The sequence below is a fragment of the Perognathus longimembris genome, chromosome 1 (assembly GCF_023159225.1).
Source record: "Perognathus longimembris pacificus isolate PPM17 chromosome 1, ASM2315922v1, whole genome shotgun sequence".
NCBI lineage: Eukaryota > Metazoa > Chordata > Mammalia > Rodentia > Heteromyidae > Perognathus > Perognathus longimembris.
The window spans coordinates 26,315,200-26,387,288 of record NC_063161.1 but is presented as its reverse complement, the minus strand read 5'-3'; the positions used below and the strand labels follow the sequence as shown (position 1 = coordinate 26,387,288).

Sequence of the window (72,089 nt, the reverse complement as noted above, 5' to 3'; positions counted from 1 at the left end):
TGAAATCAGATTGGCTACCCCTGCCATTTTGGTAGGTACGTTTGCTTGGAAGATCTTGCTCCATCCTTTCATTTGGAGCCTGTTTTTGTCCCTTGCTGTAAGATGGGTCTCTGGAAGACAACAGATAGCAACTTTTTGTTTATGGATCCATTTTGTGAGTCTGCTTCTCTTTATCGGAGATTTAAAACCATTTATATTCAAAAAGATAATGGATAAGTGTGGTTTTTTTCCCTTCCATTTTCCTGTTGGGCTGTGTTTCCCCTCCCTTCTTTCTTGTCTTTATTGAGCTGCTCTTCCTGTTGGGCTCTGGCTATTATAGTTTCTTTCTGTTTCTGTCCAGGGGTCCTGTACATTTTCTATTGGGTGGGTTTCCCCTCTTAGAATTCGTTGTAAGGCTGTTTTTTTATTCACAGAATCCTTTAGATTCTGTGATTTTGCTATGGAAAAATTTGGTTTTTTCCCTTGAAGGTGAATTCTAATTTTTCTGGGTATCTAATTCTGGGTTGGCAGTTGTTGGCCTGGAGAACATGGATTGTGCTCTTCCAGGCTCTTCGTGTAAGTTTGTGTGGAGAGGTCTGCCGTGATTCTGATCTTTTCTCTATTGTAATATAGTTCCTTCTTAATTTTGGCTGTGTTCAAAATTTCCTCTTTATTCTTGAGATCTGAGGCCTTGATAATTATGTGCCTAGTTGAGGATTTTCTATGGTCTGGTTTGCCAGGTGACCTATATGCTTCCGTTATTTGGGTCAGGTTATCCCTTATTAGATTGAGGAAGTTCTCTGCAATAACTCTATTGAATATGTGTTGTATACCCCTTTTCTGGTACTCCTCTCCTTCACCTATTCCAATTATATGCAGATTATAGCTCTTCTCCCTGTCCACTGTCTCCTGGATTAGTCTGGCCTGGAGCTTGACAGTTTCTTGGAGTGTGGTAATTTTCTGGTCCTTATCAGCTGCATCGTCATCCAAAAGAGAGATTCAAGAATCAAGATGATCAATTCTTTTTTTTTTTTTTTTTGCTTTAGCAGAGCTGCCTCTCCCTGAGAGGAGCTTCCTCCCCCTGGTTGGGGTTGTATCTCCCTGGGTGGAGTTGTCTTTTCCTGTGCAAGTTTTTTTGTTTGTTTGTTTGTTTGTTTCCACCAGAGAGGGGAGGACCAATAATATCAGATTTTTTTTTTTTTTTTTTTTTTTTTGGCCAGTCCTGGGGCTTGGACTGAGGGCCTGAGCACTGTCCCTGGCTTCTTTTTGCGCAAGGCTAGCACTCTGCCACTTGAGCCACAGCGCCACTTCTGGCCGTTTTTTGTATATGTGGTGCTGGGGAATTGAACCCAGGGCCTCATGTATACAAGACAAGCACTCTTGCCACTAGGCCATACCCCCAGCCCAAGATGATCAATTCTTAGTGATGTGGCTTCGAGTGTGGTTTGCATTAAGGCCAGTGAGGTGTTTATGGTTTCCAGATCAGCTCTCATTGTGGCAATTTCTTCTTTTAATGAGTTGTGTTTTGATTCTATTTTTTCATGCATTTTGTTTCTCAGAATGATAAGTTCTTCTTTAATGGAAGAGTAGACTGTATCTATCTTTGCTTCTACTTCTTTCTTGACTTCCTGAAGGTCCTTCGAGACTTCCATTCTAAACTCCTGGAACTGTTCTCTGAATTTGGTCCTGAGGCTTTCGATCATTTCTGCTATCTTAGCCTCAGTTGATTTTTTTATTCTCCATCTCCTCCTCAGTTGTACTACTTTTTGGAGCTGGCAAGTTGACTTGACCTTTCAAGAAATTTGTAATGTTTCTTTGTGATTTACGCATCTGGAGTTTTTGCACTTTCAGGGGCCTGTAGGTGGTGACCTTGGCTTAGCTTTGTGCTGGTTCCCTCTGTTCTGTCAGTGGGGACTTGTTTGTATCTTGGCTCTGGGTTTGAGTTTAGCTGTTGAATCTTACTGCTCTATGGGTGAGTGTGACCATCTCGGTTGTTGCCACGGCGGTCACCCTTACTGTAGTTAGGGGTGGGTAGGTTCTGTGTCTTTCTCTGCAGGACTGTGCTCTGCTGCTGTGTTGTGCTGACCCTCATGGGCCCCTGTTGGGGGTTTGCGGGTCACTGATTCAGCATGGCATGGAGACTTTTCTTTGATTCTTTCCCCTCTAGTTGTTGTGGGTCAAGAGAGCTCACCTCTCAGATTGAGTATTGCCGCTGAGAGGCGGCTCACACACCTGTGCGGAGTGTTCCTGTCAGAGCAGGTGTTACTGTTGAGGGGTGGCCCGCCCACCTGTGTGGAGTGTGCTTATCAGAGCGGGCGTTGCCACTGGTGGGGGGCCCTGCCCACCTGTGTGGAGTGCACCTATCAGAGCAGGTGTTACTGCTGAGGGCCAGCTTTCCCACTTGTGTGCTCCCACGGGGGGTTGGGCACAAGATCCTCTTGTTGGAGGGCTAGGATGCTGACCCACACTGGCCCTTCAGGGGGCGCATGTGTGTGTGTACTCTTGTGCTTCTTTTGGGGGCGAGCTGCCCTGGCTTGTTGGAGGGTGCTTGTGCCCTCTCACAAATCTACTGTGGGGGTGGTATGCATGGTCCCCAGCAGGTTCAGTGTCTGAGCGTGGGTTGGTGCCCACAGCCTCTCTGTGCCTCTGCTGGGGGGAGGGTGTGTGCTCAGGCCCAGGTGTCCCTGCTGGGCTGGTATTGCACACCAGCAAGCCTGTGACTGTTGTTCATAAAGTCTGCATGGACCAGGGCGCCTCAGGTGATGTTCAAATGCCTACCAGTCTCTGGGTCCCTGCAGGGATGGCGCTGGTGCGGACAGATTCAGGCTTCCCAGCTGGGGCTTTAGGGGACACTGGCCTAAGGTGTCTCCCAACCACTTTGTTGGGGGCTTTTCAACCCGCTGCTAACTCCTGTGTCCTCCCAGGAGCTGTAGGGTCCTAGAGCTGCCAGATATGGAGCTTTTGTTCCCTCAGGGTAGGGAGGGGGAGGGAAGGAGCTCTAGCTTCTTTGTCCCCTTGTGATGAGCTCTACATCAGGATTTGGGTCTCTGCCAGAGCTGATCTCCAGTGGGGGGGGAGGGGGTGGGAGGGGCAATGGGGAACTTACTGGTCCTGGATGGTGTGTGTGTCCTGCACTGCTGTGGGCTTTTCTGGGCTGGGGTGTGGAGACTGATCGTTTGGCAGTGGCAGTCCTGGCTTTCCCTGCCTGCACCACCCAGTTCCCCTGCTCTTGTTGTCTAGTCCTGGCTGTTCGGTCCCGCACCTCTGGTCCTGTGCTGCTGTCTTGGTCCGGTCTACGCGCAGTCTGGGCCTGTGGAGCTCCTGCTGCCTGGTCTCTGCACTCATGGTGGGACTTTCCAGATGTTGCTTCTGTGGTCGCTGATGGTCTGTGGTCCCATTCGCCAGCGCTGGGGCTGCTTTCCCAGCCTGGTCCTCTTCGGGCCGAAGTGGGGAGGGTACCCCAAAGATTTTTCTGGCTCCGTGCAGGTTATAGGCTTTTCTTTCTTTGTTCTTTTTCATTTCCTGTGTTTCTCTGTTTGTTCTGGTTGTTGCGTTTGCTGGTCTCTTGATGGGGCATTGGGTGTTGGAGTTCCCAGCTCACTATTGGGTTGGAGCGATTTGGGGTGCCTCCCTATTGTGACAGCGCCATCTTCCCTCTCTATCTAACTTATATTTTAAGATAATGTGACTATTGCAGAAACACAGAGGAAAAATTGAAAGATGTAAAGAATTGAGCCCCAAAATAATGTATTGGTTTACATGCATGTAAACTTTAGAAGTTATTTGATCAGTAGTTGAAATGCTGTCCCAGAGGAGGTTAACCTTTGTGATCTTTCACTTCCACTCCCCCCAAGTAGAAACAGCAGCTCAAATTATGTATGTTGTAGGCTTCATATTTTAAAAGATAATCACATGCTATCATTATCCATGAACACCCAGCACATAATGCTTACTCATTTCATTGGGCCTGGATATTTCATGTGCTATGTACACATTGGTTGTTGCAGTCAGAAGAATATAATGTACTGACCAGCTGGACATAGAAAATACATGCATTTCTGGTGTTTGAAGGTAAAGTCACTTTCATTTAAACCACAGGAAATGGGAGTGAAAGAGACTCTTTAGAAGAAAAATGGCCTCTGAAAGAAATGCATTGGCCTTGAGAGCAAAGATTTTTTAATTTTTACTTTTATTTCACTTGTCCTGAGGCTTGATCTCAGGGCCTGAGCATTATCTCTGGGCCTCTTTGGGCTTAAGGCTAGCACTCTACCCCTTGAGCCACAGTGCCACTACCAGCTTTTTCTGAGTAGTATTTTTTAGAAATAGTAGTGTCAAAGACTTTTCTGCCCAGGCTAATTCAAACCATGATCTTCAGATCTCAGCCTCCTGGGCAGTTAGGATTACACACATGAGACACCTTCACCCAGTTAAAGATCTTAATAATCATGTGTAAAACATGAAAGCTAAGAGCTTCTGAAAATCAAAAGAATGCCACAAGCTAAGACAAAGAGTTTATCAATGGGAAATAGTGACTAAGGTATCTCATTTCAGACATATTACCTAGGTGGAAACTGGTAAGTGAGGGATGATCCAATAATGATTTAGAGAAAATTCACATATAGCTATGGATACATATTGGCAAAATATAATATAGTCATAAATAGAAGATAATATTTATTTTATATTTGGACCTGTGAAGAGAAATGTATCTATTTGCTAAAACACTTTTTCTGAACTCACAAGATTAAGCATTGTATCACTAGATTTATGACTAGTTATTAGAGAAATACCAAAATATGAAATTTATATGGAACACAGAACATCTTTCAGAATGACATATTCATAAAGTAATAAATATTATTGCTCATTAATTCAATAATTGAGGGCTATCTTAAAAACTAGAGCTGTGATCAGGAGTTTCATCATATGAATTTAGAGAAAATGGATTATGATTTAGAAGAGATATTGTCTTGATAAAGGATAAAGCTTCTTTGCAGGAAAAAAAATTCAAAGGAAACAAAATCTTAACTAATGTAATGTTAGGCCAACTTGGAACTGTGATTTTCTTTACTGAAAATTTTTTAAATGTACTAAAATGGAAATAATTCCTTTGTTTCTGGCATGAGGGTTGTGTTTAATGTAAAACATAATGAAAAACTATAAATATGAATCTGTAAACATACTTGGAGTACATTTTTGTCCCCACACTTCAACAAAATAATGAAACCAGATAACCGCCACAGTGACCAATAGGCTTAGCTTACAACAGTGTAATTTTTACATTTCTTCTAAGCTAGAACATGTTTAAACTTGATTAAGAAAAAAAATGGGTGTTTTATTGTACAAAATTAAGTAACTCACTTGTATAAACTCTGTACCTACAGTGTTAATTTTTAATAGCTAGAGCCATGTACAAACATTTATTCTAAGTAAATGAAGCAGAAGCAATTTTACAACAGATTTGTTTATCTTCTCTTGAGGGTCCAGAATTTCTAGTCAACTACTTAGGATTTACTAATTCACAAGAATATTTATTTTTTTATGTTTTGTTTATTGCCAGTCTTGGGGCTTGGATTCAAGGCCTGAGCACTGTCCTTAGCTTCTTTTTGCTCAAGGCTAGCACTCTGCTACTTGAACCACAGTGCCACTTCTGTCCATTTTCTGTATATGTAGTACTGACCCAGGGCTAGGCCATATTCCCAGCCCACAAGAATATTTGAAAATGAAATTATATTCTTTTCTTTGTAACTTGATTACCGTTTCTTTTTGTTCTTCAAGTGATATTCCCCATACCAAAAATTAAGACCTTCAAAAGTCAGATAAACTATCTCTATGTTGTCCCCTACATCTTATATCTATAAAATACACTATATACAACATATATACTATATTTATACTATATAGTATAGCTATGTGCTATATATAGTATAACCATATAGTTGAGTATATCTCTAATTTTAGCCTAGAAATCCAATTGCTTCTACAGAAATGTATTTTATTAACCATTAGAATATATAATTTTCTTTTTATATCCTTGTACCTACTACATTTATCTAAAATATATTATTGTTTCATGTTACTATTTGTGCCTTAGGTCAATAAATAACAAAAAAAAAAAGATTCAAAGAAACTAAATGTGGACACTTTACCTATAGCTTTCATTATTTCTCAATATAATGAAATAAACTGCCAAAATTTCAGTATGCATTTTTTTCATGGCCAGACACCAATATTTTATTTCTCTTAGTCAGTTAGATGGAAATATTTTCATTTTAGTTTGAAATTGAATCAATGGGGGTGGGGGTATGCATGCAGTTGGAAGGAGTGATTTTCTCGGTGACTTCTAGGAAAGTAACTACCCAACAAGTACATGAGCTGCTTTCCATTAGATCATCTGTACCCACTTACTGACTGCAAAATTACTCTAAATCTTTTTTCTTTCTTTTATTATTAGGCTTTTTTTTGTAGAAACTAATATCATGGGTACATTAGAAACTGAGTGTGGATGAGTCAAGTAGTTAAAGGAAAAAAAGAAGACAACTTTTTAAAACATCTTTTTGAAATACTATATCTGTGAAAAAAATTTCCCTTCTATTGTGATTAAGCCTTCCTTTTTCATGGACTTGTTACATATGGTCTTGATCAAATATTAAATAAATAAAGACTCAAAAGATATTGAAAAAATGAAAATTGTAAATCCCCTTTATGTGCATTATGCAGCTCCATTGAGGCAAACAAACTATTGGTCTGTATTGTCATCAGCCAGGTGTGTTCAAACCATTGTGGAGTCTGTTGCGGGTTTCTATGCTTTAGTTTTACCAAAATATGTCTCTCAAAATGCAGATGATGTCCCAAAAGCAAAGTAAAAGTTAAATTGTTTGATTTAAATGTGGAAGAGACAATTTTGGTTTTGTCATAATAGAGAATGTCTTTATCATGGCTTTATTATGAGAACATGAATGAACCATCTTCAGTGCTGTATTGAACCGTGTGGGTCCCCAACGTGTGTGCTTTTCCTCAAAGACAGTCTCCTCAGAACATTTTCAGTTCACACATCTTGTTTCCATTCTAGTTCATATCATTCTGGCATCGCATTGCTTTATTTTTATTTTTTCTTTATCTAAAATCTAAGCCTTACGTTTTTATTTGCATTATAATAGGTAAAGGATATCTCAATTTGACTTAAACCAATATCCCTTACAAAGAGCTCTCAAAAATAATTATGTAAATGAGCCGTTTAGTCATTTTACACTTAAAAAATTAATTGACTCAAGTAAAAAAGCTTTTAATTTTCTTTCTTTCTTTGAGAAATTAGAACATATGTACATTTAACCCCGTGACTTCTTACTCTCTTTTGGACATTTGTCAGTAATAGCTAAAAAATATATAATTTCATGGGCTACAATTTCATTACACAAAATGTTTCAGAAAATAATTATGTTTACAAACTTTAGCAATAGTGATATGGATTTGCTTTGAAACCCTATTCCAAAGAGCTTAAAACATCAGTAATGAGTAAGTTACAGAACAAAAATAAGTACAGCTATAATAAAACAGAGCAGAACAAGACAAATATCTTTCAGCATTCAATACTGTATATAGTAACAATATTTCATAACTAAAAAGAAATAATATTTAAAGTTCATTTAGAATGTGAATATATTTTAAACATTCTTCATTTCTATTATCTTATTTATTCCTTATAAAACCACTACTAGGCCAGGAGCCATTGGCTCATGCCTGTAATGCTAGCTACTCTCAAGGCTGAGATCTCAGGATCAAGGTTCAAAGCCAGCCTGGGCATGACAGTTCATGAGACTCTTATCTCCAATTAAGCACCAGAAATCGGAAGTGGTGCTGTGGCTCAAGTAATAGAGTGCTAGCCTTGAGGTGAAGAGCTCAAGGATGATGCCAGGCCCAGAGTTCACGCCCCACAACCACAAAAAAGAAAAAAGAAAGAAAGAAAGAAAACACACTATTAGTAAAGTACATTTTTATTGTCAACTTACTTCTACAGAAATTTAGGCAAAAAAAATTTATTAGTTACCAATTACATAATGAAAGGATCAGACAAGTTTTATCTTGGCACTTTAATATCAAGACTAACACAGGGGGAAAAAAACAAGAATTCTCAGAAATACTCAAAAAATTCTCTGAGATCTAAACATCTGTATTGTAACACATCTGTACTATCAGAAAATAGAAACTAAATTATATTGTATAAAGGGAAATTTTACTGGTTAACACCTTGAACATCCAAAGGACAGAAATAATTTCACAAATACCTTTATTTGAAAGTATGAACAAAACTATTTCCCTTAACTTGAAGCTGTTTTTCTCCACATGGATTGTCTGTTGGAGTCGAAAGCTTAGATAAAAGAACAGAGAGAAAATCTTAGCCTGTATCATTGAGGGATTGTTTAAAAAAAAAACCATCCCTGAATCAATCATGTTACCAGCACAATGTGATTTACTGCTTAGCCAAGTCTGTCTGAATTGTGTGCCTAGCTTTGGTCTTATAAATGGAATAAAAACAATCAATTCATTACAAACTGATTTGGGGTGAGATTTTATATTCTAGAGTAAGAAGAGAAGCCATGCCAATACCTACAAAGATTGAAAAAAACTCTAGTCAGTAAGAACACAATGACCAATACACAAATATGCAATCTTTCTTCAATATTCAGGAGCTATTCCTTTCTCATAACATGTATTTCTGTGTCCTCAAAATATGTGAAGCACTGAAAAAGTGAATATTAACTTTAGTAGAATATTGAGTTTGGGTTCACAAGAAGTCTGGCTATATTCTAAATCTATTATAATAATTATAGTGACCTCATGCAGGGAAAAAGAGGCTTACACCTGATCATAGCTATTCAGGAGGCTGAGATCTAAGGATGGATATTCGAAGCCAGCCAGGACAGCAAAGCCCGTGAGACTCTTCACTGCAATTAACAACCAGAAAACCAGAAGTGGAGCCTTGAGTAAAAGAGCTCAGGAACTGTGCCCAGGCTTTGAAAATTATCTTACAATCTAACTGGTTGCTAGTTAGAAATTATTGTTTGTATTTTTAAAATATAAGATATTTAACTATAAGAACTATAAAAGACTATATCAGTACTTTCCTATGTAAATAACACTTGTGAGCTCACAGTTTGGGAAGATTTGATCATTTCTATTAGGTTTCCTATGGTAATTTATAAAGATTAAGACTGTCATTTGGAAATAATTAGAAAATGAGAAATGCTAAGTTCTAAAATATGAACTTTTGACAATAACAGAATGGAAATAAATGAAATTGGAATTAGATCCAATTTGCCAAAATAAAAGAAGTTATGGTTTATAAGAAAAAGAACCTTGGTTTAAGATTTGATGAACTATTGGCATATTACTAGGCTCTTACATGGGACATAGAGGAGACATAGCATAGTTATTCAAATAGATGAATAATTCTAACTAAATAAATTAAAATATATAAGTTCAGAAGTTGCCTATAAAATGACAATGAAAGATAAATTGTCTATTCAATAAGTACAAATAAATAATACTCAAATATACCTGCTCGAGACAATGCAAATCAGAATTTGACAATGAAAGAGTAAGCTTTTATGGTAGAGATGAAAGAATATCATTGTAGTGCCTGGTTTCTAAAGTTGTATCTTTATATTATTCCTTTATTTCCCTAGTTACAAGTATATAATAAACATTTAACTAAAAAAGACACTGATTATTTTCTATGAGAATCTGTGGTTCATCAATGTTTGGAATTAAGTTATGGTACACTATAATTTTTCAGACTGTGACCTGAAAGAAATCTTCATTCCAATCCTAAGGGAAAGGAATGGAATTTTCTATCCTGAACTTGTTAAAGCAAATAAACCTAGTCAATAATAAAAACAATAAAAGGAAAAGTGTTCCATTTTGAAAGACCTTAGTGAGATTTTGTTCCCATATGTACAAAAAATAAGTCTCAGCATTTTATGTGTTGCAAAATTTTCCAGGTTACACTATCTACATTTGATTTATAGACCGGCCTTAGATTCCACTATCTATAGTAGATAAGCTATGTAATAAATGATTTAATTACATTCTCCAACATGATTCTTAGATAAGAAATACATTGTAAAGAAAGATAAGATAAAATGTAATTTTAGCAGTCCCCTATTAATTGAATATTTCTGTCCATGTATAGTGATCAGAGAATAAAATTTTACCTGTTGTATTTATTTCAATGTTTACATTAATAAATGAACCAGATGATATCATGTTGTGTACAGTACAGTGTTATCTCATAACAACTAAAGAGGGTGCATCCTGAGGTCAAATTCTGTGAATTTAACTCCTGTTTTCAAGTGCTTCAAAAAGTTATTTATCTGAATTAAGTTATTGTTTTAATATCTGTCTTATAGTATAGAGGCAACAATATATTATCTCATTGCAAAGATGGCATGTGGAAAGTGCTTACTGCAGTACCTCTTGTGGTATTACCATTTTAGTAATTTGCATTTATTATACAAGGGAAAATGAATTAGAAAACATTAATTTTCCAAAACATTAGATATTTACTAACCAACATTTTATGGTCTATCAGCATGTGATCTTGGAAACTGTCAGTAAGGGATGAGGTATGTGAAGAAATAGCAGAATAATCAGAAGACCTAGTCCACACAGAAGAATTTTTAATGTATTTATAATACAAGGAAAAGAAACTCAAGGTTAAAAACTATAAAAATCAAAGTAGAGCCACTGTCTTCCGAATAAATAAGGAGAAAACTAATTGTTTGGGAAAAAAGGGAAAGCTACTCCCCAGCTACCATAATTCCATAGGTGATTATTTTTCTCTATTTAAAGCTACCAATATGAAGCAAATAGCTAAGTGCCAGTGGTTCATGCCTGTAATCCTAGCTACTCAGAAGAAGGCTGAGATCTGGGGATCAAAGTTCAAAACCCACCCAGGAAGGAAAGTCAGTAAGATCAGCAAAAATCCAGAAGTGGGGTGGCTTAATGTATAGAGCATTAGACTTGAGAAAAACACCTCAGAGGCTGGAAATAGGGCCAGAAGCGGGGCTGAGGCTCAAGTGGCAGAGTGCTAGCCTTGCACAAAAAGAAGCCAAGGATAGTGCTCAGGCCCAGAGTTCAAGCCCCAAGACTGGAAAAAAACAAAAACGAACAAACAAGCAAACAAAACCACTTCAGGGACACTGCCCAGGCTCTGAGTTCAAGCCCTAGGACTGGAGCAAGAAAGAGAGAATGGAGCGCAGTTGGCTCAGACCTGTAATCCTAGTTACTTCAAAGCCTGAAATCTGAGGATCTCGATTCAAAGCCAGACATGGCAGGAAAGTCGTTGAGACTCTTATGTCCAATTAACCACTAGAAAACCGGAAGTGGCATTGTAGCTCAAGTGGTAGAACACTAGTCTTAAGCTGGAGAGCTGAGGAACAGCGCCCAGGCCCAGAGTTCAAGCAGCATGACCAACAACAACAAAGAGAGAGAGACAGAGACAGATGGGGGGAGAGAAATGATTCTTTACTGGATTGATGTAGAAATATAGAGGTAGGTGAAATTATGAAAACCTGGAAAGTAAGAACGGATAATCCAGTGTGGAGGACAATATGCCTCCTGCGATTTTAAGACCTGGTGACAAAGACAAAAACAAAGACAAAAACAAAAACAAGAAATACATTAGGGGACTGCTCAGGGGACATAGTGACACATGGTGCTTAAACATCATATGTAAAATACAACATGGGACAACTCTACTTAAGCAAGAGCAAGGCCATTTCCAAAGTAGTGGCAGTAACAAAAGATGGAGCAATGGTTTAACTTTGTGTGGTATAGCTTAGCTAACCTTTGTGCTGCATTAATTTGATGTTTAAATACATAACTCACTTCACACAAACCAAATGCACTGGAAGAGATGAATGTTTTTATGATCTTGAGTTATAACTCTATTTTAGGCACTGTTTTTAATACTAGACACACTGAGAAGCAAAAAAGATCATGCTCTTTTTCTCTTAGAAAAAAATTTTAAAATGTGTTGTTGTTGTTGCCAGTCCTGGGGCTTGAACGCAGGGCCCTAAATACTGTCCCTGGCTTCTTTTTGCTCAAGGTTAGCACTCTACCTCTTGAGCCACAGCGCCACTTCTGGCTTTTACTATATATGTGCTGCTGAGGAATTGAACCCAGGGCTTCATGTATATGAGGCAAGAACTCTACCACTAGGCCATATTCCCAGCCAAAAAAATGTGTTATTAAATATTTCGAATGGCAAATAATGAGGGTTTAGGGAGGGTGATTGGAGATAAGAGAGCTAAAAAACACTGACGGTGGGGAATAGTTCAATTGGCACTGTAATAAACCACCAGAAATGGAGAAGTAGTCAACAAGGATTTCTAGACAATAACCTGGGTTGGAGAACCAGGCAAGATCTTGATGGCAGAACTTAATTTCAGAGATTCTCACTAATGGAGAACACTAGAAAATGACTCTAATAATGATCTACTTAGCACTAAATGCTCAGCACTGTTTGTAGTAGTGATGTGCAGAAAAACAGTCAAATAACTCACCTCTTTCTCACTATGAGAAATATACTATTTTTGCCTTTCCTGTTTTACAGATGAAAAACAGAGGCTAAATTCTACTTAGCAACTTGTCCAATGTCACCCAGCTACTATGGGACATCACTGGGGTTTAAATGCAGACATTCTGACTCTGTCTTGAGACACTTTTAACTTGTAGCTCAGATGACCTCTTCCATAACTGTATATATTTCCCTGATTGTGTGTCATCTGTTTTACTGTTCCCTTTGAAAAACTCAGGATAGTATTAGATCCCCTTGTGTAATCCAGTTACTGATTAACAACTGTAATTGTGTCTGCAACAGTATTATTGACTTGTCATGTAGTATAACCCAAATGCCAGCTCTGGGATTTAGGAAATCAGATCATTGGAAAAAAAACAAATAGCTAGCCTATTAAAAAGTCCATACTTGTACTCTCAAATAGTTAAATACACTGTCTTTCAAATATAACCATACCACAGATGGTTTCTGTTTGTGTCAGCCAGACTAAGTTTCATGTCCTCTTCCTATTCCGGGGTGTCAGTTATTACTTTTAGACAAATTTGAGGTTCTGAAATATGTTTGAGTCTAGTCACAAACACAAAAAGCACTAAGATTTTACTTATTCTTTAGGTAGGGTCTCATGCTTTTGCCTAGGGCCAGTCTCAGATTTCCCACTTCTTACAGACAACTTTTTGTCCACAGCTGAATGATAGGGTACACACCATTACATTCCTGGCTGATTAATTGAAATGATATCGTGTTAATGTTTCACATCAGTTGACCTTCTGATCCCTGCCTTCTGATAACTATTATTACCTACATTAAAGTGCTTCTTGTGGAATTAGTATAATAGATTTCAAGTTTTCCAGACATGTAACAATTCCTTTTCATAATTTTCAAGAGCTCCCTTTTCAGAAATTAAACCTAGAGGTGATTATCCACCTACAAACAATTAACTATAAATCTAATGTGTGATAAAAATGGCTATGGAAAATGATAACCCTTCTGTGCAGCACCTTAATAATAACAATAAAAATATATTTTAAATTGCACTCGAGAAATATAATAAAATTATTTTAACGAAAGACTGCTTCCATTCCCAAAGAGAACAATATATATTTCCCTTTAATTTGTATTCCAATTGTATCCCTACCCAACTGAGTATAAATTAAAATTGTGTAAAACTCCTATGCAATCATACTAAATCACAGTGAAGATCTACTCTCAAATAATTATAACTGAATTTTATTGATTATATAAATGTTTTAAAATCATACATGACACAATAAAACTAATGTTCAAATGTGACTGCCCTATGTTTTGTAGCATTTCTAATTCTGTACAATGTGATAAAAATTCCAACTCCTGTCATACACTGAAGAGTTCTTGCTAGACCACAAGCATGTTTAAGTAGAAAGCCAGCACTATACCATACAGTTACTTTTGCCAGCTGTGTGACTCTATCTTGGACTGAGCCAGACTCTGCACAGTGCCAAATCATCATTTGTAGAATTCTGGGTAGCCATGTTTTCTAGAGCCAAGAATCTGGAAAAGTGAGGAAAGGGAGAACATAAATGCTTGGGTGCATTTTGTAAATAAATCAACTGAAAAATGTGGCTCATTGAAAGAATCATAGCATTAATGTTGGGAACAAATTATTTATTTTTATTTTATTTTTTTGTCAGTCCTGGGGCTTGAACTCTGAGCACTGTCCCTGGCTTCTTTTTGCTCAAGGCTGCACTTGAGCCACAGTGCCACTTCTGGTGATTTTCTATATATGTCGTGCTGGGGAATTGAACCCAGGGCTTCATGTATACGAGGCAAGCACTCTTGCCACTAGGCCATATTCCCCAGCCCCTGGAACAAATTAATATTTTTAATCGCACCCAAATTAAGAGCATTATATAAGTCCTTAATATCAGACAATGTTCTTCTATCCAGAGAAAGGCAGAAATTATCTATCACATTATAGCAATGTAGGAATGCTAATATATCTTTATGTTTGCTTTTTTTTTTAAAGGCAACAAGTATTTGTTGCCCATCTTTTCTGTTAGGTGATGTTATAACCTTTTGATAGATGAAGTGAAAATGTCCACTGTCCTTAAAAATTATGTTGTTATTACAAAATTAAGAACAAATATTGTAACTGTACAGGTATGTGGGAAGGGGGCATAGAGTTAATATGACAAGTTAAGATAACTTTGTTAATAAATTTTTTATCAAGACAAAAAGTAGTTTAAAAGAAAACCTTTTGTGAAATTACACCTTTTGTAAAATTATATTGGACTTTAAATGATTTCATTCATTTATGAAACATGTATTATAGAAGGAGAGTCTTTCAATAAATCTGACAATAAATAAATTTGAGTGGGAATACAATGATTTCTACTATTGCCATCTGGTAATGATGGACAAGGGAAAATAAATAAAATTAAATGTTGAGTAAGCATAATAATTGGAGAACCAGGCATGGGAACACATAATTGTAATTTTATTCATTTTATTAATGACCCCATAAGTGATATGATCCATATCTAGGTAGAAACCCAGGCCTCTTCTTTACAACCTCCCTAAGGTGGGCCATCAGGCCTATGGTCCATGGCTCTAGGTCCCAACTGCTCAGTGTGAAGTCTGTGGATCAGCAACTTCAGCACTTCAGCATCACTGGGAACATGTTAAGGATGAAGAATCTCAGCCCTCAGCAGAGAACCTCATCATCAAAATCTTTTTAAAAAATCCTCAGATGATTTATGAACATATTTAAGCTTAACATCACTATCTATGTTGGACATTTCTCTCGATTACCTCAGCTTCCAATTCTTTCACACCCAGTGTGTATCCATATCCCCAAGTATTTCAAGCCTGATTCCTAAATAGAAGTAAACAGAGAATTAGTAGCCAAATTATCCCACCAGAATCTCTTCATGAAATTTCTCATGGAAATGTGTTCTACTTTCTTACTCATATTTTAATAACATAGAAGCAATTTATGATCAGTTAATAAAATCCATTTTACTGTATAATTTGAGAATATAATACTACAATCATTCATTAATTCAGTATTGAAAGTTTTTTTTATAATTTCCCTGGAGAACCCTTGACATTGAGATTTTCTCTTTTTCTAGTTGTGAAATATCGAATAGGTTCTTCTCCAAGTTTAAAATTTAAAAAAAAATTCTAATTTATATCTAGAATTTGGAGGATCTCACCAACAAAATAAATTTTTAAAAGAATTTGTTCGCTTTCTTTCTTTTCTTTTTTCCTTTGGCCAGTCCTGGGCCTTGGACTCAGGGCCTGAGCACTGTCCCTGGCTTCTTCCCGCTCAAGGCTAGCACTCTGCCACTTGAGCCATAGCGCCCCTTCTGGTCGTTTTCCATATATGTGGTGCTGGGGAATCGAACCGAGAGTTTCATGTGTTGGAGGCAAGCACTCTTGCCACTAGGCCATATTCCCAGCCCCCGCTTTCTTTCTTTCTCAGCTTAATTTTATTACAAGTTATATAGAGAGGTGTAGCAGTGACATACATAAAGTAGTGAGTAAATTTCTTGTCAAACTTGTTACTACTTCCATCGTTTTCCTCCCACGTCCCTTCTCCCATTGCCTTTGAAGTTGTAAAGTTCATTTCCAATATATTGTTTTGTGAGTATTGCTGTTGAATTGGTTTGTCCTTTATCCTTTGCCTCGCTAGTTTGTTGTTCCCCTTCCCTTCCTTAATCCAGATAAATGTATATACAATACCGAGGGTACCCAAATCAAATACAGTGTCTGCCTTTGTTTTTAATGAGTAGAAATAAGAAATACATATTTGAGATGAAAATTTATTTATCCAAATAAGCATGTGTGGGTATAAAACATTAAGTACATAGCTTTAAATGCACTAACATATTCAACAACAACAAAAAAAAATACCTCAAAACCATATTATACCTCATTCCCATATAATTTCCATAGCTGCCAAAAGAACATTATCAAAACCCAACATCACCACCAATGGACAAAAAAAAAAACATATCATAGAACACATTTCTCTTCAAGTTCATGGAAAAGAACAATTTATAACTCTGATCCAAACATTCTCTTTGAAAGGATGTTGCAGAAATAGCAGCCCACAATCTTGCCTGTGGTTGAATGAATTGAAGCCATTGCCAATACCACATTATCTATTTATGTATGGGCAGCCAGCTGAAAAACTAGCTACCTAATTTTGGTTATTTCCTCATCAATAAAAGTCTATTCTCTATGTTAAGAAAGAAAATTAATTTGATAAACGGCAAAACTGATTTATCAAAAGACATTTAGGCCAATCCGGTATGGTACTGTAAATGTTATCACTCAATTATAAGGTTAATCAAATTATGAAAGATCACTATTGAATAAAATAAAAATCAGCAAAATAAGTTACCATCTCAGGGTATAAAGTATATAAAATACTTTGGCGTAAACATTGATTGTCATAAAACTTCTAAACCCATTTTCTCATATAAAAATCCAGATTTCTCAGATAAAATATATTACTTGTATAAAGTATGAATTAAAACAACTCAGAGATTTTTTTTTACCAGTTCTGAGGCTTGAACTTGGGGCCTGAGCACTGTCCCTGGCTTCTTTTTTGGTCAAGGCTAGCATTCTACCTCTTGAGCCACAGCACCACTTCTGCCTTTTTCTGTTTTTGTGGTGCTGAGGAATCGAACCTAGGGCTTCATACATGCTAGGCAAACACTTTACTCTAAGCCACATTCTCATCCCCAACTCATAGATTTTGACTGTACTTTTAGAGAACTCTTACTTATACCATTTAACTTCTACCTCACTGTAATTTTGAGTTTAGAAGATTAAATTCCAAAGGACTGCTTTTCAGAAAACACATATTCACTAATTACTTATTTACGTCTAATCCATGTAGGTACACAGTTCTGCAATCTAGCCCTAGCCATACTGTCTAAGACTCACCATATAAGAAACATACAGAATGAACATAGTGTATAATGTGTGAAAGTTGATTTTCTGGCATACAAAGGGCTGAAAAGAAACTTTGTTGTGCTGCAGTTTAAGGATCAGAGAAGCTACTGTTTGTAATTAAGGTTTTCTTCAATTTAGAACTATTAGAGCATAATTCAGTTATTATATTAGAAATAATAAAGTATCTCCAACAGTGTATTAAATTAGCTTGAATAATTCAGACCCAGAAATTTCTGCTAATTATCTTGTTAAAATAAAATTATGAGCTATATCTCTTTTGTTAAATAGTATAGGAGCCAGCGAGGTTAAAAAAAAAGATCATTAATACTGAGTATCTTCAGCAATTCTAAACATTTAGCAAATCTTTCTTCAAAATGAAGCCATTACAGTATCACAAGTTTTCAAGTTTGAGTCATTGATAATTGTGATTCTATTACCTAAGAAGAAAACAATCTGGGAAACTCAAACGTTTTGAAAACTATCCTTAAGGAAAAATAACATCTTAGTGAACTAATCAGCTATTTGTCATATTTCAGTACTTTCCATACTCATTCACCTGGTAGAATTATGTGTGCTTTTTACTTAAGTTCTTATTAATTTATTAATTCAAGTATTTTAGATAATTCTATCATTCAAAATTTTATCCCTAAAAATGTGTATTATATAGAGATCTAGAAATGGGATAAAATTTTAAGGATGTAAATGAACTTGCAAGGTCTACTATAGATACATGGATTAAGAATCTATTCCAAAAGATATATCCTGCATTGGCCATATCAAAAGATAATAAACTAAAACAAAAAAGAAAAGAACTAGTAATATGCAGTAATTGTCTAAAGTTTTATCAATCCTGTACCATATTTGAATGTGGAACTATGTGAAAACTTAGATAACTACAGTTTTCAACAAAATATAAAATCTAGCTTATTTCATGGCATATACTTTTTGAGCTCAGCCACACTGACCACAAAATGCAGCTGGGCACTCAGGCCAGCATCCTGTGGTAAGCAGAACCATTTCAAGCAAGGGGAGAAAAAAAGAAAAAAAAAAGTAAAACTCTATGCAGCTATTATTTCCCACACTCAATCATATTGTGAGCTCTTGACAGTATATCCTAGGGGATCACTGTACCTACGGTAATTTCAAGAATCTGCTGTTAGATAAAGGAAGAAAGAGATGATTTCAGGGCTATATAGAACAAGATTTTTTTAAACTTTTCTAGATTACTTACTGCTTGTTGAGATTATGTGTGAATTTATTCACTTTTATGGTATTTTTGCAATTAGAAAACTTTATATTGCTCACTAATTACTTTCCTCATCAGAAGAAAATATAACATGTACCAAAGAGGAGATTTATGTGATGAAAATATTATAATGATTATGGATATTTATACCAATTGACTTACTCAGAAGACAAGATGCTTTATTAAATCATTTTCATTCTTCTTAACACTTATATTTCTTTTCCCTTTTATCAAGTCATGCCTTTGTGCCTCTACCACAGAAGCAGAGGGTAAATGCTGATAGGCTGCTTAACTTCCTTTCCTGGTACTGCAAAGTTTGTGTTCATCCAGGTTGTGGAGACTAAGGATTTAGAGAAGAAAGGAAGCTAAGTATCTTCCTAGGGGCAGAGTCTTTGTATCAGGTGTAAGGAACTCAGATTCTCTTAATCCAGATGTTTCACAGTATAACAAAACTATGTGAACTTGACAAAGTGAATCCGTTTATGCATGAGTTCACTGAATATGATGCATACCCAATACATGTTTTCATGTCTCAGTTGCTAAGCTTCATACTATATGTGTGTGGATACATATGTGAATATATATATATACATATATTCACACAAATACATTTTTTTCCTGAGACTGACATGATGTTTTCTCTCGCCCACAGTAAGGTGCAAAGTTAAAGATAATTCAGTGAGACTGACCTACTGGAGAACTGACTGTTACATACAGGACAGTGGGTCATCTTCTTGTTCAATTACAACTATTTACTACCTTCTAATTCAAGTAAATGAAGTAATTATTTTCTTCTGAAAGGAAGAACATGACTGTAAGAAGCAGATGCTTGGAAAAATTCACCATGAATAGCATGGCTTCTCCTTAACCCACACTCTTTTTGTGTAGTTTTGGAATTGAGAAGTGGATTCTATGGACAATATAACACTGGTGTCTGCATGGAAGGAAATATACCCTTCACAAAAACATATTTATTTAAAGTGACTTTTAGCCATATTACTAGTTTGCTATCTGCCAAATATGTATATATGTTTCTGTGTCTGCATGCACACACTTCCAAGCTATCATCCATAACATCACACTTCTCAGCATCCTACTTGGAGAGACCCCCAGAGAGAAGTGAAATTTGGAGTGCCAAAATCTCATGCAGACCTTTCTGTCTGCTCTGTAAATTTTAGCCAAATTTAAAATACCAGTTCGTCCCTTGGCCACATTGTTTTAGCCTTCTCTACATTTCCAATGTAAAGAATAGAATAAATTACACCTAAGATCACTTAGACAAGAATGCTCCCGATGCTACTTACGGCAGAAAAGAACAGATTCCCTCCCATCATTGGATTCTGCAGTTATTAACGGGATTTTCAAGTGTAGAGAAATGGAGTGGTGGACAAAGTATCCTTTGAGAATTGGAGAACAGTCTTTGGGATATGTGGAACATGACTCAGTTCTTGGAGGCTACCACAATTTTCTCCTGAAAATCCCTTGGTTAAATGGTTCATAGCAACAATGGTACTTTCCCTAACACTTGCCAAAAAAAAGAAAAGGCATTTCTCCCTTACTCTCACAGATTAGAGATGGAATTAGGAAATTCTGATTGTTGACAGCTGACCTTAATATCTACATGAAGGTTAAACCCCGAAAGATAAATGACCATCATGCCAGCAACATAAAATGATGGCTTGTTGTTTCAGTGTTATTCTGAGAGAATAAAGGGGACCACTTGTTCATTGAACTCATCTTGGATGAGGTGACAGAATTATGATTACCTGTTACCATGACTCATTGTTTCTTTGCTAGAGGAAGTAATAAAAGTGGTGAATTCCTTTATTTCCCACAAGTCACCTTGTTGTAAGCAAAGCCAGAACATTACTCTGTTGAAATACCAGATCTGCTCAGACTTTTAGAGAAAGCAAGACAAGGAGTGACTTTATTTAGGAACAAGGATCAAACCTATGGGAAATGAGCCTAAATATGTTTAATACTGATAAAGGGGCAATAACAGAGAAGCAGCATGGGTCAGATTCTGCCTTCTTAAAAAACTTTTATCTCTTTTAGAAAACAAAATGAAAATTATATCACATTTGAGGATTTTAAATTTTCCAGAAAAAAAGTGTAGAATTGTTCAAGGCAGACTAGAAAATCCTTTACAATCATTGAAGCTGGATAAACAGGGACACATGAACGTTTCTTATCTTCTCCTCCTTGTGTGCTTGAGTATTTATGAAAATCATTATGTAAAGAAGGTTCATTAGGTTTTGTCCTATAAAAAAAACTTTATGGATTTTAGCCATTTCTAAAAGAGTGACTCTTTTAGCTTACAGTATAATAGCTTATCAGCTCCTACTGTGGTGAACAATGTTCCTGAAGACTAAGACAATAAGCAAAAAAAATTGCAGTGGGAGACTTGGTAAGAAACACACACACACACACACACACACACACACACACGCATGCGCGCGTGCGCAGCACACTTCTACCTCCTGCAAATTAGATCATGCTATATCTTCCTTCCCATGTACAGAGAAATTAAAATAAAACAACAGTTGTGCCATGTCACAAGTATCTGCGCTCATTAAGTTAGTAAGTCTTTGCTAGAGAAAGATTGGCTTTCATTCTGACCGTGTGTTCTTCCACAATTTTGTATATCATTTTTTCTTTATACAGAGATTGTGTTAATACCAGTTAGCATGACTTTGAAATTATTCCCACCACTCAGGAATACTGTTACTTTTGACCTCCTTTTTGTCTATTCCAGCTCTTCTCCCGCGTTGAATCATCTACATCTTCAATTTGTTTCCATAAAATTTTTCTTCTCGAGTTTGTCAAATTGCTTTTGTTGAGAAGTTTATAAGATGGTACTCTGACATATATTTTCCTTATACCTGATTATCACTAGTGAGTCTTGTTATTGTTCAAGATATGTATTACTGGTCCTTGTAGCCAAATAACAATATGATTTCTTCATTTTAACCTTTATGTATCTTATCTTCCCTTTAATATGCATATTAATTTATTATGGTATGTGTATCCATTCTTACTCAGTTAATTTTGGGGATTCATCTCAAGAGTCCCCTACCTTTGCTCAGCTTTCTTCATCACAGCTGGTGCCCTACCACCTGAGCCTGGTCTCTAGTCTCCCTTTATCCTGGTTAATTAGAGATGGAATCTCATGGATGTTTCTACCCAGGCTGGCTTCAGAGTTCCTCTAGATCTTAGTCATCTTAGTATCTAAGATTACAGGCATAAGCCACTAGCACATGGCTAGGAATTTCCATTCTTGATGAAATGCATTTCTTTTAGAGGATTTTTTTCTATGTTTAGTTTGGTAGGGAATATTGTGCTCTGATAAATATGTAATTAAAGAAAACAGAAACCTACCTGTCTGTCTTCCTTCCTTCCCTCTTTTCTTTCTTCCTTTCTTCGTTCTTTCTTTTGTTGGGGTTTGAATTCAGGGCTTCCTACTCCTGATTGAATTATATGCCCAAATCTGGCATTCTGCCTCCACTCTGATGTGTCTCTAGTAAGTGGAGATAAAGCCTTAGTCTTAAATTGTTTCAGCTGGCTTCAAGGATCCTGATCTTCCATAGTTCAGCCTCTTGAGTAGCTAGCGTTATAGGTGTGGGCCACTGCTCACCAGCTGAAGATTTATTTCTTAGGGAACACTTAGGGAAAACTTTTGCATATTTTAATATATTATTCAAAATGATATGATATTAATTTTTCTACCCTGTTAACAAATAGGTTGTATTTGTTTTCAAAGACAAAGCATGATGTTTTACATATACTAACATATAATACATATGTAAACAATAATGAAATTTGGGGCTAACTCATCTTTTAATATGTTATAATAAAAATGTTTTCAATATAGTTTACTGATGTCCAGACATCTTAGCTATAATGTGACTTTTATTTAGGAAAGCAGCTTATTTTAATGACTGTATTTTTCCTTCTAAAAATCCATGTTGGTATTTGCTCATTTTCACTTCTTCATAGATATAACACTATTTTTTCTTTTTAAACAACATGACAACAAACATTTGTAAAATGTAACTCTAAATCAAAATAAGGTCCAGAATTTTAGACACGTACACACCATCCTAAACCTCAATAATTGATGCTAATGTACTTGAACATAAGAACTAAAAATACTTGAAAATCTTTTCCTGATGTGGTAATATGTTGCTGCCCTCTTATGGAAGATTCTTGCATGGCAGTAGCTTTACACATTAAAAAAATATTGTAAAGGTTACTTACAAAGGGGTTAGTTACAAAAGTCAGGTGATGAGCACATTTCCCTTTGAAATGTGTCACTCCCTCCCTCATCTTCTCCTAGTTTTCCCCTCTCCTTTCCCCACCCACATAAGTGGTGTTTTATTTTGTTTCGTTTTGTTTGTAAAGGCACTGGATCTTGAACTTAGTTCCTAAGCACTGTTCTGCTCAAAGCTAGCACTATACCACTTGAACCATAAGTCTACTCTACTTTGGGGTGGTAAAGTAAATTGGACATACCATCTTACAAATTTTCCTGCCCGGAAGAGCTTTGAACCATAGTTCTCAGACCTCTTGAGTAATTTGGATTATAATATGAGCCACAAGTACCTCACTACTTATTTGTGTGTGTCATTGTTATTTGTAATAACAAATAAAACAATTATAGAGATGTTACCACATAAGTCAGAAAATGAGTACATTTCTTTTGGGGCAGTGTCACCCATTCCCTTGATCTCTTCCCATTTTTCCCTTCTATCCCCACCCTGTGCAGATCATTTCCAACATAGTGTCCAGTGAGAACCATTACTGCATTTGTTCATCCTTAATACATCTATTTTTAAGTACAGTCAGATAAGTAAGATTTAAATACTGTAATTGGATTCATTATTCTATGTCCTGCTTATTATTTGGATTCTTTATTAGTTAGCTTAATGGCTGAAATATATTTTTAGCTTTTGTAATTGTTAAAATGTATTCTAAGGGGCTGGGAATATGGCTTAGCAGTAGAAGGCTTGCCTTACATGCATGAAGCCCTGGGTTTGATTCCTCAGCACCACATAAACAGAAAAGGCCACAAGTGGTTCTGTGGCTCCTGCATGGTAGATTGCTAGTAATGAGCAAAAAGAAACCAGAGATAGTGCTCAGGCCCTAAGTCCAAGCCCCAGGACTGGCAAAAAAAAAAAAAAGTATTTTGAATTGGATGAAGTGGAAAATAAGAAAATGTTGAGGGGGCTGGGGATATGGCCTAGTGGCAAGAGAGCTTGCCTCGTATACATGAGGCCCTGGGTTCGATTCCCCAGCACCACATATACAGAAAACGGCCAGAAGTGGCACTGTGGCTCAAGTGGCAGAGTGCTAGCCTTGAGCAAAAGGAAGCCAGGGACAGTGCTCAGGCACTGAGTCCGAGGCCCAGGACTGGCCAAAAAAAAAAAAAAAGAAAATGTTGAAAGTCATAGTTAAGACATAGTCTGATATTTTACATGTTCTACTCACAAAGCTTTCTGAATGGCCACCCATTTTCATCCAAACCTTAGACATTAAGTACTATTATTATCCCTGATTTCTGATGAAGAAATGGAGAACCTGAGAGCATAGGAAAGACTTTTTCACATGGATACCAAGTATCAGTACTAGTGAGCTTAGGCATCTAGTTCTGAGCCTTACTGCTTCTCTATGACCAAGATTATTTTCATAAAGTCCTGACACATTTATTCATGATTCCTGAAGAAAACCTAGAAATTTTCAGTTCACGACTAGTCAGGTAGGTCATTTATGGAGTTATAACAAATTAAATTGACCAATTTCATGCTATTCTAAGGCATTATTTGACAGTTCTTTGCTGCAACAAAATACCAGAGGATGAGTTTTCAAGAAGAAAAGAGATTTACTATACCTTTCAGGTTCACAGTAAGGAAGTCCATGCCCAAGCCTCCTCATCCATGCTACCTTTAGGGGTCACCATGTGGCTGGCTACTTTATGGAATGGTTCCTGGCAGTGTGGTCATCAAGATTCAGAGAATGGAAGACCTCATGTGGAAAGAGAAAAACAGAGAGCAGAGAAGGACCATGCTTGTGTTTTTATGATAAGCTCTCTTGTGGGAACTACCTGGGATTCCAAGAATGCTTTCTAGGACAGCAGTCTCAATAATATCCCCTTGGGGTCCACCTCTTCAAACTCCATCTTCTCATCAGAACCCAACTCCCAGGTCCAAACCATAGGAATCAGTGTGCATTTAGACATGGCTCTGGCCCTCTTTTTTCTCTCCTTCAGTATTCCTCTTTCTTAAAAAGAAAAGAAAAATAAAGGTCTCTTCTACACCAAGAGCTGTGTATGCTCAGCAATACACTTCTGAATGAAACAAAATAGCTAACCTTTGGGATTTATGATACTAATGTAGGAGACAATTTGAATATGCTGTAATGAATGATGTTTCAAGGGTCAACAGAGCATCACATAAACAAGAGTAAAGAAAATACTTCCTAATCTGGGAATGGAAGGTGTATTCATTTTAGCTAAGTTGAGAAAATAAAAGAATGCAAATAGAAACAGTAACATGTACAAAGAAATAGGTTAACAGGAGCTGGGAGTATGTTCATCTGGCAGTAAGCATGGTGCCTGCAGTAGTATGTATGGAAGGAAGGTGCTCTGAGACTTGCCATCAAGAGCTAGGGATAGCATGTTACACAGCTCAAAGTGGAGAAAGCACAGAGTCTTGGGAGGTGTATCTTTAAATAAAATAGTGTGGGTCTTATTTTAGCTTTCGAGGCTTTTTATCTCTTTAACCTATAAATTAAGCCTTTCTAAGAATTTGAAAAGACGGGGGCTGGGGATATGGCCTAGTGGCAAGAGCGCTTGCCTCGTATACATGAAGCCCTCGGTTCAATTCCCCAGCACCACATATACAGAAAATGGCCAGAAGTGGCTCTGCGGCTCAAGTGGCAGAGTGCTAGCCTCGAGCAAAAAGAAGCCAGGGACAGTGCTCAGGCCCTGAGTCCAAGGCCCAGGACTGGCAAAAAAAAAAAAAAAGAATTTGAAAAGTCAAACACTACTGAGAAAAAAATCCAGATTCTACCAAATAGAGAAAAGCAATCACTGAAAATACTGTTCCTAAATGTATCTAAGTTTCAAGAAAATTGATCTAATGCAAGTTTCAGTAATAATTCTGGATATTAGTTTTAAAAATATCTTATTCAGGGCTGGGGATATGGTCTAGTGGCAAGAGTGCTTGCCTCCTATACAAGAAGCCCTGGGTTCAATTCCCCAGCACCACGTATACAGAAAACGGCCAGAAGGGGCACTGTGGCTCAAGTGGCAGAGTGCTAGCCTTGAGCAAAAAGAAGCCAGGGACAGTGCTCAGTCCCTGAATCCAAGGCCCAGGACTGGCAAAAACAAAACTAAACAAAACAAAAAATTCCTTATTGGCAGTACTAGAATTTGTTTGGGTGATGCTCTACTACTTGAGCAACAATTATCATCCTCCTTTTTTCTGCTTATCTTCAAAATGGAATCCTCATAATTTCATTTTGTATGTGTGGGTATTGGGGCTTGAACTGGATGCCTCTTCTTCTCTCAAAGCATTTTGGCCTAAAGCACACTTTCACTTGCTGGTCAATTGTATGAGTGTCTTGCAGGCTGATCTGCCTGGACTAGCTAGCTCTTTCATCCTCAGATCATAGCCTCTGAATGAGGAGCTAGGTTTATAGCCATTATATACCTTTGCCCACTTCAGTAAAATATTCTTGGCAATACCCTTAATAACAAAAAATTGTTTACAAAGCTGCGAAAACTAGGTCTTTATTTGAGGAATGGGCACTTATTGTATGTGTTTATTTTTGTGTGTGTGAAATGTCACTCATTGTCTTTGGAAATACACAAAACACATTTGAAACAGACAAGCTAGCAAAAATAAATAATTCACCTTATTTGAAATAATATGCCCCAATGTATACTATATATATAATAGAAAATGTATGTTTCAATATTTTCTTTCATCTTTCTAAAGAAAATGAAGACACAAATTTGTCTCTCTTTCTCTACATAAAAGTCTAATTTTGGTCTCATCTTCAAATTCCAAGCCAGCACTCAGAATTCAAGAGGAGCCAGACAAGGTCATGACACCTGGTTGCTCAGTGAAGGATTTCACAGCATGCAAAAGAAAGCAAGAACTCTTAAAAAATTATTTACACAAGCAATAGTCTTTTTGTATTAAAGGACACAAATTTATTCACATATAACTTATTTCCTCTTTGACTAGCGGTATAATGTGCATATACAAATATAGAAATCTAACTCAACTTATCAAATTATTATGATAACCATTGTCACTGAGAAATCATATCATTTGATGCTTAAAGTGTTTCCTTTCCCCAAAACTTTTATGCCATACTATTAGAATTATAGGATCATAACAAAGTACTATGCTTTAATTACATTTGAGTGCCTATGAAACAAAGTGCTTATGAAAATTGGGCACTTTGAATGAATCATGGAAAAATCAAGTCGAGATCTCAGAATTAGTGTTTCTCATCACTGCATTCTGAAATGCATATTTCTACAGAGGAAGAAATTATACTAGAGGCGGGTGGGATAAGTTCCAGTGTATATAGTTAGATAGAATGAATAAGCACTAGTGTTCTAATGCTACAATAAGGCTACTAGAAGTTATGAATTATTTTATGATTTATAAAAGACAAGAGATCATAAGCGCCAAAGAAAAGCAGAAATACAAATTACCCTGATCACAATGTATGAGTTGTCACCACAGAGTACTACATAAACAATATCAATAAGAAATAAAAAATTAAGTATTAATAATAGCCAGTCATTGTTGGCTCATGTCAAATAATCCTAGGCTGAGATCTAAGGATTCCAGTTCAAAGACATCCTGGGCAGGAAAGTCCATAACACACTATCTCCAGTGAATCATCCGAAAGTGGGAAGTGGAACTGTGGCTCAAATGGTAGAATGCTAACCTTGAAAGGAAAAATAAAAAATAACAATGCTCAGGGACAGTGTCCCAGCCCTGAGTTCAAGACCTAAGCTGAGTGCAGGCACGCGTGCACACACACATACACACACACTCACAACCTAAAAGTATATGGACAATTTGAACCTACATAAACATGAACATATGGATGTGCAAGCATTCCATAAGCTCACTGCATCAAGATACCAGGGCTCCCTGTATTCATATGATTCTATCTCCTAATGGTGAGTCTGTTAGCCTCCCTCCTTTCCCTTCACTGGGAAAACTGCAGTAGATAGCCTGCCATTCCCCAGTCTCCTTTCCATTTCCAAATAGCTCATTTTTAGCTATATCACTTCCAGGTGTAAGTTTAACTAACAGGGTTTATAAAAGTAGTACAAAAGTAATTCAAAGACACAGAACCTCTGGTTTGTGGTATAGAAAAATATGTTCTTGCTCTATGCCGGTGGCTCACACCTGTCATCCTATCTACTCAGGAGACTGAGATCTGAGGATCACGGTTCAAAGCCAGCCTGGGAAGGAAAGTCTGTGAGACTCTTATCTCCAAATGACCACCAGAAAACTGGAAGTGGCTTAGGGGCTCAGAGTGGTAAAACCTTGAGCTGAATTGCTCCAGGATAGTACCCAAGAGCAGAGTTCAAGCCTCACTAAAAATAAAGGTAAAAAGAAGTTCCTCTATTTATTAATTAAACACTGAACTGGGAAAGGGAAGGTAAGGGGTTCATAGGCAAAGAAGTAAACGAGAAAAAACGAGACAGCATTTATTCTTTAATTTCACTTTGTCTTCGAACTAAAGAAAGTGGTGGATTTTTAGTTACTACATGCTGAAAGAAGAATGAACAATAAATGAAAAATCACTGAAGAACAGATTCCATGAAAGATAGCTTCTCCACTTCATTTGACCTTTTTTTTTTTTTTTGGTCCTAGTTTACTCATTTGCCAACTGGAGGAATTAGAAGGGCTTAGATTCTCTTCATCTCAAAAGTAGGACCCCTGTATTCTTTATGTTAGCTTGTGAATAGCAGGGTGTGGATTTATTTTCTACTGCAAGTTGTACTAAAAGAAAATGTAATCAAGTATGACTTGGAAAGCCATGGCCTACATGTTCATTGCAGTATTGTTCACAAGCACCAAGATACAGAAACAGTCTAAGTGTCTCTTAAATGAGGGAGGAGGTAACAAGTTGAACAAGAAATGTATCCACTCCCTTACATATGAATCTGTAACCCCTCTGTACCACACTTTGACAATAAAGAAAAAAGTTTAATAAAAAATAAGAATGAATGATAAAGATGGTGTAATACATACAACACAATATTATTCAGTTCATTTAAAAACGAGATGTTACCATTTTCAACAGCATAGATGAGTCTGGAGGACATTGTGCTAAGTGAACTAAGTAAGACACAGAATAACAAACATGGCATGATCATATTTATATGTGAAATCTTAAAAAAATGAAAACTACATGGAAACTGAGAATAGAAAATAGGTCATGAGGGCCAAAGTGAAGAAAAGAGAATTAGGTCAATAGGAACAGATTTAGAGTTATATTGACAGAATAAATGTAGAGATTTAACAAAAAGCATGAGGATTATATAACTAATAATAATGTGTGCTGAAATATTGCTATCTGTAGTTTCTGTCATATCCAATGTCATAAACAAAGTTTTATTCTTAAATATTATAATAGTTTAACACCAGTGATAGCACTGTGAAATATTCTATTGAACATATGAACATATTAAGGGAAGGTGTATGTAAGTACCAATTAGCTGTAACATCCTATCATTCCTTTATCTCTAAAGTGATTACAGCTCTGCTAATCAATCTATTAATCCATCTTGGGATGGGATGGTTGTGAAATGCCAAAATGCTGAGTCAAATGCCAGTACCAAGTGTGATAAAGAACATAATCCCATTCAGCCAATCCAATAAAAACCAACATGAAAGAAAACCAAAACATAGCACCATTTTAACTTTGTTTATTTGTAGATTCAAATGTGATGCCATACAGTTTAAACAATCACTTAAAAAAGGATTTATAGTTGCTTAAAACAGAAGCAAAACAAATATATGAAATAAAATGCCATCTTGCTTCAGGTTTTCAAATCAGTACTTAGTGTACTAAACATCTATATACATGTAATTAGAGTATAAATATACTATAAGTAATTTTGAAATCAGAATAAATATCCAAGTAGGTTTGTAGGCACACTGCATAAGAAGAATGCAAAATCTACATAATTCTAGAGGGTGCTGAATGACTCCCTCTCAGCTCGTTTCCCCATATCTATTTTACACAAAACACACAATCATCATTCTTATCCTCAGTCATTTCTGAAGTCTAACCTTTCATCCCATGATCCATGCCTTCATGTTCTTCAATTCTATTGAATACGATTCAATACTATACAGCTACTGCATAAGAAAATATTGTTCCATTTTCTTCAACGAAATGCCTAGCAAGGTATCCAATGCTATCAAAATAAGTATAGCCTATCTACATATTATACTCCAGGAAATGTGCAGAGAGGCACTGATTTACACAACTGTCCTTGTAAATGCGGAGAGTTACCCTGAAGGTGAAACTTATAAATTGGAAGTATAACCATTTTTTAATTTGCCAATATTGTTAAAAACAGAAATCATTAGAAACCGAGGTAATGTATATATACATGTATATATTAGAAATAGAAATACTTGAAAATACACCAAAAGTACTTAAAAAAATCCTGATAAGTGTGGACCTCAGTCATTGTAAGCTCGGTCTGCAATACTTCCTGAACAAATGGAAACCCATAAATCCAAATGAATATTCTAGTTTGCCTGACATACACTGTCAGGATTTAAGATCAAGCCTTGGAACACCTGAGATCGACCTCTGATAAGTGAAGCCCAGCACTTCAGATAAGAGAGAGTCAATGTCCGTTGATTAAAAAAAAAAAATCAACCAAACAAAACCTTCTAATTTGCCACCCCAGCTACAAGTCAGATTCTGGCATATCTGGTGTATCTGGCATATCCGCCATCAGATACCCTATTCCATATCGTCCATTGGGAGCCGTGTCCAGAGTTGGCGATCCACTCTGTTTTCTATAAATATTTTTACCAAAATGTGGAGAGGACATTTCGCTTGGTATCTTCCCGTGAATGAGGCTTGCATCATCCCCATCTAAGTTTACTGGCTCCTTCAGGGCCCGTCCTCTTTTATAGGTCACAGATGCCAAATTACCAGAAGTATCATCTATGAGGTTGAAACAACGAACAATGAAGACGACAGGGACCGGAAGTATGGCAAAGACCATCAGGGAGATACACAGAACCATTCCCCACAGAGGATAACTCACAAATTCTTCAGATGCCTATCAAAACAGAAACAGAATCAGTCATAAGCTTTCTATATCAGTCATAGGCTTTCCATGCATATACACAAATAAACTACATTTGTCTTTCATCTGTGAGTAAGGAAATCTTGACTACTTTGCAACTTGCTTTCCTGTGACTGATCGAAATCAACTGATATGGCATTCGCCAAATTCAAATACTAGTTATAAAAACAAAATAGAAAATCTTAGCATTTATGATTCTATTTCTTAGAGGTGGCCTTGACTCAAAAATTATTTCAAAGAAGCCAAGAATGAAAGAACAGTAAGAGAGAGGTGTGTGTCTGACAGAGAGAGAGAGAGAGAGAGATAGTACAACTCTCCAAGCTGAATGCAACTGCATGAATTAGCCCTAACAATTCTAAAAGAATTGCAAGTTCACATACCATGTACTAAGAAAATAAATAACCATAACTTCCATCATAGAATTTGGCAGTTGCTTAATAGCAAGTAATAAAATGAAACTTTGGGGAAACAAAACATCAATTTGAAGAACCCCAAATAAAAGTGACATCATTTATAACAAAGCAGAAAATACTATGAAGAAACAAAAGTCAAGATCATCTAATGTGGTATTTCTTTTACTTTTTAAAAACTGTAATGCTTTATTTTGTATTTTACCTTATCTTCAATCCATGCATTATAGCCAGGAGGACTTAATCCCATATTCACGATGCTGGCTATCAGCAGTGACAGTAGAATTAGAGGAGAAATATACTTCCACATGTAATAGTAATACCTGCTGGGTGCAAAACCCAGCATATCTTTTAGGTCTTCTATAAACCTAATAAAAATAAATTGAATAATTACTTCCTCAAGTCACAATTACTATACTTTAAAAATAGACATTGCATCTATCAATGGCTTGATAGATATAGAAGCATGAAATATCTTATGACATTTTATTCTGATCATAAGTTCATATTTAAAGCTGACATAAACATTTATAAAGTAATAATGAAACCAATAAATCCTACAAATTCATTTTGAAAAACTATCTTAATCCAATTATTAAAATGTACTTCTACCTAGAATTCCCTATTTTATAAGCACACCACTTGTGGCACATCAACAACCTTCCCATCGTTTTACATGATACTTATTCCTTAATATCATCAATTAATACCCCCCATTGTTATTCCCATTTTTGAGCTTTTCTTATTTTTACAAATTATTTGAAAGAAGGTCCATACTGGGTACTGGTGGCCCATGCCTGTAATCCTAGCTAACCAGGAGGCTAAAAGCTGGAGTTTGAAGTTCCAAGCCAGCTTGAGCAAGGAAGTTCATGAGACTCATCAATTACTCACCAAGCCTGAAGTGGAAGATTGGCTCAACTGGTTGCCCTGAGTGAAAAAGCTAAAGACCAGCGCCAGACTCTGAGTTCATGCACCAATACTAGTACCAAAATAAAAGGAAGTCCATATTTTATAACTAAGTGACACATCTCTCACCCCTCCCAAACCTCCCTTGTCTATCTCTGTTGGATGGAACCTGTACAGGTCCTGGCCTACAGTTCCAAAGGACACTGAAACTGACTTTCTCCATTTCTACCAGTCTCTCTCCTCAGCACCCCAGATTCTACATCCCTGCTTTTTTTTTTTTTTACACATCTAGGTATTTTTCCCTATAATTTTCTAATTAAGTTTATGTTAGATGTTTTAAATTATAAATTACATCAGGAAATACTTTAAATAAAATTCATCCTTTTTAAGTGTGCAGAGTTTACAATGTCAAAACATGTAGCTATTATATAATATACTATCTAAAAATGAAGTTTTCCTGCCCATCTGGTACTAGTTTTTGTATAGATACAGTAATGATCCAAATCTAGTTTGCCTGGTAGATTCTTACAGAAGAAAAGGAAAATTTCTCCTCTGGTCTTATGTGTTACTGGTTATCTGTAAACACTGTACGTGATGCTATATTGACTAGGTTTACCTTTCCTTGAAAATCCTATTTAACAAAATAATATTGTCCCATAATATCTGTTGAAATCAGATTTTCTCCTAGAAACTTTGCTTTTTTGTGCTTTTTTTAAACAGTCTTCAGAATAGACTTTGGTATCCCTTTTTACACTCCGCCTCTGCCAAAAATGGATCTTTATATTTTCTTCATGGTTTTGCCTTTTCCAAAATGTAATCCATTTGGAATCATACAGGATGTGGCCTCATCCCATTTGCGTTTCCTCACTAAGCAATATGCATTTGCATTTGAGCACTGAACAATGTTCAATGATCTGGATGTATCCTAGCTTATCCATTAAATGTTATGTTAAAGGATAACTTGGTTACTTTCAACTTTTGGTAATGAATAAAGCTGCTATAAACATTTGCAGCGTGTGTGTGTGTGTGTGTGTGTGTGTGTGTGTGTGTGTGTGTGTGTGCGTACACATGCACGCGCACCCAGTTCCAGGGCCTTAAACTTAGTGTCTGATCACTGTCCCTGAGCATTTTTGCAATCTACCACTTGATCCACAACTCCATCTGGGCATTTTGGTGGTAATACAGAACCTCTTCAACTTTCCAGCTCGGGGATGGCATTCAACTTCAATCCTCAAATCTTAGCCTCTGAATAGCTAGGATTACAGGCACTGTCAGTTCTTTGCACACAGGTTGTTATGAGGACATTTACTTTCAATTCATTTGAATAAATACCAGAGTATACTGGATAGATCAAAAGGAAGAGTACCTTCAGTTATGTTAGAAAGGGACCAGCTTTCTACAGAGTGTGGTGCTTTGCATTTGCACCAACAATCAGTGAGGGCTCTTACTATTCCACACTTTCAGCAGTATCTGTGCTGCTGGTATTCTAGATGTGGGTTATTCTAATAGAAGTTTAGTTATATCTTTTTATTACTGGATTTGCATTTCTCTGAGGACCTGAGACGGGAGCCTCTTTCATATCCTGTTTCCTATCCATAAAGGGTTTAGGTAGAGAGGGGAGCCATAGTTTAATGCATGTCAGACAGTTGTATTACTACTATTTCTGTATAGTTGGTGATTAGTAATCATAGGTTTCCTGTCCTTCAGTTGCAGCTTTTGAAAGTAAAAATCACCCTCTAACCTTTGCCACATCATTCATGCTATACTGACATTTTTCTCTATGTCACTAACAAATACACAAATTTTCACTCAGTGTGCTCACATTCTCACTTTACATAAGGCACTCATAAGCTTCATTGTCATACAATACCTATGTCAATTACATGCAATATCTTAAAAAGCATATAGATAAGAAGGATAAGAGCGAATGAGTAAAGGGGTGACACCGTCACCTGTACTCTTCTCCTGACTTATGTATCTCTATAACCTTTATAATAACATTTTTAAATAAAAATTGAAAGCATTGGATAAACACTTCTGTCCTTGGAGAGTAGTCTGATACTTCATTTCACACAAAAAAACGTACTTTTCAAATTAATCAGGTAGATATGTACTAAACTCAGAGATTTAGGAATACAGTGAATTCAAGCAATAACTCAATTAGAATACAAAATCTGTGCACAGCAAATGATGTATGTCAGGGCAGGATATAATTTCCCTAAACTATACTATTATTAAAAGGCTTTGTGACACACCCAATCCTTTCATAAAATATTTTAGCCAAATAATAAGGAGGTAGGATGAACTGCATTTATGTTGCTGTAAAATGCATAATAAAAGATAACTTGTAGTCTCTCTTAACCTGACTTTCCAACTGTGAAATTCAGGTGATAATAATACCTCAAAAAGAACATGGAGTTCTGAGAACACAGCCAGTACTCACTTTATCCTGAAAGTTTTTGATAGTCAGAATTAAACTGAACCCTCAGAACAGATGATATCAGAATATACACAAGTCTAATTGCTCACTCAATAGGGGAGCATTTTTAGTAGAGTCATTGAATGAATAGAGTTTGCAAAGCATTTGACACAGTAAATATTTTTCCCTTTTCATTTCTCTCCTCTTTCAAATGAAATGGATATCGATAATTGGGGTTTCCCAAATAAAGATGAGAAAATGAACATATAAAAGCAAATATACTTACTTATCTATACCATAAACAAAGCTTACAGCAATATTCTCCAAAATGACTACAATTAGAAGAGGCAATGTAGCAGAATAATCATCAAACATTGTAACAAAGTAATTTCCAGAGTGCTGCACAAATATGAGACCAACACCAAATGCCAGAAGACAACAGATAACTGGAGGAAAAGAATGAACAAAAGGCATGAGTGCTACCCAAAATCATCTTTCAAATTTCATTATGAATCCATCATTACATTCAAACAAAAGAAATCATTGCATTCAAACACTGTTTTAACTTTTATTACTTGTTACAGGAAATTATTATTTAATGATATAAATATGACTTTTGGGAGCTCTGTTACATGGGTTTAGACTCAAATGGAATACAAACTTACTTTAGAGCACCAAATCATTACCCTGAGACTATGCAATGGAATTTTACCAAGCATGAGTTAAAATTATAAATTTCCATACTTCAATTCTATTTCTAAAAGCAAAGTGACCTTTTCCAGGCAGTAAAGGTCCCAGGTCACTCTTATGACTCTTATATGCTTGTAAAGTTTTCACTCCATATGAAAATTTAGAAAAAAATAATTATGAAACTAATCTGGCTTATATTAAGACTATTAAAGCCTATGTGTTTTTATATTAAAAATATTATCTTTAAAGCACAGCTGGAAAAAATCTGATCAAAACTAGCTTTAGCACAAATTTGCACTAACATTTATCCTGCTTCAACAAGTAACATTGGAAACTATTTGTTACAGTATCAAGAAATTAGATTATCCCAAACAGTAAAGAAATCCAGTTTCATGTTTAACATCTAAAAAAGACAAGTACATGAACCTCAGAACAGTTGCTATAAATATAGGACTTTAGAGAAGATTTTGGAATTCATATTATGTTCCTATAGTTTTGATAGACTCTAGACTCTGTTCTCTCATGATTGTTATGAGAGAATCCTTCCAAAAAAAGTAAAATGATGACTTTGTTCTATTTCTCAACTACATTGTAGAATAGTGTAATAAAATACAAGGTAGATAGCTGAACTCGAAAAGGCATTAGCATGAGATTAATAAATTCAAGCTCAGCCTGAGCTCCACACACAGATAGTGTCTCAAAAACAAAATAAAGGGGCTGGGGATATGGCCTAGTGGCAAGAGAGCTTGCCTCGTATACATGAGGCCCTGGGTTCGATTCCCCAGCACCACATATACAGAAAACGGCCAGAAGTGGCGCTGTGGCTCAAGTGGCAGAGTGCTAGCCTTGAGCAAAAGGAAGCCAGGGACAGTGCTCAGGCCCTGAGTCCAAGGCCCAGGACTGCCCAAAAAAACAAAACAAAACAAAACAAAAACAATAAAATAAAATAAAAATTAAAAAAAATCTGTCAAGGGTAAAGGAAGCTTAAAGACAAATAACAGATATTCATAGATTCAACCGCATGAGGCTATTCTAACACTCATACTGCATATGAGTTACATTAAGCCACAACTTCCATCTTTCCTGCTCCTTGAGCTACGCTATAGAAATAAAATATATGTATAGTCATCACATAGTACAGAAAAGGAAAAGAAGCATGCATGTGGAAGTTTATTGTGCATTACATGTAAATTGTTTCATGCTTTATATTCTTTCAATTTTCTTACTTCATTTTTTAACATCCCTATTAAGCAATATATTGTTATTTTTATCCTGCAAATTAAAAAATTGACTCCGAGGACTGGGAATGTGCATGCGAAGCATGCATGAAGAAGCCCTGGGTTCAGTTCCTCAGTATCACATAAACAGAAAAACCTGGAAGTAGCTCTGTGGCTTAAGTGGTAGAGTGATAGCCTTGAGCAAAAGAAGCTCAGTGACGATGCCCAGGTCCTGATTTCAAGCCCCAGGACTGGGATACAAAAATACAAGACTCTGAAGATAGGTAATTCCAATCTTAACCTGGAAGTAACAAAGCTTGAATTTTTGCCCAACTCTGCTTAAATCCACAGTATATGCCACAATCATTCTATAATTTTTGAACTATAGTATAGGAGACAACTATGAAAAGATTCCATTCTAAGTGTAACCAAGTTTTGTGGGAGAGATGTATAAGAGAAAACCCTATCAAACAGGATGAGTAGGCAATATTTTATATAGTGTGACTTGGATTATAAATATGAGACCAAAAAGAGGAAGTGGGAGTTCAATGGAAAAACAAATACATTAGAAACTCACCAGTCAGAATTTCTTTCCTCACTTTGAAAGTGTCCACGATGGGTGTGATGATCCCTTCTATGGTCCCAAACATGCTGCCTAGCCCGAGATTTATCAGCATGAGGAAAAACATCACTGACCAGAAAGGAGAGGCTGGGAAATGGGTCATAGCTTCTGTAAAGGCAATGAAAGCTAAGCCGGTCCCCTGAACAGCCTGAGAAAAACAACAACAACAAAACACCAGAAACACAGCATTAATACAGTGACCTTACATGATGATTTTACTTAGCCAGCACCAAGAGGGGAATCTCTGAAATAATGGCCAGAGGCTACTGGAAATACACACAATGGCCTAAGCCATCATCCTATAAGCCATGTTCTAGTTACAGAATAAAGATTTAAATAACAAATGAAATAATGAAACTGCTCAGAATTTCTAAACAGTACGCAACTTTGCCATGTACTATTTTGTGCTATTTTATAAGACTGATCTATTGTTTATAAATGAATAGTACTGCTGGAAACCAGTGGCTCAAGGAGGATTACAGTTCAAGGCCAGCCTCAGAAGGAAACTCCAAGAGACCCTTATCTCCAATAAACTACTCAGAAAAAAAACCCAGGAAGTGGTGCTAGTGGTTCAAGTGGTAGAGTGCTTGCCATGAGCAAAAGGAGCTCAAAGCCTGGAGTTTAAGCCCCAGGACCTGAAAACAAACAAACAAACAAACAAACAAACCAAGAAAACCCATAGTACTTTTGTTAAATACCATGTTATATGAATAGGAACAGTGGTTTATTTTCATTGAAACATAAATAAAAATATGTAACAATTTCCAGGCTATACATATATAATAGGGCTTAGTCAATTGGTATAAAGAAATTGTAGATTGTGAGTAATAAGCTGCTCTTAACTAAAAAAAGAAGGGGTGGTAAATGCAAAATAAAATGGTATGAATAGAAAATTCAGATTAAAAATATTTCAATCTCCAAATATCTATCACATCCTAATCTTTTTGCTTCCTTGCCTTAAAAAAGAAATTGTTTTTCACAGTTCAGAATATTGTAAATTTTCAGTTCACATTCACTAATAATAAACATATGATAAAACTCTGTGATAAAGAAGAATATAATAGGATTTCCAGTAAACATTAACATGAGTTTTCTAATAATAAATATCATTAATATTGAATTCTAAAGTAACAACTTCTAAAACATTAAAGTTAACAGAATAGATTTTTTTAAAATAAATTGGTAATTTATCATCTTCCATTATGAAATTCATGGTTAGTATAATTAATGATTATTTCAACCACATTTTAATATATAATTCTTTATAATTAGTCACAAATATAGCTATTCTAGAACAAGGCAATTAATAGATTTTTTTCCATGGCTACTATGTTTCCCTAGTACATTTTCCTTTATAAGAAAACAGTAGGGCTGGGGATATAGCCTAGTGGCAAGAGTGCCTGCCTCGGATACACGAGGCCCTAGGTTCGATTCCCCAGCACCACATATACAGAAAACGGCCAGAAGCGGCGCTGTGGCTCAAGTGGCAGAGTGCTAGCCTTGAGCGGGAAGAAGCCAGGGACAGTGCTCAGGCCCTGAGTCCAAGGCCCAGGACTGGCAAAAAAAAAAAAAAAAAAAAAAAAGGAAAAAAAAAAAAAAGAAAACAGTAGTAGCCAATATCAGGATGTGTACTACCAATTCCTTATCAAAATGTATGACTGGTAAGGAAAATTTCTTTTTGAACCAACTGTTCCAATAGCCCTTTTAGATATCACTTATACAATCATTTAACATACACAAAGATTAAGACATTGCTCAAATTCTGTAGTAAATACTATTCTAACAAAGATCTCAGACTTATTTCTGTTTTATGATGAAAATCACCTTATTGGTATTCATATTTTACATTAATGTATCCCTAGCAATTACACTGTGTATTCAAAGCTCACCAAGTCTTTACAACATAAGAGATTAGGTTATCTGAGAAGAAGAATGTGAATTTGGGAACAGCCTATTATTAAGGCACTTTTAAAAAGCCATTTTTAACATAGTCTGTTGAATACATCACATTTTCACTGAGTGACATTTCATTAGTCATCATGGCCTACTAACTTTATTTAACTCATCTCCAATTTGACAGGAGTTAAGATGAAGAACAGGAAACTCTTCTTCCTTCACTTTCTCAATGACATCATACAGTAAATAATAATCTTCTGCCGTAACAGCTGAAAGGTTGATGTGATGGGGAATGATATCCTGACTGATGTTTCCCATTTTCACCAACTTGATGATCATCTCTGAATTTCTGCGAAACAGAGCAATATGAATGAGGACTGAGATTCCTCAGCAAATATATTATCTACAACCCTACCATGAAAAGCCAGTAGAAATGAAGTATGCATACTGTGCAATACATCTTTCATTTACAACATTCGCTTTGAAGCCCAGCACTGCAAACACCACCAGGGTTGCCAGGACAGAAGTGAAAAAGTTGATGAAAGACACCAGGACAGCATCAAAGTGGCAGTTGTTGTCTCTCTTGTTGTAGCTTGAAAAAGCTATGACACCACCAAATCCCAGCCCCAAGGCGAAAAAGACCTGGGTAGCAGCTTCTCTCCACACCTTGGGCTCCAACATTATTTCAAGCTGTTGAGGATTAAGCAGAGTAGACGTCAGCTACATTATAATACTTCAGATGGATAAATTTAGAGGGAATCAGTTCTATTGTTTCAATTAGGATAACTTTCTGCACTCAAACCTTATTAAAATCTGGGGTTAAGCTGTTATTCAAATTGGAATAACTTTTTAGAAAAAAATCAGAGATAAAAAAATAGATTTATCAAGCCTTTACATAGACATTTTAATACATAGAGCGGGTTGAAATTTTTCTACTTACAGAAAAAGTTTAAATACTTTAAGACAAATCATAAGAGCATAGGAAAGGAATTAGTAATCTTGAGTTACTTAATATTATATCTTTTACTTTCCAAAACAAAATAGTAGACCATTTTGACCAACAGCTAATTAATTGCCTAACACTCTAAAATTTTGTAATACTCTTGAATTTTATAATTGGACAATTATAAACCTAGCAATAATATACTTAATGGAATTGAATTGCTTGTATTTTGCATGTTCATGAAGGACTTATTTCACTGACTGTAAAGTTTCCTGAAAACCATTTATTTCAAAATGGAAGAAACACCAATATATGAGCCTTTCATACCCAAAGTTTAGTTTTGAATGTGTGAATTCACATTTCAAATAATTTTGATTCACCTCCTAGATAGCCATCAAATATTTCCAAGATATCAAGTCTTAAATAGTTAATACTAATCATATCTTACATATACGTCACAACCATTGATGTTAGATTTCAATATTAATAATACTTAAATTAGTATTCTTGAATTTTTGTAGTGAAATTGCCTTTATTGAGAGTAATGACAGATGTGGTTACATACAAAAATAATTTTTGACCTTGGTTCTACTAACTTAATAATTTGCAAACATACACTATGTTAAAGTGAGTAAGATATAGTAGATAATTTCTGTTAGCAGAATGTGAAGAAAACCCCAAGCCAGGTAATCAAGCACTTTTAAAAACAATAATTATTAGACAAGAAATTCAATAATAGCCCAACTTAGGAAGAGATTGCACATCTTTATGAATTTCATTTCTTTTAACAGTACGATGTGAACAAGAGCTATCTCATTTATGGCAGTGCCTATCACAAACTCACTGCTCAATGAATGAGCTATGAACATGAACTATCATGGCAGACATCCAATCAGCCCTTAATATGAATCATTTTGTTTAATAGTCACAACAGGGTGAAAAAATACACCAGTAGTACTCACCACACACTATGTAGAAAATATACAACTTGGGGTAGAGTGGGAAGGGAAAAGTGGGAGAGAACAAGGGAAAGGGTATCCCTTCCCAAAAAGAAACGTATTCTTTACCTGACTTATGTAACTGTAATTCTTCTGTACTTTTACAATAAAAATTAAGGTGCATTTTAATAGTCAAAGAAGCCCATGAAGTTGACAGTGATTATTATCTGAATTTCTTGAAAGTAAACAAACAACAACAACAAAAAAAACACCTGCCTAAAGTTAAACAGCTTTTCTGGGGTAAAAATAACCCATGAATATTAGTCTAAAAGTTCTTGTCCTATCAAACATTAAGATTTGTTGATCCAAATAATTTAGTTGACATTTTTAAGTCATAAACCATAGTTATAATTATAGTTCTTGGTTACTTAGCTAGAATCTGCATAAAGCTTTTTGTCCATTTCTTCCTTACCGGTCTATGATTACTGACAATCACTATTACACTCAACTGTGCATCTTCATTTCTACCACTAGATGGCAGGAAATACACATGCCCTAGACACAACTTCCACTTTCTGAATTCTCTCCTGACTGTTTCACTGTATTTTGCATGCTTAGGAACTTTCTTCCATACTAATGAAAAACAACTCTGATCACCATCACATTTATTTATCACAGCCTAGAGAGACACCATACTTATCCAACCAATATCCAATGAAAAACTGAAGAAAAAATTAAAATTGTGAGTCATTCTTAGTATAGATATAGGTAGATAGATAAATAGATATAGATATAGACAGTGCAATTTTAAATACTAAGGTCATATTAATAAGATTGTGTCACCAAATATTGCCAACTAAAGAAATGTTTATATTCCAGAAATTCTCCATGAATTAGGCTGTCTTGATATCAGAAAACATTTTTTTCAATATAATTAATACTATTATTCATTAAAGGTGATCTACTTCAAGCAAATTTTAATTATAATGTAGCTGAAATGCACAGCTCGAGTCTGTTTATTTAGGAGAAGTTTCAATAATTCTTAAATGTTGGACAGGGCTTTTTGGACTATGCAAAATAAACCAGACACCATACTCAGCATTTCTGTAGTACAGAACCAGACATACAAAGAACACAACGTCTTTTGCCTCATATGAAGTCAGCCACCAACAGGGACAAAGAATTCTAAACACACTAATCCTTCTGCCCAGCTCATAGCACACTACCTGCGCATTCATCTTTCAGACACCTTCCAATTTCCTTATTTTATTCTTCCACTTATTATGTTAATGTATGCCTATAACATTTGGGGGTTTTACTGTAATTGTTCCATACACTCACATGGTATTCATTTAGAAAATTCACCCATTTCAATACATCCCCAGCTTCTTCTCTCTGAATTCTTCTTAATCTATGTATAAACGTTACCATATTGATTACTAGAAATGTTATTCCCAATTACACAAAACAGGTAATAACAATACACATTTCTTAGAAGAAAGTATTCTAGGGTACAGTAGAGTCACATCCAAGTCTGTAGACTTAAAATACCTGCTATCCTTTCAAATCACTAAGTAAATCAATGTGCCCATTTAATTTTTCTAGTAGGAAACTAGTATTGTCAGTGTTAAAAAGAAATCCAAAGCAACAAAGGCTAATGAAACACTGGAAAAAAATCTAAAATTTCCAAAAATTTCTAAAATGTGCTAAAGTAGAAAACACAGGTAAACATGTTACAAATGAGGGACTTTTGAAATAGAAATACTGACAGATTTACTGTGGAATAAAGTTGGCCATTTCTAATTGGGAATAGATAGATTTAATTATGGAGATATAAAAACTCAGATTTAATCTAGCTGATTAGCACAACTATATAAAAGTTAAATGTGTATTTGTTAGTACAATAAGCCATAAACGTAACAGGGAACATTTTACAAATTAAACCTTGGAATACTTTGATCCTACCCTTTAAGAACAACAATGGCACAAACCTTAGGAGTGAACATGTGTCGAATGCCATCAACTGAACCATTTAAAAGGAGCACTCTGATTAGGAAGCAAATCAGAACCACATATGGGAAGAGAGAACTAAAATACATGATCTGGAAGAAAGAAAAATAAAGTAAGTTAGGTGAATAAACATCTATTTGTTTAATAACAATAGTAATTTCACTTCTAATATCGCATAATAATCTATTTATCATATTACTATTTATTTTTATTTATTTGCTGATCCTGGGGCTTGAACTCTGTCCCTGAGCCTCTTTTTTTCTTAAGGGTAGTGCTCTAACAATGGAGCCACAGTGCCATTTCCACACTTTAGTGAGTAGTTTATTAGAGATAAGAGTCTGTCTGGGCACTCTTGCTACTCAGAAGGCTGAGATCTAAAGAATGTTGTTAAAGGCCTGCCAGGACAGAAAAGTCCTTATGAGACTTTTTTTTAAATTAGTTATTGTCTAAGAGATGTACAGAGGGGTTACAGTTTCATGTGTAAGGTACCAACCTCACATCTCAGCCTCCTCAGTAGCTAGGATTATAGGCAGTTCCTGGCTAAGAATTTATTGCTAATTTGATTTCCTTAAGATCTAATTAAGAATATTAGGGAAAAATAACAGAACTTTATGCGTAGTTGATATAATATTTTATGTTTATGGTTTTGAGCATGATAATTATGTATACATATATATAATGATGAAACCAATGTAATTAACATTTGGTGGATAACTTTGAGACTTCTTCATTTTCTTTTTCTTTCTTTTTTTGTTTGACCAGTTCTGAGCCCTGTCTTCAGGGCCTGGGCACTGTCCCAGAGCTTCTTTTGCTCAAGGCTAGCACAATACCACTTGAGCCACAGTGCCACTTTCAGTGTTTTCTGTTTATGTGGTACTGAAGAATCAAGCCCAGAGCTTTATGCATGGTAGGCAAGCACTCTACCCCTAAGCCAAATTCCCAGCCCTCATTTTCTTAAAATATACAATAAATTGTCAGAAAGTACGGTCATCACTGTACAGCAGAACACTAGACCTTATTTCTCTTATTTGTATTTTGCTATCTGTTTTTTTTTTTAATTTTGTTTTTAACAGCTTGAAGTTCTCTGCTACCCAGAAAGATGTTTTGCAGACTGAGGAGGAGCTCTGACATACTAACTTTTCCAGAAGACTGAATGCCTTTGATCATAGCTAAGCAAACCAGGGTCCAGGCTACCAGCAAGCACACAGCCATCTTCCAGTTCAGGCCTCCACTTTCAGATATGGAACTAGAAATGTTCAGAGCTTCTCGATACCAGTAGTAGGTGGTAGCAGAACTTTTTTCACACTCTGGTTCTATAACTATGGAAAGAAAGGCAATAGACAATCACATCAAATTGCAAGGCATCAGGAGACATATTTTCCAGTAATCCTAGACACTCATTCTTAAGGTTTTCTAGAGAAACAGTGCCCATTGAACATGAGGAATATTTAAATTTGCAATTAAAAATTTTTAAAACTTCACCTGTGCAAAACATTGAAAGGCCAACAGACTCCTATTCTATTTGATATTCCTTACTATCAATTCTTGATATAATAGGTGAGATTCTTAGCAAAGTGATTAGAACAAATCAGGATTGTCACCCTTCCACCACCCTAAGTATGGGATGGAAACCTTGAAACCACACTGTGGAACATTCTTGCAGCTGCTCACAGACATCTTTGGAAATGAGACTCATATAAGCTGCTATGCTGTAAAGGTAAAATTGAAACTGAGTTTCAGATTTTCTACATGGAAAACACTATAATCAACAGTTATGTTAAAATGAATATATTTTGCATATAGTGTGTTACATAACATATTTTACCTGCTTCTTTTTATTTTCCTTAAATGTGACCACTAGACAAACTTAATTACATGTGAGAGTTGTTTTATATAGGGAACAGTTCTTTATTTTCTAGGGTAAAAAAGATGAAGGAACCACAAAAAATAAAATAGAACCAAAAGCATTAAAACAATGATTGTAATTGATGTAATTCTCCATTGTCTCCCTACCTCTTGTAGGATTGGCTTTATTATGTTAAGGTACTAGGTTTTGAATTTAGTGCCTCTTGGGCAACTTGCTTGTTCAACTACAGCTCTACCATGTGAGCCATGTCCCCAGCCCAGCTTTTTACTAATCATATTTTTGGAGAAAGAGTCTCACAGGTTTCTCTGCTCAGGCTGACCTCAAACCATGTTTGCCCAGGTCTCACCCCCTGGGTTGTGAGGATTGCAGGTAGCAGCCACCAGCACCTGGCTTCAACTTTTAAGGTTTTAATAAAGATATAAGGCTCTGGATGCCGGTGGCTCACACTTATAATTTAGCTACTCGGGAGTCTGAGATCTGAAGATTGTTGTTCAAAGCCAGCCAGGGCAGGGAAGTCTGTGAGACTCCAATTAACCACCAGAAAACCGGAAGTGACACAAAGCCAGGGCCCAGGCCCAGAGTTCTAAGCGCCACAAAAGTATACTAGAATTTACAACTCAGGACCTATAAGTTTTCACCCTAATAATGTGTTCACATTAAATTAATCTGCAAATACTTAGTACAATTATAGGGTTGCAAAAGTCTTATCAGAGTGGGTTGGTTAATCCTAAATTCAAAAGTCTCTTATGATTTAGGACCATTGCACTTCACATTATTTGAAAGCAAAGTTATGAACTTTACCAAACTTACGACCTTTAAATTTAAAAAAGAAAAGTACATTGTAGGTGTCTTACAAGTGTGTGATCCATTTTTCACCAAGGGACACTGATCCCAAGGAAGAGGTTGCTGAAAAGACTGAGAAAAATAAAACAGAGTCCAGCCAATGATGACATTGTAGTAGAGGGCCACAAAATAACACACCTGCAAAAAAAAAAAAAAAATGTCATTACTAAAAGCTGTTTCTGCCTCTTCATTTAAAATGGGATGAAATGTTCCACTCAACATTTCAAACACAGCTATTATATTTCCTTGTGAAGTACATTTTTATTTCTTAAAATTCATGTCTCTCCATGGGCCACAGACTATGCATTAATAAAATTGATCTTTATCAATAATTACAGCCTAATGTTTTTCATCTTGCACTACAGTAGTATTTTAAAATATGATTAAAGAACTCCCTAGAAACGCACAGTAAGAGGTCTCATTTAGATATGAATTATATTACTCTACACCCAGTAAAGACTGTAACACATATCACAGCAGGAAACTTACTACACAACTTGCAAATCCAATCCCGCCCAGTTTAGGGCTTATGTAATTCCACACACCAATGCTGCCTCGCCGAATTCTTTGACCCACAGAAAGTTCCAGAAAAAAAAGGGGAATGCCAATTACCAGAAGTAGTATTAAATAGGGTAAAAGGTAGGCACCTACAGAGACAAAAAAACAATGTGGATTAAATTTTCAATAGTCATAATAAAGCTGACTGTGTCATGAAATATGATATTTAAATTCTATATTGCTAGAATTATATATGGCATTGAAGAAACTATAAATGTATTACTTTCAACATTTAAAAATTTGAAACCAGAATTTTATACAAAGAGTTTCTGATTTCAGTCTAATTTTATTGAAAAGGTGAAATTGCCCTTTTGTAAATTAATTGTTTATTCTTTAAAATGAATTGCAAAGCCCAAATAACCTCCTTTGGATAATGTATGAAGTTATATACTGTGTTACCTGAACTCTTCTAAGTCATGAAATTCCAAATAAAATGAGTAAGATGATAGTGTTAAAACTGTTTGTAGTATAAATAAAATAATATTATACCAGAGTAAAATGTGTATTCTGATTTAGAAAAAAAAAAAAACTTACCTGAATCATGTTACTGTATCATTCTGTGCCTCAGCTTCATAATTAGCAATCTTACAAATTTAAAGATTAAAAGAGCAAAATATACAAAGTGAAAGATTCTTTTTCTTCTTAGATAGACTACATACAAAGAGTATATTTCAGAAACAAAATAACCAAAGTAATGAGAAGGGAGGGTAAGAATGACTAAGAAACAGAAACATTTAATATTGATTACAGAAATGCACATCTAGTTCCCTTCTCCTAAAGTTTCCATACTTAAAAAAATAAAGCACTTTTTTGTGCAAAATCTTAAATGAAGACATGTGGCTATTTATTTTTAAATATATTAGTTTGGCAATGATAATACTAGATATTATTGGCTATATAAAGAAGCTAAATATGTAACCTGTACTTATTTCTACACAGAATAATTTGCAAATTAGTTTTAAATAACTTCTAAGCTATACATTGTACATTCAAATTTCTCAACTAGCTATAAAATATAATGATCATGTAATAGTTGATACTTGTTCAAATTTTTATGAAGTTATTCATTATTTACTGTTTTTAAAAATATTTAATGATATTAACAATGATATTAGCTATTCAAATTTTTCTGTTGGTTGTTCAGTTGAATAAGGAAATAGTAATAAATTTCTTTTAATCTATCCAATCATATGTATATATGACTGTATATTACTTATATTACATATGCAATTATATATTATAGCTATATGCATTTCCTCTATACAGATTTTGTATATAATCTTTATTTTTCTCTGAGTTATTTATGGCCTTTCAGATTTTGTCATTTATTAAAAGTGAGAATGTAATTGAAAGCATGAAGGTTTGGGCTTATAATCTAATGACTAAAATTCCAATTCTAAAATGTTTAGGAAATATTGACCAGAACATGTTTTCCAAATGACAAAGTGAATTTTAACATCTGAATCAAGTGTCAGATTGTTAATGGATTTACAGGCATGGAATAGCTATAGAGGAAGAGGATTGTTAAATTGGATCATTGATGGAGAATCTTCAAATTCAAATGACCGTTATTAGCCCCCATGTTTAAAGAAACCATATCTAGAGTTCAATATTTACTATGAGAGTATTCAGTATTTCTCCAGGCACCTCTGAAAGAACATTGTATGTCATTGATTATTCATCTGCTACAAGAATATGATGAGTAGGGTACAATTATCATTCCCATGGCAGGAGTGGAAACTACGTCAGAAGATGCTATGAAACTCGGAAAAGGTCTCATGGATGGGAATGGGGATGGAAGTTAGAGTTCAAGGGATCAAGTTCACTTATGAAAAGAAAATGTGACTTTGGTATCTTGTTCTATAGCAAATATAAAGTTTATTATTTTGAATATCTTTGGGTGAATCATTTTATTGGATGCATTACTTTCTCAGAGCTATGCTGTAAAGCCATTAATTTTCTAGAAAACATATTGAATGATAAACTCCATTAGTATTTTATAATATATATATATATATAATACTCCTCTCTAATATTTTTGCTTGCAAAAAGGGAAGCAATGTGAAGGCCATTTTATTTTAAACACAGAAATAAAAGGAATGAATTGTTTTTGCTAACAACAAATTAGTAATTATAAAAATTTTCAGAGCACTCCACTAAGGTAGATTCTGCACTAAATGAAATCCAACTTCATTTTTCAGCCAGGACACACTCTTCTTCCTCAGCAATATGGCCAGGAAAATAAAAAGTTTCAAAATCAGAATTGACCACTATGAAAAACAATGAAGCTGAGTAATTCTTAGTTGCCTATAGTTGACTTGAGAAATGATTCATGTATGAAGAATTGTTACATTGAGTGTATTTCTGACTTCAGGTATTAATTCTTACCTTTCCAAAAGATTGGTCATTTGGTTACTTTTCCAAAACTTGTTATTTTGTTATTCAATGAATTATTTGAAAGTATCTTAAATACATTAAATCATTGTAACAACTGAAGTTTGTATTACTTAGTAGCTAAAGTTTACAAATGAATGGGTTATAGAGGCATTGTTAAGTTATTTAATTGGATACAAGACTTGTAGATTGAAATTACATGAAAAATATGATCATATTTTTTTGTTGACATTGAGTATGGAAATTAAGGCATTGCCCTTGCTAGACAGGCAATACTTGAGGTAGACTTCCAGCCACTTTTATGCTGATTATTTTTTAAGTAAGGTCTCACTTTATGCTGAACTTGGCTTGGGCTACAATCCTCCTATTTGTGCTTTTTAGAGTCACTTGGCAAAGGTAGGCACATCTCATCATATCCAGGCATGGTGTTTCCCCTGGAGCTGATAGTATAGGTATAATTCACATCAAACCTAACTATTAGTTGAAATGGAGTCCTGTAAACTTTCAGCCAGGGTTTATCTAGAACTACAATCTCTCAGATCTCAGACTGTTAAGAAGCTACCAAGTGAGGAACCACACCTAATTAAAACCATAATTTTTGTTCAGCCCGCAGAGCAATCAGAGACAGAAATCAAATATCAAGTTGGATCATTGTGTGATGGAATGCCTAGTAAGTACCAAATACATGGCTTTTAGTGACACCTACTTGAATAGACTGACTGTACCTACGTAACAAAATTTCAACTCAAATATTATTTTAACATTCACTTGATTTTTTTCCCCTGGTTCTGGGGATAGAACCTAAAACCTCACATAATGCAGGCAAAGTATTTGTGTCACTGAGCTACATTCTTAGCTGCTTCACATTGATTCTGATATACTACAGATTTGCTATCACACATGAACAATTATTCCCTTGTATTGTTTTATTCCTAGAATTTTAACACGACTTTGCTAAGTCAGACTTTATAATTATATGCATAGGTGCAATAATCTTTGTTCAAAAGTTTTAAATCTCATGTTTTCAGTCCCAACTGAAGCTAGACATTTTTCCAAAATATTGAAAATTTAAAAACCAAGTACATAAAACTGCTCAGGACAGAGACGGACTCAAATTGCATTATCCGGTTACATTCCTAGTACTGGATTAAAAGGCATCAGCATTTAAAAGCCATCATCATTTTAAGTTCCATGCAGCTTTTTTTCTTTGAAAAGTGAGACACAACCGAAAGGTTACAAAACACAGGGAGAAAATTCTCTCTGTCTTCCTTCACCAGTATTGTCTTGGATAATTTAGGTTTTTGTTCATTTTTAAAGGGTAAGTATTGAGAGACCCGCAGGAGGTAACATATGTTAGCCAAGTTTCAGTCAGAAATCCAGAGATGTTGAGAGCATTCAGGAAAAGAATTTGGGAATGCTTACCCTTAAGCAATCTCTGAGTACTTCTCAGAATACCAATCTGCTCCTCTGGAAACATTATTTGAAAACAATAGCTAGGCTCACTAGCCAGGAGTGAGTCTTCTAGCTTTCAGTAGGTTTCACAGTTTCGAAAAATAAGGAGACTTGCAACAATCGGAGCTATTTGAAATAACCTAGAACAATTGACTACTGTAAGAAATTCATTACCTTAAAACAAGCAAAGCAGAAACTTACCACCGCCATTCTTCTGGCATAGGTAAGGAAATCGCCATACATTTCCTAAACCTACAGAAAATCCAACTTGTGCCAGGATGTACTGTAGCTTACTGTTCCATGCTGGTCTTTCATCTTCCACTTCAGATTCTTCTTCGATGTCTCTATCTTTTGCTTCTCGGACATCAACAATTAGTTCACTCTTCTTAAAAGCCTCATCGACTGAGTCTTCATTAGAAAGAAGGTCTTTGACAGACTCAGTAATTTCATTGTTCAATTCTCTTTTAACCACCTTGCTATTCTTAGGCATTGGAAAGTATGGAAAAATATTCTTCTTAAAGCCTCTTTAAGTCAAAAGTAAAGCTTCTTAAAAAAAAAAAAGGTATGGAGTAAGACTGACTGAAGGAGGATATCAAATTAATCCTTGATTCAAGATGATAAAGTCTTAAGACTCCTGGCTCTTACCCTAGAATTCAGTATATACCTGAAAAATAAATTGAAACATGATAATTATGGAAAGTATTAAAAAAAAATCATCCTTTCTACTTTGTTTTTGTGATAGAAATTTTTCTATAGAATTTTTGTTTGGTTGGTTGATTTTGATTTTTTGCAATATTAGAGTTTAAACTGGGATGGTATAACAGACAAGCAGGTACTCCAACACTTGAGCCACACCCACAGTCCTTTTCATTTCAGTTAAATCTTACATAGGCCCAGGCACAGCCTGTGTTAGAAATAGAGCTATTGTTTACAATTTGTACAAATCATGATGGGAAAATACAAATTAATGTGAACTTGTGTCTTCTGACTAATTTGTTTTGAAGATCTTCTATCAGATATGAATATAGATATTCTATCTGCTTTCAGGATCCATTTGCTTTAAAGATCTTTTTCCTTCCTTTAAGTCAATATGTATCTTGGTAAGTAATATATATCTTGGTAAGTAATATATGCTCTTGTAAGATATGACTGATTGTGTCTTGATTTCTAATCTAACTCACAATTCCATGTTGTTTTGATTGGAGAGAAAAGACCATATAGTGTTAATATTGAAAGATAATGTAGAATTTCCCTTCACTTTGTTGACTTTGTTGTGTTTGTTATTTCCCTATTCTTCAATGGCTATTCTGCTTGTCTAATTAAATTTACTGCACTCATTTGTGAAACCTAGATCGAAAAGACATACATTCACAGACAAATACAAAAACATGCACATAGTGTACAATTGTAAACTATACAACTGCTTAGGGAAGTACGAGGTAGAGAAATACAAAAAAAAGAAGGATGGACGATGAAAAATATCAACTTGCAGTGTGTGAGTGTATGTATAAGGATTCCACAAGGGAAAGCTGTTAAACAATAGGAGTATAAGGGAATAGAGAGGGAAGGGGTAAGAAGTTTGACAAGAAATGTACTCTCTACCTTAAGTATGTTAACTGTAACCCCTCTATACATCACCTTGGCAATAAAATTAAATTATAAATGAAAATTTTTAAAACGGAATAGGAAAATAGAGATCAATAGAGAAATTATTCTGACTTAAATATAATACACACGTTGGTGAAATATGATAGAGGATCCCATTGGTGTTATTAATATATTTTTAAAAAGAATGAACAACAGGAAAGTAAAATATACTCTATTGGGGAGTAGGTACTAGAGCTCCAAATGGAAAGGTCAACTGCAGAAGACCAAGATTGGTGTGCTTTTAATGCACATATGAAATAAAACAATCCAACCAGATAAAGTGTTCTGAGAAGAGAAAAGGGGATGAGAGAGAGATAGATTCAATTTAATTGTATTCTTAAGTGGAAGTGCCAAAATGAAAAATCCTTTGTATAAGTAAGTATTCCAATAAAAAATAAAACAAATACAAATTAAAATTTCATAGTAACATAAGAAAATAGGATATTAAAATGGTAGCAATGACATTAAAATGGAAAGAGATAAGAGTAAAAATGTCCTACTTCATTCCGGCCATAGATACCATTTAAATATGCAACTCGTGGTCTATAAAAGCACAATGACCTCAACTTCTTCATGTTTTCATATAATTTTTCTTACTCATTACCATTGGATCTTACAAGAATTAACTGTTCTTGATGTGAAGAGAAATATTAGTGCAAAACATTTTAAGTTCAGAGGTTTTATTTGATTGCTTCGATTTTAGAGAAAGACTAAATTCAAATTTTAACTCTATTATCTATGCCTTTAGATGTTGGCCAAGTTATTTAATGGTGCCTCATTAAGTAAAATGTATAACAATAAAATGTTTAGCATGCTTCACTACTTAGAAAGTCCTTGAAGAAATGCCTACACATTTAGAAGGGGCAGCATGTATCTTCTTTTAATCCTAGGATTGGTTGTACTACAATACAACTGGCGTATATTATCCTAGAGATAATATACAAAAAGTTCTTAATCAAGAGTCACTACCCACTGGGTTGGGAATATGGCCTAGTGGCAAGAGTGCTTGCCTTGTATACATGAAGGCCTGGGTTTGATTCCCCAGCACCACATATATAGAAAAGAAGGAAGGGACACAAGCCCAGGATGGCAAAAAAAAAAAAAAAAAAAAAAAAAAAAAAAAAAATTACTACCGGTTTAGTATTTTGTTGCTTTAATGGGACTGGGGATTGAACCCAGGGCCTTAAATTCTAAGTGATCAAGCACTTGAGCTAACTAACTCTCTAGCTTACTCTGTGTGTGCGTATTTTTTTTTTTTTTTTGGCCAGTCCTGGGCCTTGGACTCCGGGCCTGAACACTGTCCCTGGCTTCTTCCCGCTCAAGGCTAGCACTCCGCCACTTGAGCCACAGCGCCGCTTCTGGCCGTTTTCTGTATATGTGGTGCTGGGGAATCGAACCTAGGGCCTCGTGTATCCGAGGCAGGCACTCTTGCCACTAGGCTATATCCCCAGCCCTGTGTGTGTGTATTTTAACACCAGTGTTTTCTATCATTTATCTGCTGCAGAATGCCAAGAGATTTTAAAACCTAGTGGCTTTAAATTTAAAAAATTGTTGATGATTCTTTGATTCAGCAAAACATAGCTAAGTGTAATTGATCAATTTTTATGGTCACAACAAGGAGTGATAATTACCTCCAGAGAGAGTGGATGGTATGAAATTCTTTGGATCTTCTTTGGTCAGCAGACAGGCTAATTAGCCACAGCACTTTGGTTCTCTAAGATAACTCCAACTTTTTGGTTCGAGTTTCCAAATGTAGACTCAAAAAGTTCAGCCCAAAGCAAAAGATATGCTACTAAACCTCTGAATCAAAACTGATAATATCTGACTGGTCAAAAAAAGAAAAAGAAAAAAAAGTAAATATCACAACCAAATCCAAATTGATTCAAGAGGAGAGATAAATCGCTCCTTTTGATGGAAGAAACAACAGTCTTATTTTTAAAAGTATGTGTACAGGGAAGAGAAGAATCCTGTCACCATCTTGGAAATTATTTTCCTACATTTGTTGAACTAAATTACCCTCTCCAGAGTTTGGCACATAAAAGTTTGATACACACCAAAAAGATTTTTTTTTTAAAGTTGGCATCTCTCTGGGTCCCATCAAAGGCACAATGCCTGACTGTGGTCACAACTGTAGTCATGGATTGTTGTTTCTAGTCTTTAGAATTATTTTCATTCTTGCCCTTTCCCATCTTATTGCCAAGCACCTACTTCTTTGAGCTCTTGTATTTTTGCCAAGTTTTTTTCTGTGTAGCCAGGAACAACTTCTACAAGTTGCAAGCAAAAACCCAAAAGGATGCTTATAAATTATAAGGATTATATATTATAAAGATTATAAATTATAATGATTATTATAAATGTAAAACTATTTTTATCTTTGGCTTATATATTCATGTAAGAACATAAATACATAAATGTGTTACATATACTTCAGTGTCCCTCTCTAGATCATCTTTTGTTAAATTTATCTCTAGTTTACATTCTTAATATGATTGTTTTTCTTTATATTTTTTTCTTCATTTCACAATTGCCTTGTGCTACACTATAGAACAAAACTGATTTGAATAATCAATTTCTATCCTACAAAGGTGTCAAATAAAATTTTGTCTTTTTGAATAATATGATTCAGACCATCTACTCAACACAGCCATGTTTTCAGTGACTAAAGCAAACTTAATTTGTCCTTTCTTATTATTTACCAGTAATTTTACTTATTTTACTAAGACAAAATGCTGGAAAGAAATGCTGAGAGGACATTCTCATCTGCTATATTCTATAATTTTATTTCTAGTTCAGTGGAATATTTTTCTTTATTTGTTTTTTCATAAGTCATGGGACTTGAACTCTGGGCCTAGACACTGTCACTGAGCTCTTCAGCTCAAAACTAACTCTCTACCACTTGAGCCACAGCACCACTTCTGGTTTTCTAGTAGTTAATTGGAGATAAGAGTCTCACAGACTTTCCTGACTGTGCTGGCTTTGAACTTATATCATCAGATCTCAGCCTCCTGAGTAGCTAGGGTCACAGGCATGAGCCACCAGCGCCCAGCTGAAATTTTTAATTTTTTAATTATGAGTTAAGTGCTGAGTTGTGACCCATAATTTTCTGCCTTTCCTTTAGACAACTATATCCACCTTTAATATGTTAGTATAGAATATTACATGACTGTTTTATATTTGAAATCAATCCTTTATTTATACAACAAACTACATTGGTCATGATGGCTTTTATTTTTAATGTATCATTAATCTGATGATATTTTATAATGGAACAAAGATCTTCATGGGAATGCAGGTCTATAATCTTTTTCCTTACATTTTTCTTCTTGATTTTTATAGATTCATAAAGGAGTTTTTAAATATATTTTCCAATAATTTCTATTTCTATATTGTTTTTTTTCTTATTTATTGTCAAAGTGATGTACAGAGAGGTTACAGTTCCATTTCTTCATTGATATATAATCATTTAAATTACCACCTTCTCATGTGAGTTTTAGTAATTACCATTTTCTGGTGTGAGTAGTAGTAAGTTAACAATACAAAGGTATTTGTTCACATCATTTTAATTGTCAATTTTATTATTTTATAATAATTTCTGATATCCCAAAGTTGTTTTTAAATAAATGAACTCTATCTCATCCTTTATTCCTGATTATTAAAATGGTCTTTCCACTAATTTCAGCTACACTAATATTTCCACACTTCAGTACTTTGGGCAATTCTTGCTCCATCTCTCTAAACTTAACTCCAAAATTATTGTGACAACTGCTCTGAAATTACATTAAACTAATTTTAAAAGATATTGCTAGCAAAAAATATGCACAGACAGGCAGACAAACAGGCACTTGCAGCCACAGACTCACCTGCATTGACTATTTAGCTTTTGCTCCAAGCTTTCTGTTTAATAATAAAGAACCAGAAGGCTAGGGCATTTAAATGGGTAAACTTAACTTTGTAGAAAGTTTTCTTAAAACATGAAGTAATATGATAGAAGTCAATGGGAAAGCAGCCAATTAGGGAATTTGGGCCTATAAAAGACTGGTGGCAGGATAAACTGATAAACTAAAATTTGCTGTATAAGGAAATGGGCACCAGGGACTCCAACAGAATGAAGAAGTAGGAAGGACAAAAGAATGATGAAATAAGGATGATAAACCTTTAGCAGTAATTCTTTGGTATCACAACCTTGTAGGAAACAGAAAGGCAAATCCAAATCACTAATCAGAAAGCTACTTCAAGAATCCAATTCTAGTTAGTGTGGCAATGGCTACTGCCTGTAATCCTATCTACTCAGGATGCTGAGATCTGAGGATCATGATTCAAAGCCAGCCTAGGCAAGAAAGCTTTTACTTCTAATTAAAAGATGAGAAATTTTATAAATGTTGAAATGACATTGACAAATAATGTAAAATATTTTGTCTTTGTAGAAACTAACCTAATTTTTTTTTTTGCAAATTATATCCCTCTTTGCAAAAATTTATTTTTTGGCCAGTCCTGGGCCTTGAACTCAGGGCCTGAGCACCGTCCCTGGCTTCTTTTTGCTCAAGGCTAGCACTCTGCCACTTGAGCCACAGTGCCACTTCTGGCCGTTTTCTGTATATGTGGTGCTGGGGAATCAAACCCAGGGCCTCATGTATACAAGGCAAGCACTCTTGCCACTAGGCCATATCCCCAGCCCCGCAAAAATTTATTGAGTTAAGCTAAAAGACCTCAAGCATCATATGTATCTAAACAGTAGGGAGAGAAGTTCTTAATTATATATTTCTTACTTTTTTAGTGGCTCAAGAATGACAGGTTCTAGACACGTGCATCCTAGGGAAGTTGTCTATCACTGGAGCCGCACACACTGTAGCTCTTTTTTGCTGTTTCTGATTTTCAGATACACTCTTTAGTATTTGTCTGAGGCTAATCTAGATCCTATTATCTATGACTTTGGCCTGTTGTACCACATCTCCTAAGGCTGAAGTCTCCCTAACTTGCTGCCAAACTGGCATCAAATCATAATGACCTATACTTCTTTCTTAGCTGGGTCTTGAGCTGGCTGGAAGAGAATACTTTTCCTTACAGTTGATAGTACAAAATCACAATTGATAGATCATTAAATATATATTGTTTAGGAAGACAGCTGAAGATGGCACAAGATGGAAAAGATTGATAAAAATAAAATGCTCTCTCCTGTAGCAAATCTCTGCCACTTGCTCTCTTTCAATGCCATACTTTTTTCCTATAAGCTTTTTATGTATGTATATGTATACAAAATTAGAAATCTATACATAATTAAAAGTTCCACAGGAAAAACCCTATTGCCTTTCATAGATTCAGTGAAGAAACTGAAATGTTCAAATAATTATCTTAAGCTCTCTACAGTTTCTCAGACAATAGAAGCAATTCATTCTATGACACTAATATTACCCAGATAACCAAATTGAATAAAGAAACTACTACCAAAAAAATTACATCTTAATATTTCAGGTGAATATAAACACAATTTTTTAACAATTGAATATCAAATGAGATTTATTATTCATATGCAAGGCTAGTTCATTATCCCAAAATCTATATGTAGGAAAATAATGACTATAAACAGAAAAATGTGATAAAATTAAAAATTCACTAATATTTCAAAACAGTAAGAAATCAAGACTAGCAGAAAACTTTCTCAACTTGATAATTAGCATCCACAAAAATATAAAATCGACATCATATTCACTAAATATTTCTATCTTAGGATATGAACCAGGACCAATGTCTCTCTTTCTTATTATTTTTTTGCAGATAGAGCCTCCTGTTCTGTCCAGGCTGGTCGTTGACCATGAAAACCACAATCTTGCCAACATCCATAGTACAACAACATATAAGCAAAAAGTACAAAATGTAAAACAACCCTTATCCCTTATGTCTTGTGTGTATACACATATATATGCACACATATATACATATACATCATGTATATATACACATATGTATGTGTATTTATATATAATGTGTGTATATATATAATGTGTGTATATACATATATATATATATATTCGATCTAAGACAGGACTCAAACACGGTGTTTGATGCTTGCTTTGTCTGCTTAACTGGTACTCTTTAACCTGAGCTATGCCTCCCAGCCCTCTAATACAACTTCTAAATCTCAATAAGTAACAAAAATCTTCCACTGAATATTGTTTGTGTATAAATCCAAGGTAAGATGCATTTTCCAAGACAATGTGTTTTCTCCAAAATTACTCCAGCTTATTTCTTTTCACACTATTTATGCATAATCCTGTATCTTGATTTTTCACTTTGGATCTCATTATATTAGATTCATTTTTGTTTTGAACAACTGAATGAAGACATACCACACAGGTATGTGGTATTACAAAGTTATAACACACAGCTTTACAGATCCCATATTCACAAATTTGTAGAATCAATTTCCAGAAGTGGAACTGTTTGATCAAAGGTATGAGTTTCTATAATTTTGGTAAATATTGTGAAATGTTGTAAAAAGATACCATTTGCATAGTACAAGCAATGTATGAAAGCAACCATGTCTTTCTGCCCTCTACAGTACAATCTGATAGGTGAAAAGAGTTCCCTGTCAGCACTCTACTAAAAGAGCGCAATCAAAGTATACCTTAGTACCTTAATCACAGGAATCAAAGTGACCTTGAGACTAAAAGCAGTTCTATCAAATGGCTCTGAACATCTAAAACTATTCTGTATCTTTATATAATCTTAAAGGTTCTTACACAGATAGAATATTATGGATTAAGGCCAACACTTAAGCAGATAAATTTATAAAGACAATTCCTAAACATCATTAGAAAAGTAATATCCTAAGTAAATCATGACTGAATCTAAAGACTCTGCCACGTTGCCTTGAGTGTCTCTCTTGCATCAGACTCTTCGTGTGGATTTTTTACAATGCCATCTGCTCAGAAATCATTGCAGAATATACTTTGCATGGGAATATATTAATATGTGCAAGCATGCATGTATTAGTAAAGACTCCACATACTCATCAAGAGTTGAAAGTAAGTTAAGAAGCAAAAGGCAAAATGGAATATCTGAGAAATAGGTCTCTTTCAGTTCTGCCATTCTAAGTGAAAAAATTGTTAGGACAATAATCCCAAAGTTTAAAAGGAAATAAGATTCTTATTATTCACGCACAGGTTCCCTTTTATGGTATGGTCTCTTATATGTAGAAGTTAAAATCTGAATTATTATCGCTATGTAAGTTGAAGTCTATCAGTATGGATTTGTGTTAGTAACAAATAGGCTTATATTAGTATCCGAATAACTGAATTATCCAAATTTTACATTATCTTTTCCTTGTTAATCAATTGGGTAGCAAAATACTTATTTTCTGGATACATCTTTCATTCCATCAAATGCTTACAGATATAGGGGAATTATAAAATAATTCTTGAATCAAGAATGTTATGTGCATCAGGTTAAGCTTAGTAAAAATTATATCCTTTCTTCCCAAGTAAAGAATGCCTTGAAAGTCAGTGAATTCCTTTTTCTTTAAACTTAATGGGATAGTATAAAATCTTATTGTGGTCAAATCAACCAGAAATTGAGAAGTGAGGGGGGAAAAAAAAGAGTTTTTCCTAAATACTCAGCTCTCTTTTGAAGAGAAACACACATTATCTTCACAGAAATCTGTCAACCCTCAAGTATTTATTAAGTACCTAAAAGTACTCGATGGGAAAAACATTAAGTAGGGGTATACCTCAGGACCAATTCTTGGGTGGAAAAAAAAATGAGACAGGGTGAGAGGAGGAGTTTGGGGTTTTTGCTTTATCACCCTGTGTAACAGAACGCAAACAGACATCGACAGACATAAAATGCCTTTGCCAACACTAGGGACGAGAAGTCCAAATGCAGCACGTAAAGCAAACCTTCATTCCTTCTACATGTCTTAGGTAGCTGAAGCTCAGGAACAGTGCAAACTAAACCTGGGTCTACCTTTAAAACCAGGAAGGGAAGACCACCAGAAATGATTATGGTTGATTTGCATAAGCACCCAAACACTGCCGACGTCACCACGCCAAGTCCAGGCTCCGCCCAATCTTACTCCAGCCTTTCCCAGCAAAGATGAAGGATGGAAAGGGAAAGCCAGACACGCTTCTCTGCTGAGCCCCAAAGAATGTCCGCCCCTGGGTGACCCCTTAGATGGCCTCAATCATTTCGAGCCATCCCGATTCCTAATCCTGGTGCGCAAATTAAGAGGGAAAGGCTTTCTCTCTACAGGTTAGCGAAACTGTATCCTAAACCGTTTCCTGCCCAGGCTACGCACAGACCAGCCAAGTGAATACATGCTAGTAACGACATGGATTTCCACTTCCTTCCCATCTGCTCTTAAGCATCTCAGCGCCACCCCCCCCCCCCCCGCCCCGGCCTCTCACCGAAACCCAGAAATTCCAAGATGCGCAGAGACACGGCTACAGGAGCCACGTGCCTGGTGCGCCTGCCTCAAAAGGCTACTTTCCTTCCATTTAACACCGGATGCCTGGAGGCACTCGGAATCGGAGTCCCCAGAAACACTCTGCATTTGACAGTTGCCTCCTGCAGTTTGCAAAACAAAAAACAGAGCGTGAACTGCGCTCTCCCGGCCCCGCCGCCCACTCGCCCCGGAATAGGCTCGATTCACCTGGGAAACGCCCCCGTTCCCTGACCCCCAACTCGCCTCTCGGGCTTCCCATTGTGGAAACCCCGCCTTCGGTCCAAACTTGTCTTGGAGACCCACTGGTCTCGCGGGGTTGCTATTGGCAATTTCCACGACGGGGAGGGAAGGAGGGAGGAAGGAAGGATGGCGGCACGTTTCTACCCACGTGCTTCCCCCTCAAAGAGCCACTTTGGGGCTCCCCTCGAACCCCGGTTTGCACCGGTGCAGGAGGCAGAGGCTAGAGGAGGGATGGCTAGCTGAGCTGTTTCTCCCTTCCAAATTTTCTTAGCTCCGTTCCCTTCTCCCACCCCGGGACACCGCCTGAGTCCTTCTGGGAATCCATCTCATCAATTCTGACTCCTAGGTGACTAATGGCGAGCCCCACCCTACCCCGCCACTGCGTCTTAGCTTTGGGTGTCGTTCCTTACCTTCACTGTGTTTTTGCCCAATACCCCAGCAAACTGATGTGGTCGTGAGGGGTCCAAGTGACTGTGACCGAGGCCGTAGAGGACAGGTCTGTGGGGTGGCAGTGCCTAGCCAAGATCCGCGGACCCTGAGGGCTTGGCTTCCAGGGGGTCGGCTGAGCTAGGAGAGTCTCCTGAGCGCCGGTGTTGTCTGCCCTGCAGGGAGGCAGCACGAGATGCGGGCGCGCCGAGCGCTGTGCGCTTGCTTGGGAGAGTGGCTGTAAGAGAGGGTGTGACGGAGGCGCCCACGTGCCCCGCCCGCCCGGGCTGCGGCCGCCGACAGGCTGCGGGGGAGAGGGGGGAGGCTGCGGGCGGCGGCGGGGCGCGGAGCACCCCAACACCCGCTTGACGCAGAGGCCACTGCGGCTGCCCGCTGCGTCCTCTCTGCGCACCGGGCTGGGTCCAGGGAATCCAGGGTGGACCTGGGGAAGCCCGATCCAAGGCCAAATCAAAACAAATATCCCCCCTCGTCAAATCCGCTCCACTGAGAGAATGGGCACCCCTTGGCTGTCCTCTGTCTTTGTCTCAGCAAAGAAAACAAAAGAAATGGTCCCACTCGCCCATCCTCTGGTTATTCAACTAGTCAGTCTGTAGCCGGACCAGAAGAGGGTGAATCATAGCTCTCGCCCCCAGGCCAGCCATTCACATACCTTAACAAAGAAAACCCCTCCTGGCCTTTGCTTCTCCATCAAGCAATGACCTGAGAGCCCTCGGGCTTTCCGGCCAGGTTATGAAAGTGGAAGTGGGCTCAACCATATGTCGATGTCTCCGTATGCGACTCTTGCAAGGGGTCACACTGCCCAAGGACGTCTACTTGACTGTTTTTAACTAAGCCACGTGGAGAAGTCTTAAAATCTCTGAATACAAAGCGTAGCCCGCTTTTGCAAATGGCTGAGCCATGCCCTGAAAGAGGACCTATGTCCTAAGGACTCAATACAGAGTCTTTGAAAATGTCAAAATATGAAAGACCTCCACCAAACACATGTTGACTTACTTCACAAAGTACGTTTTGTCTCAATTCTAGATGATTAATATTATCATTAGACAAGACCTCTGTGCAGCACGTTTAGGCCTTCCAACAATCTCCTAGAGTTAAACGGTTTGTAGCCAATTAAGGTTGAATTAATAAGGTCATTACACACAGGTTTTTGTAACAGTGAGAACCTCCAGGAAAAAAAAATCACAAGACCTAAATTTCATCTCAGAACATTACTACTAATCCCTTTAAAGCAGCCAAGAAAGGTTTTCTTTCTTTGCTTTTGCCCTCCTCAGCATGTCTTCAAATCCTCTTTTCAAAAGTTAAAAAGTAAATAAATTTATAAAAAGAATTAGAGTTTAGTCCGGTACTCCCCTTCTTTGCTATTGCTAAGTCAGTGAACACTTTTGGATAAATGCACACCGAAAAAAAAAAGGATAAAAATAAAAAGATCTACACTCACCTTCTTATAGAATATCTTATGTCATTTGCTTTTACCTCACAGACCGGTGATCAGGCAAATATTTATGTTGGCATACATCATTGTATAATATAAGTGCTACCATTAATAGCTAAGAAGAATTTAAGAAAAGATGTGGCTGTGCTCACCATAATCAACATTTGGTCCTTCTGTAGCAAACAAAGTTATCCACAGGTTTGCACGAATGGTTTACAGCAGTAATTGTTATAAAATTGAGGTGTGTTGCCTATCTCAAATATATGTACAAAGCTACTTACCTTAAAACACTTGTAGTGAGGGATGTCCTCATTAATAATTGTACTTGATGCCAGTGAAGTCTTGGAGAACGCAACAAGTATATTGAGTTTCCCCCTCAGTGTTTAAGACTTAATAATATTTAATCTTCTCAACTAGCAAAGGTAGTTAGAGGTTAGAGAGACATAATACATATAACATTTCAAGAGTCATAGTTTAATTTAGTGATGGCATAAAGCATTAACCGCATACCTACTGGCTTCAGAGACTTTGTATTTAACTATTACCCCATTAGTTTTGATGTATTTAGAGATGTTTAGTAAGATGAATGGAAGATTTTTAATAAGAATTATGTCCCTTTGTAAATAAGAAGTAGAAACAGATACTGTTAGGTCCTTTCCCTGAGGGCTACATGCAGATGCCCCCACCTCATTAAGCCTCCACCCAGTTACCTGGGTAACCTGCAGACCTGGAGGCAGTTACCTCCCTTTCCCTGAGGTCACCTCCTAATCCACCTGGCCACACCCCTTGCCCCTGCCCTAAATAAAGCAGGGCTGGGTGGGGCTCTCTCTCTCTCTCTCCCCCTTCTCTCCGGCCATGGATCATCTTGGCCACAGGCCAGCAGTTCGGTAATAAACTTTCTCTCCTGCCTGAATACCGCGTGGCGTTCTCCTTTACCGGCTACCTACTTTAAAAACCTAACAGATACCATCCCAAAATCTCAGCAAAAAGAGAATGAAAATTCCACCTAAAAATAAATGCATCTATTAACACACAACACACACACACACACACACACACACACAGAATAGCAGGGGCTGGCAATGTAGCTCAGTGGGAGAGTGCTTGCCTAGAATTCATGAAGCCCTGGCATGTAGCACTGTAGCTCATGTGATAGAATTCTAACCTTGATAAAAAGAATCAAAAGATGCTCAGGGACAGTGCCCAGGACCAGAGTCCAAGCACCAGAACTGGCCAATAAACAAACAAAAATAACAGTAAATATGCTTTAAGATTAAATGTTCAATGCACCACAGTCTTTTAGGCTAAGAATTTTCAAATGTGTTCTCTGTCACACAATGTGAATATGACTACATGGATCTCGGAGGGAAAGGCGAGAACAACAGATATTGGAAGAATATTTCAATATTGGAGCAAGGGGAATAACTGTTAGTGTAACTTTGCAATGTGTGTGAAATAATTTATATATCTTATTTTTATTGATCTTTGTGAGTTTGGTAGATCCCTTTGAAGCATAGAGAGTCATTTGTCAAACATTGTAGAAAACTGAGACAATTTGTCCAAGCACACACAGACAGAAAATATCTGCTAGTGTCAATAAACACCTGCCCCTACCTATATTATTTCTTGAATTTGTTATTCACATTGAAGCAATTCGCATTACACATGTTTTTGCAAAAATATTCTGACAAAATGTAGATGGAAGAGAGAACTGCATTCTCGTTGACTGGAGCAGGGAGAGATTCCAATCCACCAAGTTTTCCTACCTTAGTAGTTTGTTACCCAAACTGCAATACTAAATGAAAAATGCTGAAATAAATTCACATTATGAAAATTTATCAACTTATATCAAATATGATCTGATGTATGGTCTCAAAGTTTTTATGAAACCAAAGCCTGCCCAATCCCAAGATGTCTGCAGAATGCATTTAGCCTTCTGTATCCATAGATTCAAAATATTTGGAAAAAATAAATACTAAGCACATACTGACCCTTTTTTTCCTTGACAATATTTTCTAACCAACTCTTTAGATAACTTTTTTTTTCAAATTTTTATTATCAAACTGATGTACAGAGAGGTTACAGTTTCATACATTAGGCATTGGATACATTTCTTGTACTGTTTGTTACCTTGTCCCTCATACCCCCCTCTCTCCTCCCCCTTTCCCTTTCCCCCCCTGAGGTGTTCAGTTCACTCACACCAAACAGTTTTGCAAGTATTGCTTTTGTAGTTGTTTGTCTTTTTTTACCCTGTGTCTCTCAATTTTGGTATTCCCTTTCAATTTCCTACTTCTAATTCCAGAATACACGGTTTCCGATATACTCAGATAAGATTACAGAGATAGTGTAGGTACAACCACTGGAAGGTGATACAAGAACATCATCAATAATAGAAGCTACAGATATAGATGGGACGTTGAAAGTAGTTACAACTGTGATATAACAATCGTTTCCATACATGGAGTTCATTTCACTTAGCATCATCTTATGTGTTCATAAGGGTATAGCTATTGGGCTCTTGTGATGCTCTGCTATGACTGTCCTAAACCTGTACTAATTATTCCCAATAAGGGAGACCATAGAGTCCATGTTTCTTTGGGTCTGGCTCACTTCACTTAGTATAAGTTTTTCCAAGTCCTTCCATTTCCTTACAAATGAGGCAATGTCATTCTTTCTTTAGATAACTTTTTAAAGTCTTTTTGAGATAAATCTAGATGGAATCTAGAAAGTAAGGTATTTGAAGGATTACAGGGTGATAAAAAAAAAACATAATTTTTTCTGCATAAAGCACAGGATCCCCACTGCATTTCATGATCCTTGAAGATCTTGCAACTAGTACCTTTTGGGTAGCAAGTACAGTACCTTGGGTGGAGTGGCCCCAAAGGTCCTTGCAAAAGCTTGCTTCTCAGCCTATGGTACTGTTGGGAGATTGTGGGATCTTTATTTTTTTTCTTTTATTATTGGTTTTTGGTTATTTTCTTCTGATGGCGGATCTTTAAGGAAGCCTTGTCAGATGAAGCTAATTCATTGAGGAAATACACTTGAGGGACATGCTAAGAACTTGTGTGTGTGTGTGTGTGTGTGTGTGTGTGTGTGTGTGTGTGTGTGTCATTCTGTCTGTCTATCTGTCTGTCTCTGTCTCTCTGTCTCTGTCTCTGTCTCTGTCTCTCTCTCTCTCTGTCTCTCTCTCTCTCTCTCTCTCTCTCTCTCTCTCTCTCTCTCTCTCTCTCTCTCTGTCTCTCTCTCTCTGCATCCTCGAAGTGGGGGTAAGTAAACTGGTTCTTCTGCCAAAATTTCTGTTTGGGGCCAAACCACAGATCCAAATGTCAGGTGGTTGAAGCAAAAAAGAAAAAAAAAAAAAAAAACAGTGAAACTATTATCCAAAATGAGCTTCACTTCCTCTGTTGATATTTTTAAGTATTTTGCATCAGTGATGGAGAACCCGTAACAAAGCAAGGGGCAATGAACAATATTCCTGCGTTCTGTTCTTCCTATATCATTTTCTTTCTCACTTTTCTATTTTCTTTTTTTTTCATTTCTTTTCCAACATCCATCCATCCCTTTCTTCCTTCCTTCCTACCTTCTTTCCTTCCTTTCTTCTTTACTTCCTCACAAAAACTCACCATGTAGCCCAGACTGGCCTCAAACAAGAGAATCGAAGATAGACCTTTTTTCCTGTCCCTGTCAAGCACTACATTATAGATATTCATCACCATGCCTGCCTCTTTCTACACCTATGACAAGATGAAGAGCTATAAGCTATTTACACCCAAGTAACTAGGTTATCTGATGTCTCTATGACTAAATGTGTAAATTGAATTGACAAATGTCAAAATCATCAAATCAGTTGCTTAAGTTAATTGACTAAGATAGTAAAGCATCCAACACAAGGTTTAAAAAATGCTAATGTTCCTTTACTTCATAGATAAAGCCTAAATGACTTTGGCAAGCAAAAATACTAACACAATCTGTCACTATGTTGGTTCAGATCTGCAGACCCTGTTGCAGTGTAGTGTTCACAATAAGTCAATAAGTTTATAAATTACTCCTTCGACAATTTTCTTTAAAAATAATTACATTTTAAAACAATATATGCCTTATACACCCTGAGGAAGAACAAAATGAAAATTTGTATGTCATCTTGCATGTAATATGTAAGCTGTCTTTACTTTGCCTCTCTGAACAATTTCAGTCTTTCACATTTTTTCTTATTCAGATTCTTTAGGTGCTGATTTTTTTTGCCTCTAAAATTGTTATTGGGGTACAGAAATGATATGTGCTTACTGAATAAATTTCAAAGTGTTAGTTTGCATTGGTAAAACTTTAAAAAGTTTATTTGGTCAAATTCCAGAGACCAGGAACAGAGAATCAAGGTCAATTTTCAACAAAGATTACCTAGAATTGTGAGAAAAAAGAAATGAAGCCTAGATAGAGCAAATGTTAGTTCTACTCTAAGGCATGCCTATGGTTTTAATGAAAATTAAAATAAACTTATATGCATATATTGTCTGCTGTGGATTTGTCCTATTTGACCATGTGATGACTTTCTCTCTCTAAGTATATAGATCTTCTTATATTTTTATAGGATTCTCACATATATACACAAATCAAACACGACTTCTGATTTCATGTTTTCTTTACAATTGTTTTCTTATCATAATTATACTGATATTATTGTGGTTCCTAAGTTACACTCCTATTCACCTCTCACATATATTTCATGATGCATACTTTATTGATTACTCATCTGGGGAATTGATGTAAGTATAAAAGAAGAATCATATAGAAGGTTTTTATTATTAATTCATTATTTTTCTATTGATCTATTTTTCTCCAGCAAAAGCATACATTACAGCAATTGATTTCTTTTTAGTTCATGTTATGTACTTTCTAAAGTGTTCAATAAATTTACTTTATACTACTTTTTACCACTAAATTAATTTTGTACTAAAAATAGTAAAATAACATACATTTTACAATAGTATAGATCACACATTACATTTGCAGACATACATTTTTAGGCCTTCTTTATTGTTTTGATCATTAAAATGCAAAATATTTATCTAGTAGTCTTTTACAAAGATTAGTTGATGATCCAATACCATTCTAAAATCTTATTAAATGAAAATTCCTATACTCCTGTGTCAACCAACAAAAATATGCTACAGATCATGGTTATGTCTCCTACAAGCCTGGCAGTTTTCCTCTGTTCACCGTGACTTCTGAATGATGTCTACAATTTTCTTCTGTCCCTCCCCATTCTAAGTAATGTCTCCTTTTCCATTACCATCTTGGTTATAAGAGAACTGCTAGCTTTGTGCCAAGACCAACCAAACCTTTTTAACCACACTAGTGATACCCTCTACAAGTATAATTCTCAAAACATTTTGAAAATGTATTTGCTTCTAATCATCTGTATGTATTAATTAACCAACTCCTAATTTATGTGCATGACATGCTCTAGCCTTCATTGTTGATAGTACTCACATCCGTGGGATATGCCTTTGATTTCTTTTTTAGATAAATTTTGTCAAATGGAAAGATTTAATCAAGGATAAGTAGGTCACTAAAATCCAATTTTAAAATAAATTATGGTAATTGTACTAGTTAATTTGCTTTAAAAAGGAAATTTTGTTTTATCGCCCACTTATATTAATTGAACAAGAGAGGTATTTCCAACTGGAATTTTTGTGCCATTTATTGGTTCTCCCGATTCTTAAATATAAGCCTATCATCCTTAAATTCAACTCTTATGTGGAAATACCTGATTAAATATAGTTAATGTCTAAATATCCCTTCCAATTACATTCTTTTGAAATACTGCTTCTTCCAGAGTTGTACAGTCATTAAACACATTATTTCTAAGATTATTACAGGTGGCAAATTTACCTTATGTTTTACTGTTGCATTATTGGTTGCCACTTTTCTATTCTACAAATACCATTTACTGTCCATTAAATACCTTATCTCAAATGATTGCTACATGCTACACTTGCTGTTGTTTTGTGCAATATCAGAATAAATTTTTATTCCCTTACTTTAGGTGCCTAGGAGGAAATTTCATTGTTGTACTTCATATATCAGTTTCTGTATTGGTCAGCTTTGTGTCTTCTATACTGCTTCGAACTCTGGAACCTAAGCTATAGGTGATCTTGTGTTACAAGCTTATTAAGGCAACAGGAGGGATATAAGCACATGTGTTCTTTTTACATTTTATTGATTTTTATGTTTAATATATTAATTGGTTTGACTCATATCTACATGTATTTACTGATCTGATTTTTGTATTTATGATTCTTTGAATTTAATTTTCAGTTATCTTCTTCTCATCTTTCTCTCTCCTACCCACTTCCTTCCCTCCTCCCATCTTTTTTCATTATTTATTTATTGTCAAAGTGATGTACAGAGGGGTTACAGTTTCATACCTAAGGCAGTTGGTACATTTCTTGTATAACTTGTTACCTTCTTGTTCATTTCTCCCCATCCCTCTTCCCCTTTTCTGTCTTCCCCTCATGAGTTGTTCAGTTGGTTTACACCAAATGGTTTTGTAAGTATTGCTTTTGGAGATGTTTGTCTTTTTATCCTTTGTCTCTCGATTTTGATATTCTTTTTTTCTTCCATAGTTCTAATACAAGTATATGTATCCAGGGTACTCAGATGAGATACAGTGACAGCACTGGCACAACCACAGGAAAGGGCTACAAGAAGAAGAACAACAACAGAAAACCTAGGGTTTCACATGGCATGTTGAAAATGATTACAACAGTGATATAATGCTCGCTTCCATAACACAGAATTCATTTCACTTAGCATCATCCTATGTGTTCATAAGGGCATAGATAGCTATTGGGTTCTTGTGATCTTCTGCTATGACTAGTCTAAACCTGTACTAAAGATTTCCCTATGAGGGAAATCATAGAGTCCATGTTTCTTTTGGTTTGGCTCACTTCACTTAGTATAATTTTTTCCAAGTTCTTCCCTTTCCTTATGAATGGGGCAATGTCATTCTTTCTTATAGAGGCATAATTCCATTGTGTATATGTACCACATTTTCCTGATCCACTCATCTACTGAGGGGCATCTGGGTTGGTTCCATATTTTAGCAATAACAAATTGTGCTGGGATGAACTTCCTTAATAATAAAAAAAAGCATCAGTACTTATAAAAGGATATTTGGGTTTTCTCTAGTGTTGTTTCTTTTCCCCAGATGTTCTTTCAGCTTTTTGAAAGTTATTTCCTATATACTTATTTTTATAGCTTAAGGTCTATTTGTTTTCAGTTTTTTCTAAGGAGACCTAGGCTGTGTGGCTTCAGTAACAAATACTTGAGAGGCTGATATATGAGGATTATTTAATCCTATGAATCTGATACCAGCCCAAGTAATGTGTCAATACCACTCATCTTAAAACAGAAAAAGTAACACACACACACACACACACACACACACACACACACACACACACACACTTTCAGCAATTAAAAAAAATGTCCTTTTTAAAAAAAGATCCTTTTGGACTTAACATTTGTTGTATAAACCAGAAAGCACTTAAGATATTCAAAAAAGCGCTACTGTGTTGTTTTGCAGTAATGCAATTTCAACACAAAAAAGAATAGTATATGTATATTCCTCCATTGTGTCCAGTTAAAATTCTTCCAGTTATTTCTTTTCAAGATCATTCTTCAGTTTTCTGCTCTCATTCAGAAATGCCCTTAAAATTCCATTTGATCATTGAACTGGAGATTGAAGGAAGAGTTAATTGCCCATGCTACATCATCATTTTACCCAGAAGACCTCCTTAAATTATACATATGGAATGTGCTATATGATCTGAATAATGTATGTATATACTGAGTAGGGAGACAGTATTTTTGCTTGTGACGAAGGGAATAAAAATTTACTTGGTGGATTTTGAAGAAGGAAAAATGGCAAAGAGAAATCCCATACATTGGAATAAAACTGTAGTACCAGAATAAACTCATTATGTAAAGGTAAAATTCATTCAGATAGACAGACATATATAATGAATTTATACATATACAGAGATGTAAATGTCATGTCTTGATTCCTAAATATCATTTCCATTCAAAACTATGTTTCTGTATCTAATGTGACACAAGGAAAATACAAGGAGAGTACAGAAAAAACAAGTTCTACAAACTATTACAGAAAGACTGATGTGTACCAAGGAAGTGGACATAAAAGGCTTCTTTCTATTGAGAAATTTGAGCTTAAAATTACTAATAACAACAATGTAGTGAAACTGAATAAATATAATATTAATTAATAAGGCCATGCTTACAAAAAATAAACCAATAGTTCATACAAAGGGAAAAAAACTTTTGTTAATATAAAATACCAACGAATAAATATTCATTGAGTGGAGACCTAGAAATACTATAGTTTTGAAGCCAAAGTAGTAATTGACTTAAGTGTAAACTATGATTGCTAAAACCATTGCCAAAATGTTTTCCAGAACATCAAAAATTATAGACATGAAGGTATGCTTTAAGTGTATTTTAAGGAAAGTTCTGTTTTTACATTTTTTTTCTCTTTTGAGATAAAATTTACATAAAACACAATTAGCTCATCTTTTGTATATTATGTGATAAATTTTGATATAGCATGACAACTCTAGAATCTAATATGATGAAAACTGTAGCCATTGCTCTAGAAACTTTGTTCCTGTCTTTCTAGGGAGTACTTACACCATTCCCATGAGGCAATAACTTTTCTTATATATTTTTTTTCTATTCTAGAAAAATAATAGGTTGATACTCTTCTTTTATCAAGGAACTTTTTATGGAAGAGAGTACTTACATTCTCCCATGATTTTTCTTTTGATTTTTTACTAGAATTATTTCATATGGAAACAAATGTAGAATGATTTCCTATGTTCCTACTGACAGATTTTTGAGATATTTTCAGACATATTTTCATGTTGGGCTCTAATAAATACATTTGTTACAAATATTCGTACATACTTCTTTTCAGGGTACATTTTTTTCATGCATCTTGTGTCAATCCCAAGCAGTAAAATTCATTTGTCATACAGAAAGGATATATATATAGTTTTTTTTTCTCAAATTTTTATTATCAAACTGACGTACAGAGAGGTTACAGTATCATACGTTGGGCATTGGATACATTTCTTGTACTGTTTGTTGCCTTGTCCCTCATGCCCCCCTCCCTCCCCCCCTTTCCCTACCCCCCCAGGTGTTCAGTTCACTTACACCAAACAGTTTTGCAAGTATTGCTTTTGTAGTTATTTCTCTTTTTTTACCCTGTGTCTCTCGAATTTGGTATTCCCTTTGAATTTCCTACTTCCAATACCAGTAAACACGGTTTCCAATATACTCAGATAAGATTACAGAGATAGTGTAGGTACAAACATAGGAAGGTGATACAAAACATCATCAATAATAGAAACTACACATACACATAGGACGTTGAAAGTAGTTACAACTGTGATATATCACTTGTTTTATAGAAACCAGAAGAACGTTTGTACATGCGCTCTGACTTCTGAATTTGTGTTTTTATTTAATGATACTAGAGTTGATTTAAGCTTTGCAGATAAAATAGAATTTTCTGAACGGAGAAT

At 35.8% G+C, this 72,089-nt stretch overlaps 1 protein-coding gene across 1 annotated transcript; it reads right to left on the bottom strand.

The window, feature by feature from the left end:
• Positions 1 to 30,711: 30,711 nt before the first annotated feature.
• On the bottom strand, positions 30,712 to 50,839 carry Slc6a15 (solute carrier family 6 member 15). The gene is made up of 12 exons (XM_048349650.1): positions 50,818 to 50,839; positions 50,486 to 50,785; positions 46,370 to 46,527; positions 45,892 to 46,018; positions 44,308 to 44,489; positions 43,152 to 43,262; positions 39,728 to 39,969; positions 39,436 to 39,628; positions 37,339 to 37,531; positions 35,141 to 35,300; positions 31,735 to 31,897; positions 30,712 to 31,092 (listed from the first exon to the last, which is right to left on the bottom strand). The coding sequence occupies exons 2-12, from the start codon at positions 50,772 to 50,774 to the stop codon at positions 30,712 to 30,714; spliced, it is 2,199 nt and encodes a 732-aa protein (XP_048205607.1). The 5' UTR covers positions 50,775 to 50,785; positions 50,818 to 50,839.
• Between the last annotated feature and the right edge of the window lie 21,250 nt (positions 50,840 to 72,089).

Coding starts and splice junctions, on each gene's coding strand:
- Slc6a15 (XM_048349650.1), bottom strand. CDS start 50,774: ATGCCTAAGAATAGCAAGGTGGTTAAAAGAGAATTGAACAATGAAATT. Junction 46,019..46,369: donor TTGGATTTGCAAGTTGTGTA/GTAAGTTTCCTG, acceptor TTTTTTTTGCAG/GTGTGTTATTTTGTGGCCCT. Junction 31,093..31,734: donor ATGCATGGATTGAAGATAAG/GTAAAATACAAA, acceptor CTGTTTTGATAG/GCATCTGAAGAATTTGTGAG.